The sequence below is a fragment of the Oncorhynchus gorbuscha genome, linkage group LG19, assembly GCF_021184085.1.
Source record: "Oncorhynchus gorbuscha isolate QuinsamMale2020 ecotype Even-year linkage group LG19, OgorEven_v1.0, whole genome shotgun sequence".
Classification (NCBI taxonomy): Eukaryota; Metazoa; Chordata; class Actinopteri; order Salmoniformes; family Salmonidae; genus Oncorhynchus; species Oncorhynchus gorbuscha.
The window spans coordinates 5,116,432-5,187,425 of NC_060191.1; the positions used below are offsets into that span (position 1 = coordinate 5,116,432).

The 70,994-nt window shown below is 44.8% G+C and overlaps 4 protein-coding genes across 7 annotated transcripts in view; all 4 read left to right on the forward strand.

Annotated features, from left to right (window-relative positions):
* Positions 1-6,116, forward strand: part of LOC124005943 — an 18,192-nt gene extending 12,076 nt beyond the window's left edge. The window contains exons 2-6 of the mRNA XM_046315589.1: positions 80-2,766; positions 3,080-3,237; positions 4,336-4,398; positions 4,596-4,778; positions 4,879-6,116. Coding sequence (XP_046171545.1) covers positions 2,195-2,766; positions 3,080-3,237; positions 4,336-4,398; positions 4,596-4,778; positions 4,879-6,116 — 2,214 coding nt within the window. The 5' untranslated portion in view covers positions 80-2,194. The remainder of the gene's footprint in view (positions 1-79; positions 2,767-3,079; positions 3,238-4,335; positions 4,399-4,595; positions 4,779-4,878) is intronic.
* A 4,283-nt stretch (positions 6,117-10,399) lies between these two features.
* LOC124005189 lies at positions 10,400-18,428 on the forward strand. The gene is given in 6 exon segments (XM_046314192.1): positions 10,400-10,689; positions 11,016-11,141; positions 11,840-12,996; positions 12,998-13,084; positions 13,086-14,548; positions 14,846-18,428. Coding segments are annotated over 4 exon segments (4,650 nt in total). The 5' UTR covers positions 10,400-10,689; positions 11,016-11,141; positions 11,840-12,250; the 3' UTR covers positions 17,200-18,428.
* Positions 18,429-20,802: 2,374 nt separating this feature from the next.
* Positions 20,803-29,934, forward strand: LOC124005416 (hepatic leukemia factor-like). 3 transcript variants are annotated; one of them, XM_046314658.1, is made up of 5 exons: positions 20,803-21,540; positions 21,823-22,079; positions 24,172-24,624; positions 26,821-27,101; positions 27,219-29,934. In XM_046314658.1, the coding sequence occupies exons 2-5, from the start codon at positions 21,887-21,889 to the stop codon at positions 27,432-27,434; spliced, it is 1,143 nt and encodes a 380-aa protein (XP_046170614.1). In that variant the 5' UTR covers positions 20,803-21,540; positions 21,823-21,886; the 3' UTR covers positions 27,435-29,934. The 3 variants fall into 3 exon arrangements, with proteins under 3 accessions (XP_046170614.1, XP_046170613.1, XP_046170615.1); XM_046314657.1 differs by having other exon boundaries at positions 20,806-21,540; positions 21,812-22,079; XM_046314659.1 differs by having other exon boundaries at positions 20,814-21,540; positions 21,812-22,079; positions 26,821-27,086.
* Positions 29,935-47,856: 17,922 nt separating this feature from the next.
* LOC124005784 (zinc finger protein 362-like) lies at positions 47,857-56,548 on the forward strand. 2 transcript variants are annotated; one of them, XM_046315330.1, is made up of 3 exons: positions 47,857-47,941; positions 51,487-54,055; positions 56,178-56,548. In XM_046315330.1, the coding sequence occupies exons 2-3, from the start codon at positions 53,186-53,188 to the stop codon at positions 56,526-56,528; spliced, it is 1,221 nt and encodes a 406-aa protein (XP_046171286.1). In that variant the 5' UTR covers positions 47,857-47,941; positions 51,487-53,185; the 3' UTR covers positions 56,529-56,548. The 2 variants fall into 2 exon arrangements, with proteins under 2 accessions (XP_046171286.1, XP_046171285.1); XM_046315329.1 differs by lacking the exon at positions 47,857-47,941 and adding an exon at positions 48,330-48,704.
* The last annotated feature ends 14,446 nt before the right edge of the window (positions 56,549-70,994 follow it).

Sequence of the window (70,994 nt, forward strand, 5' to 3'; positions counted from 1 at the left end):
CGAGGGAGGTAGTGTGTGTGTGTGTGTGGGGGGGCTTGATGTCCCCTCTCCTAATCGATTATTTCTGTGTTCCATACAGGATCCACAAATCTGTGAAGACATTCCAGGCCTGATCCCCTTTATCCAAATCTGAAGACGATACAGGAAATCAAGCAGAACTTTCAGGGAATAGAAGAGTTCTTTATAAAAACTTGGAACAACAGTGAGAACTGCTGGTTGTATTCTCCATTGTTTTTATTCACATGTATTGAAACAAGTAGAGCCATCAGTGATTTCAGCAGCCCCCCTGCCTCCCCTATCCATGCCTACATGCTCAGCAACAGATAAGAACTGTTTTGATAATTGTATGTAATTATAATTTGTGTGGGAGACGTAGCTGTCTCTGTCTATTATCACCTGTAACCTCAGACACAATAACTCCACACATTTACATATTTCTCTCCAAAAATGCTTTTCTTTCAGTTTTAGGACCAAATCAGGAATAATCAGAGTTATTGAAGGAATGGCACATGTGAACTACAATGTGCTACTCAGTCCTCAACCATCATAATGAGACACAACTGAATTCAATCTGTAGAGTTACATCTAAACCTCAAGCTCTTTTCCTTGTATATTCTATACTAGACCATACATACTAAGTTTGTACATCTAAAAACAGAGGTACCCATCCAGCCACTAGCTAAAATGAAAACTGCTTTTCCAGCTGTCTATTTGATATAATACGATTTGTCGTACCGTTTTATACTTTCTCCTCATTTGTGGTATTCACTGTCCTCTGTCCTTAATGTAGGGCGCTGGCTCTGTAGCCTTCAGCACAATCAGAGGAACAGTAAGTGCCTATGCATTTTAGATAAGACCATAAAACATTTAAGTAAATAAGTGGCCAATGCATTATGTAGTTAGTGACCTGTGATGTTTATATGCCTGGAAGCCCAATGTCCTGCTTTACAGTCACACAGTATGTTTACACTCCGCCACAGCCATTCAGTGCCCTGACCCGTCAAGAACCACAACCTCTCCAACTGCCATTCAAATGGTCTGCAACATCTAAAAGCACAGGAACACAAATGATTTAGATTTATTTAGCATGAGATTTATTTAGTACACATCTTTTATTTAGCATAATATTGAAACATTTAGACATTTATATGTAGAGATTTTTCTACTTTTTCAGAGAATATTAGTTTACAGGTTGAGTCTAAGTGCAAACTGGGAATGTATCCAGCGCCAAAACGACATGATTGAGTCATTAACTGTTTACATTTTAGGAACAATGTTTACAGAGGACTGTTGCCCTTAAAACACAGGCCTATGTGTCATTTTGTGACATATTATTTTACAAGTGCCATAACCGAAAGGAAATGTATAAAATTGCCATAACTCATTGAGGAAGCTTACTTCTTGTCTTCAGCTAAACAAAGCACAACGTGTTCAGGAATACGTCATGGTGAAGGTAAACACCTTCTGTTTGACCTTTCATCCAAGGAGATTGCATCTATTTTTGTATTTTTGCATGTGAATGTTATAACCTCAAACTAACTTCACATGATTCATAGCATGGTTTTGTATGGTAGATAGATTCTAGAACTAGGAGAAGAAATAGACGATCTGGGTTTGATCAATTTACCCTCGTTTACTCTGTGAGGCTTATACAGGTCTGATTTTACTGTAATGGGATGCAGAATATTATCGCAGAAGATGTTGAAGATATGGGTAACAGAATAATAAGTAAATACCTATGTCACCAATGGTTGACACTTACAACTGGTTGACACTCATGACTTCCATCTCTTAAAGCATATCTAGAATTCATTCACAAAGTTCATCAGACATATTCATTATTAAATTAAGATATTTTGAAAATATGAGTACCAAACAACTCATACCTGCTACCTAAATGTTTCAAATAGTGTTTTAGTGGTTTAATTCTGAAAAAAGGACAGCCTTTTAACAGTGTTGAGTCGACAACAGAAAATAGAGCTCTTAGTCATGTAAAGATGACGCCCACCACCAATCTCCAAGTCTTCGCCGTCTCCCTCCTCTCTCTCCTTGCTGCCCCACTTACCACAGCTGAGGACAGCTCCCCCTCTCCCACTCCCTCTCCCCTACGTACCGACCCCCGGCCTCGCCAGGGGGGGCTCCACCGAACCCCCTCAGTCCGCCCCCAGCCCCCCTCTCCTCCTCCTGACCATCCATGCCAACCGCCCCTCTGCCCTCCGGGGCAGGCCCAAAGCTCCAGAGAAACTTCCAGAAGCCCCTGGGGTTCTGGAGACCCCTCCCCCGACCCCTGGCCCAGATCATGTTCCCCAAGAACGTGACGTCTGCGGCAGCGGGAGCCCTGGCTCCTCCGTTGCGCGCGGCCCAGGTAGCTCCTCCTCCCCACAGACTGGTGGACGTGGACGTGTGCCATGGTTACTATGACGTCATGGGCCAGTTGGACAACACCTTCAACTGCTCCAAGGACAGCTTCATCTACTGCTGTGGCAGCTGCCACTACCGCTTCTGCTGCCCCGACCCCACCCGGCGTTTGGAGCAGAGCAGCTGTACCAACTACGACTCCCCGGATTGGGCCAAGACCCCGCCACCAAACGCCATACTCCTGGATGATGATGAGCCGGAACTGGACCCTCTGCAGCCTCTGAGCCACAACACAGGCTTTGTGATTGGAGGTGTCATCGTGTTTATGGTAGCGGTTGCCGTGGGGATTAAGATAATGTTCAACAAGGTGTCGCAGCAGGCCAACAACGGAGAGATCAACATGCCCAGGTGAGGGGAGGGGTCAATCAGTACCAGACCAGACAGATGAACAGACAGAGCGCAAGACAGACAGACAGTCACACAGACAGATAGACAGATGGACAGTCAGACAGACAGACAGACAAACACAGATTCTTTAATCATTTCATAATGTTGTTATAAAATGTTTATAGCATGTTTCATTCATAAGATCAGACAAGATATGATATCGTTAATGCCGGGGGGGGACTGTTATTACTCCAGGCAATAAAACACATTTTACATCACCTAATTACTTGTACGTTTACATTTTTGACATTCTCTTTTTGGTTTCTCCTCTCAGAGCGCTGGTGGACATGTTGCGTCACCAGTCCAGTCCAGTGCAGCAGGATGAGAGGAACAACAGCGTGGCCCTGTGTGGTTCAGGGGACGGACAGGGTACGCTGGGCAGACCTCCCAAAAACCTCTATGCTCCTGGCCTGCCCAGCAAGGACAACAGACGTGAGTGGCCAGGGGAGCATTCAGTTGGAACAAACAGGAAACATGTTTCTGAAATGAAAAAGGGAAATGAGGACAAGCTCACATAGTACACTTCTGTTTCAAAGTTGTTTCTCCTGTTTTGTGCTGTTGTTGGGCTTTAGGCTTATTTCAAACGGTCTTGTAAGAAAGGGGAAGGAGTAAAATGGATTAGATTAGATGAGGTTATTAGTCACATGCACAGTGTTGCAGATGTAATCGCAGGGCTCAGTGAAATACTTATGATCCGAGCTCCAACAACGCAGGTCAAAAAAAAGACAAGTGAATGAGACAATAATAAAAATAATATTACAACTGTAGCAATGATAATGTCTATTGGGGGGAGGGGCAGGGTAAGTGTTATTGGGAGGGGGTAGAATATCCATAGGGGGAAACGCAAGGGGGGAGGGAGTAGGTAGCTCCCTAGTGGCTATTCAGCAGCCTGATGGTTGGTGGTAGAACCTATTGGCCAGTCTGACAGTTTTTGCCATGATATTCCTATACTGCCAGTGTCTGGGCGATGGAAGCAGGGAGAACAGGCCACAAGGTCCCTGATGATCTTCTTGGCCTTCCTGCGACGCCTGGTTTTGTAGGAGGGCTGGCAGTGAGCACCTAATAGCTCGTTTGGCTGAGCGTACCACCCTCTGTAGAGCCTTGCAGTCAGCGGCGGTGTTGCCGTACCAGGATGCGATGCAGACCGACAGTAGTCTCGACGGTGCTCCTGTAAAACACTGTGAGGGCCCTCGGAGACAGGACAAATGTATTCAGCCTCCTGAGGTAGAAGAGTCGCTGCTGTGCCTTCTTTACTACGGTGTCCCTGTGGTTTGACCATTTCATCTCATCAGAGATGTGTGTGTGAGTGGGTGAGCGTGTAAAGAGGAATTGGCCCAGGTAATGTAAAAGAGGATGGATGCCTTGATTTTAATATGGTTAATAAACCATGAAGCTAGAAATCGCCTGATAACATCCACAATTGAGCACATCATACAGTGTATCCCTCTGCTGTCTCACTCACGTACACACACATCTACATTATGTATACACTGTTGCTCCACAGCTGATGACTGTTTGTTTGTTTTGCAGTGGGGAATATTCAACACAATTTTATCCATTCAGGAACCAGTCCCAATCACACTGCTACCATCGGTAAGTCAACTGCTGGTGTAAATCGTTGGTTCCAGTGACATACTGTAATGTATGCATCTGGTGCCCTTCCATGTTTTACAGTTTTTCACAATAATGTATAAATGTCAATGATACCAACTTGGTTAGATAAAGGTTGTCCAAAAAACAACAATTAAGAAACAAACACACCATAACATAGCTGTCTTTTGACCCCTCAGAACATGCCCGTATGAACAACACCCAGCTGGCGGCAGGAGGCACTCTTCTGTCCAGCAAACACAACAATACTAAAGAGCAGCCCTCCTTCCACCACTCCCTCCACAACCTGGCACAGCTCCCCCCATCCTACGAGAACGCCACCAAGCCAGAGCTCAACAGATACTCCTCGCTCAAACGCCTGGGTGAGTAGTGTACCACGTAGCAACATGGAGATAGACCCCGTTACACAGAAAACAATAGCTCTATGACTTAGGTGTTTCACTCTTCCTCTTTTGATTCCAGAAAAGAGTGGTCTTGATGAATATTCATCGGGCTACTGCACCACCAAGAGGCGTCCCCACACAGCCCAGCCCGCTCTCCAGTCCTCCAGTCACCACATCCCCTGTGGCGGAGACTACAACACCATGGGTGGGAGGGGCACCCTCCCCCGCCACGCCCCCCGCCCCTGGATTCAACCCACCGGCCTACCCCCCGTCTCCCCCACGGTCAACCCCTACCCCTTGGACCCAATCGAGCAGCACTACAATCCCAACTACGACACCCTGTCCAAGCCTGCCAGGAAGGTCATGTCGCAGGACCAGCTGCTCAACATGGGGGACGTCCCCGGGAACACTGGGACCCTCTCCAGGATGTCCAAGAACCAGCAGCACCAGTACTACAAAGCCATGGCTGCTGCTACTAAGAACTCCAACACCCAGACCCTGACAAGGAAGCCCCAGGATCGACCCCAGGAGCGGCCTCAGTCCAACACCCAGACCCTGACAAGGAAGCCCCAGGATCGACCCCAGGAGCGGCCTCAGTCCAACAACCAGACCCTGACAAGGAAGCCCCAGGATCGACCCCAGGAGCGGCCTCAATCCAACACCCAGACCCTGACACGGAAGCCCAAGGATCGACCCCAGGAGCGGCCTCAGTCCAACAACCAGACCCTGACGAGGAAGCCCAAGGATTGGGCACAGGAGCGTCCCCAGGATCGCCTACTCATGTCCCCAGATCACCTGGAGGAGAGCATGGGTAGAGGGGTCGGAGGGATGGGAGTGGGTGTGCAGGATCCATATGCCCATGGAGGCGGGGGAGGCATGGTCCCCACTCTCCCCCGGGGTGGTATCACCCCTCAGCAGAAAGCCCAGTCCCAGCAGAATGTATGTGCCACTCCCTCCCTGGACCGCCACCACATGATCAAGATGAACTCTCACCCCACCTCGGGGAGGGAGCAGGAGAGAAGCCAGGGCATGACGGGGCATATGAGTGGAGGCATGGGGGGAGGCATGGGGGGCTGGGGTGGTAGCGAGATGCCCGGGACGGGGGTTGTCATGGGAACAGGAACGCTAGGGGGCCACAGCGCCAAGAGGATGGCTTTCGCTGCCAAGAGGCAGAACACTATTGAGCAGTTACACTTTATACCAGGAGGGGGCGACACAGGAGCGGGAGGAGGAAGTAGAGGAGGAGGAAGTGGAGGAGGAGGAGGGGGAGGCAGTCAGGGCATCAGGACAGGCAGTAAGAATGAGGTGACAGTGTGAGGGGCACCAGGTAGAAATTGCCATCAACTGCAAATCTAGGATCAGATTATCTCACCCCTAAACCTACCCTTAACCATTAGGGGGATGAACAAATATCTGACTCTGTATCAGTGGTTAGGGCAAATTCTACCTACTGTGTGTGTGGTCTTCATGAAGAGAGTAGACATATGAGAATAGGAAGGGTAGAGAAGGAAATATGGTGAATCAATCTGTACATATAGGGAGATGAAGGACTTGCTTAGAGGTCAAAATGGTAGAGGAACGGAATTATCCTGCCATTTTTATATATGTGATACATCAGCCATATTTCATATCTAATGTGCCATATTGCCATACACTGATTCCATGAATAAATGAAAAAAAAATGTGGGAGAAATTAGATAGCTAGGACTTAGTTAAGAAACTGGTTTGTTCATGCATAACCTTGTGTTTTATATCTAACAGAATAAAGAAACTTTTGAGCCATATTAGAAAGGAGGACCAAGATAATGCATCTAAGTATGAGAGAGAGAAGAGTGGTGTACGGCCAGACTGTGTACTTCAGTGTTACATAGAAAAACAGGTTACACTTGTATCAAAGGATGCTATTTTCCTCATTGAACTGATGATCTTCGTGACCTATGATGTGGAATGTCGGATGATGTAGGGTATTGAATCCAGGGAGTGGTATACGAATGAGCCCGCCTCATTGTGACGCAGGAAAACAGAGCTGTCGATAGTTGCTTCTTGTGTGAAAGAATGTGACCTTGAGAAAATTGCTTCCATACATTCTCTAGTTGCCCCCAGTAACTGATCTGAGGTCAGTTTTGCATCCCACCACCGCCTAATAGTTATGCTAAGCATTTGGGGGGGGGGGGGGGTTGAGCTGATCCTAAATCTGTGCCTAAGTGCAACTTCTACCTGGAGCTCCCCTGTGACCCACCTGTCTTCATCAGGACAACCAAATCTGATTGAGCCATGAGTCACTATGTTTGACGAGGAACTTCTGAGTTGATCAGCCTACCAATAGGACGATTAGCTACTGCAACTACAGGGTATTTTCTTTCATAGAGCACAAAAAGTACACTATGATGCAGGTGTTGCACTTCATAATACGACTGACCTTCAAAGCCATGCATTGGGATACAAATAAAATACAACAGAGAAAGCACGTCTGACAATCACCATGTTATTAATCTCACCAGAGGAGAACTGACACAAGCCAACATTTCTACAGGACAATACAAATGATTGGCTTCAGAGCAAGCCAAAGTCTATGTGTCTAGGGAATTGACTGTAACAAGGCAGTGGACTATAATGCATACTGTAGGATGACTCCAATGATGAAGCAGTCAGATATGAGGGTGAGACTCAGAAGAGACTTGGTTGGCTAGGATGCCCTTCATCAGAAGAGGACCTTGCTTGTTCGTAGTAACACACTCCAACCGTTCTCTATTAGGTAGAAATGTCATAATATCAATAATAATGCTTAATATTAAGGGCTAATCCTATCCTACATGTGTGGCTTTGGACCACATAATACAGCATATTAATGCTTTCACTTAATTTGTGGTGTTGATATTGCCACTGACGTGTGAGTAGTATGTCCTGTAGATGCCTGGAGTCAAACTTGTAAAAAAGAACATGAGCAGTTTTTTCCCAGCCCAGCTCAAAGAGGGAAACACTAAGACAGAAATGTTTTTGCACAATCCCCTGATATTTGCACCAGATAAAGACATATTTTGTATCACGTCTTAGTGGTTTACATTCAGCAACAAAAAAAAGTCACTGGTGATGCGCGGGGCTGTGTTTGATAAACTTAAGGGACTTAAGAAAATGAACAGACTTGTATTCGACTAAGAGAGAAGTATAACTGTATATATATATATATATATATCATCTACAGTATACAAAGTGTCTCATATAGCTTACAAATCTTACAAAATCTGGCATAATTCAGGAGATAAAATGACTGACATGTTGATACAGATTTTCTTTTGACAATCTTCCTAAACACAATGGTCACTTACCCAGTGAGCAAAATGGCATCTTTTAGATGTCCATGGACGTCGGCGTCAGACGGTGTTCACTGGGTAGTCCATGTCAGTTATTGTCATGATTACAACAAGTGTTATTATTAATGATTATTATAATTGTTGTTATAATTAATGGTTATCTTATAGTAATGGTGTTGGTGTTATTTTTCTTAGTGAGATTGTAAGTGTTTACATGTTTTTAGATACCTATCTTTCTCATGAAATTTTGTTTGTTTTTGTTACATCTGAACACAAAATGGGGATTCAAACTAACACTGTCTAATCTTGATGCATGTCAACTCCATGTCTTGGTAATGCATTGACAACATGCCTGAATACAGGGCTTTATTACAGTATGTTTTGAGACAAAGGCCCAATTACAAACCTCTCCCTAGTCCCTTTCTCTAGATGGAGCCTTCTATCTAGACTATTTGAAAATATTGCATAGGTATTAGCAAAAGTTGTGTTGGTTCCACGTGTTGGGGTGGAATCATTACACTCACCGTTCACAAGGTCAGACAATATTGATAGGGACTAGGGAGGGAAAAGTTCTGGGTCTGGGACCAAATTGAAACACTTGCTAATACCACAGCCGAACCTAATAAAACCCAAAGGGTTAACACATGATGTCACAATGTATGTGTTTACATTCATGTCTTAAACACAGGTAGGTAAAAAGGGTATAACAGTAACTACCTGAATGTTCAGTAACAGTGTCTTTTTTCAGGGAATTAGGACAGCTAACCTAGTTTTAGATTTGTATTCAAGTCACAGAAAGTCTGTAGCAATGTCTGTACTATCGCCACAAGCCATAACCATTGAAACAGTCATTACATACACTTCTGCCATTATTTTGTACATGGTAAACCTTTTTTTGTGTAAGTATATTGTATTTTGTATAGCTAGTACAATCAGAATATTCTAATGGGTTGTGGCTCTCTTCTATAACATATTAATTTGAGGCTTCAACAAATTATATGTGAGTATTTAGTGGAATGTACAGTGACCACCCAAATGCTTAACATTTAACATATTTCTATATAGCCTATTATGTGGCAACAGGGATATTTTTGATGAGTAATGACAGATAACACATGTAATAGATGGTGAATAAAATAAGACACAAAGAGATGAATGAATAGGTGTATGTTTCGACACCATCATTAATTCATTTAAACATATGTAGAATGAGGAAGGATAAATCTAAATCTAGATTTGTATGAGATTATATAGATTTGTATGGGATGATATTTACAAGTGAACTTCATGAATGTTTTCATGACTATTATTCATTTTAATATATAAAGGCCTACTTTTAATTTCTCCAATGCATTTTGATCCCCTTGGATACAGCAGTGATCAAACACTACATTTGTAAAATAAAGTTGGTGGAAAAGGTTGTCAAACTTGTTTCTTTCATCAGGGTCTTACTCAAGTACTGATGAAATTGTATGATATTAGGAGTGATAAACTAGCCATCCTACTTAACTATTCTCATATGAAGTGACTTTACTGACAGGTAAGATCGAATACATGTTAGACATTCTGTGGGAAGTTGTTCCTAAATCTACAGTAGGCTACAACTAAATCACTTGCTAACAGGGCAACCACCCCCCTGGAGAGCTACTTGTCCTGCAAGCTTTAATTTCAACGAAATTATAACTGTTCTCCAGAACCTTAATTAACTGAATCATGTATGTTACCACGGGTTTGGAGCAAAAGCCTGCACCAATAGCCTTCAGGAGTTACCCCTGATCCAGGTCACATTACCATTTCAATGAAACGCTACATTTGCATGACAAAGCCTGTCACCCCGCACGTGCCAGAATGACAAGCTTTACTTTTTTTGTCCAAACATCTAGGCATTTTAAAAGTTTTATATGAATGACAATGAAATGCAAGTTAGCAAATACACGGCAGCCATTTTAACAAGTCTGGTTGGTGAATGCTATGCCCAGCTGCAGCATGAAGCCAGTTAAAATGGCTTCAACCTCCCGCAAAGTCTGAATCTATTTCTGACGTATCTTTATCACATTCTTTGTCATTCGGATACCTATACGGGTGACGACTTGACATAATATATCATAAAAATCCTTATTAAATGGAAATAAGAATAATCCAATGCAAAATATCAGTTAGCTATAGATAGCATGCTTGCTATCCAAAACAACTACTGAACCACAGGTTATGCTACCCGGAAATATTTCACGGGCCGGAAAGGACCAATGTTAAGTGAGCACACGTCATTCCCTTTTACCCCCCCCCCCTCCCCCACAATTTTTTTTTTATAACCGACCGTCCAAAACATTTAAGCCGACAAAAACATCACCAACTCATCATTACCAATGGGGATTGATGCTGTCAAATGGCGAGGAAAAGGTTGCAGACTCAAATACTGAGTATTTAAAAGCGAAAGGGAGCCGAGCATTCACCTAGCTCAGCATCAGTGAACATGGCTATGGCTAACGAGTCGAAAACAGTACGCAGAAATGGAGAGCTAAGCGAATGATAGCTAGATGGTAGGAAGGCGTGACAGGCCGCATCCTGAACTTGGATATGTAGGTAAATAAGCAAGTTCGTATTTTATTCTGCCAAGAGGCATTCATTGACTTTTGAATGCATATTTTGTTATGCTATAGATAGCAAGCCGTGTGTGTTGTGTATTTGAATGGGTTGCATGCGATATCTGCTAGCTAAATAGCAGAATGTTATACCAAAAGCTGTCAGTTTTGCATGTAAGCGCTTCTTTGCAAAACCCCCAATGTTTGTCAAAGCAATGTGCAACCCAAAGTTAGTAGTTCCCGTAGCTAGTATTGTGCAATTATGCAATTTTTGCAGTGGCTGAATAACAGTTGCTGATTCTGAATTTCTGTCCTCCCCACAGGATTGGTCATCTACACTACTATTGTGAAAGGCAATCAAAAAGATTCGATTGTGAAATAAAATCCATCTCCCTCCGCTGTCGGGGGAACACATATTTTGACTCATTGACATCTGTCAAAATACAAAGGTAAGATTTTCCATAACGTGATCAATATTTCGCCGATGTCTTATAAACATGCAATAATAATTCATAATAATAATTGTTTTATTTCCAGTTAGGGGAACTTAAAAAGTGTGACACAGTGCTCAGTTCATATGAAACTATATGCAGTAGTAATACCCTAGTAATAAACAATAAATACATTCTAATAACAGTAGTAATAAAATAGTCATTCGGCATACTATACTTACATTTGGAAAACTATTAATTTGAGTAAGACTGACATTTAAAAAAATATATCATTACTAAGTTTTGTTTTATTTAACCTTTATTTTAACAGGGACGACATATTGAGACCTAGGTCTCTTTTTCAATTGCGCCCTGGATAATACAACATAAATATACACATTGTTATCAAAACCATGTCTAATTTGTTTTGTGGCATCTATGAATGTGATTTTCGAAGTTTGTGATTGCATTTTCATCACTTACTTTATCCCTTTTCAATAATTTTAAAATTACATGATTTAAAAAATATATATACGTGTGTATATATTATATACCTTTTTTGTTGTGTGTGATTTATTTTAAGCTAAAGAAAATGTTATTTTATCATACATACTGTGGTGTATCATAATGGTACAAATGTCGGTGTATTTACAAAATTTAACAGTTTTTATCAAACAGAAATATGAATTTTGACTAATGTAGTCTCTGTTTTTCAGTGAGGAGAAGAAAACATCATCTCTTCCCAGAGAATGAGTGAATAAACTAATGTGGATGAAGGGAAACGATGATATGGATGAAAACACTGTAACTGAAACAGCCAACCAACAGCTGTTGACTGAACTGCTCTCTAATAAAGATTGTTCTGGGCCATAAAACACCAAGATACCAACAACCAACAACAGACCAACAACATTTCCACACCAAAACAAGGCCTTTTCTCCCCATGAAACTGTACAAAGTGTTTAAGACTAAATAAAATGGCACCAACCCATCAAGATAAAAAGGGAATACGGTATCCACGTTGAAAAGAACTGTAAGAACTGGTCGCGTTTGAGAAAAAAGACCCCCCCCCCCCACTTTACACTAAATAACCCCATTCCCCACACACTTGCTCCCTCTCTTGTTGGATGGAGAGTGGGGGCAGTGGGCGATCGGGCGGAAGTAGCAGCAGCCGAAGTGCGCGAACAGGGGGGACCGGCAGTGTTATTGGGCGGAGTTCGGGATCGAGCCGAAGCGACTCAGGCAGTTCCAGGTCAAATAGTGGCACTGCAGGATCCCTCGGCCGAAGCTCGTCCATTGGCGGCAGTGGTGGGATCATTGTCGCTGCTCCTGGTGCTGGAGGTGTGGCTCCTGCACCCCCATGTGCCAGTGAGTGGGAGATGTTCCAATTTGGAAAATACAATTTGGACATAATAGAGATGTTAAGCGGACACCAGGCCCATCAGTTCAAAGGCCTTGGGTTAGAACGACAGCTACAACATCAGCAGCAGGTGCAGCTTCACCAGCACCAGCTCCAGCAGCAACAACAACAGCAGGCCGAGACATCAGGAGCTCTCCTGTCTGGGCTAGGCCTTGGGTCCCTCCAAGGGGCCAGAAGCAACGCCTTTTCCGATTCTGCCTCTATTTTTGCAAAAATGAGCGCCCCTCCTCCTCCCCCTCTACAACAACAACCTTCTTCGTCCTCACATAGCTCAAGATCCAAATCAAGCAAGATGAGTAGCAGCAGCTCAAGCCATGTGTCAGGCTACCCACAGTTCCTGCGTTCCTTCCACCCGACAGAGGCAGCTCTGGCACAGGAGCAACTGCATTCTGGTGTCGGCCGCTTCGAGCACTTTTCTGGTGGTAGCAGTAGTGGGGGTGCTGGGGGGGTTGGGACTTGCCCCCCCCCCACCACCCCCTCTGCATCCAGGCCTCTCTGTCCCCCAAGCATCACCTGGCCCTTCATCCTCTTCCCCCTCCCCCCTCCAGTTCAGTGGTAACTAACAATCCCCCCAGTAGCAGTACAGTCACCTCTCTGGGACACCAGCTGGTTGGGGCCCAGTCTGATGCACGGAGTCTTCATCAGCAGTTCAGTTGCATGCTAGCTGCTAATCAGTACTTTCTCTCTGGGGTGCCTGCTAACGCTAGCTTAGAGCAGTTTCTGGTTCAACAGGGAACCCACAACCACCTGGGGATAGGTTTAGGTCAGAGTGAGGGATCCAGCTCAGGCCTTGCTCCGCCTCCAGCTCTGCATTCCTCTCATTCGCATTCCCTCTCTACCGCTCAGCCACAGCAACAGCCTCCACAGCAGCAGCAGCTGCCTCCCCATACCCTGTCCCACCCCCATTCGCACTCCCACCCTCACCACCCCCTACACCCAGGCTCCCAGCCCTCTTCCCTGGGTGGTTTTGATTTCCAGGGCATCCCAGTGCTCTCCTCCAACCAGCTGGCATCTCTGATGCAGCAGGAAGCAGGCCTGCCGCTCCCCCTGCCTCTTCATCTGTCCCTCTCCAAGGATGACGGCAAGGGGGACAGCAGTGGGGGCGGAAGCAGCAGCAGTAGAAGGAAGAAAGCGATGGCTGGCTACCTGCCACAGAGGAAGTCAGATGGCGGCAGTAACAGCAGCAGCGGCCACAGCAGTGGGAACCCCAATGCTAGCAGCAGTGCAGGGGGGCTGGGCCACGACCCCTCCCCAGGGCTGGTTGGGGGTGGGGGCGGAGGGGTTGGCATGTCAGGTTTGGGAGGAGATCCATCCCTCCTTGCCTCTTCATCATCATCATCATCGTCAGTTGTCTCATCCTCCTCTTCCTCTGGCCCCTCCACTGCAGCATCAGTCCTGGTTACTAATGGTTCTCACCTATCCAAACCTGATAACATGGGCTCCATGCCATCTGCATCTACACAGGCTGACACTGAGCCCCTCTATAACTGTGGTGAGTGTGGAAAAACCTTCACTCACCTCTCCAGCCTTCGCAGGCACCTGCGTATGCATGAGTCTACGGCAGCAGGTACTAGCAATAATGTCAGCATTAACCCAAACCCGACTCATATCCAACCACTAACTGACCCCAGTCTCCCACACTCCACCCAGGAACACTCCACCCAGGATCTGAACTCTCAGTCTAACTCACTGTCCTCCCAACAATCATCCAACTCAGTCCAGGCCTCATCTTCCTGCCCCAGTCCTGACAAGACCTTCAATTGCTCAGATTGTGGCAAGCACTTCAAGAAAAAGGGGCACCTCCTCCAGCATGGCGTCATCCACTCAGAGGCTCGCCCGTATGGCTGCAGCATCTGCTCCCGGGCTTTCAACCGCCGTGAGTCGCTGACGCGACACGAGAAGATTCACCAAGACAAGCCCTTCCGCTGTCCAGCCTGCGGTCGATGCTTCCGTGAGAGTACCTCTCTACTCAACCATGCTGCCTCTGGCACATGCGGCAAGCCAGGTAGGGCATCAAAACCACAGGGCAGCAGCAAGGAAGGAGCTGTAGGGGAGGGCAGAATTGGAGGAGGGGGCGGAGGAGAAGGTGGAGGAGGTGGGGATTACCAGGGTAGTAGAGGGGTGATTTATGGGAAAACTGAGGAAGTTGAAGAGGGTGTGATCATGGGAGGTGAGGGAGGTCAGAAGTCAAGGCTAGGGTGTGATGGTGGTCTGTTTCAGTCAGAGAGGGGAGGGAATGCTAACAGCAGGGACAGGCCAGATGGTAAATACCCCACTGATTACTCTCGGAATCGTTACACAGGCTACCATGACGACCACCGTTCTCAAGGTAACCCGTCTCCGTGTTACTCTGGAGCCTCCCCTTGTGGCAGTGGGATGGTGGGCCCGGCGCTGAGGAAGGCACCATTGGCCCCGACGCTGCACCCCCACCCTCAGAGTCAAACCCAACATCACCACCAACAGCACCTCCCCCTGTCCTCTCTCCTGGATGACTCTGAAGACGACGTCACCAGCTCTGTCAACAACGCCATCTCAGCCATCGCCGCCGCAGCTGCCGCCAACTGTGATATGAACAGTGGGAACAGAGGCGACGATAGGAGGGATATCATCGGAGGGCTGTTGGGGGGGCTGGACTTAGGCCCCTTGGGGTCCCCTTCATCAACATCTGGGATGGATAAGACCTATAGAGGATCAGGGAACCAGGATGGTATGAGTGGTAATATGAACCATAACCAACAGCAGGGGAATGATCCACAGAACCCTGCTGCCAAACCAAAACGTCCCCGGAAACCCAGAAAGCCCAAAGACCCCAACGCTCCCCCTAAACGCAGGCAGTACACCCCCAGAGCTCCCAGGGAGTCGAGCAACATCCCGCGGCCATATCTGTGCAGTGTTTGCGGCAGGGGGTTTGCACGCCGCGAGACCCTGCGTAGGCACGACCGTGTCCATACTGGGGAGAAGCCCCACCGCTGCAGTACATGTGGGAAGCACTTCAGAGAGGCCTTCCACCTCACCAAGCACCACACCGTTCACTCTGGGGAGAAGAACTACAAGTGCAGCCTGTGTGGGAAAGAGTTTGGCTACTCACAGAGCCTCAAGAGGCACGGGAAGCTCCATCAGAAAGGGGAGCTGGAAGAGGTCCCCACAACACCAGGAGGGGAGAACCTCAACAACTTCAACACAAACCCGTCATGTGGGATGGGCCAAGACAGGGAACAGAACCAAGGAAACAGCTCCTCCTCCTATTATTCATACCCCCAAGATGTCAAGCCTCAAGGCTCTAACAGCCAGCCCCCGCCCAGGCTCTACACCTGTGCCATATGCTGGAAGTCTTTCCGTCATCACTTCCACCTGACGGCTCATCACCAGACGGTCCATGAGAACGGAGGTGAGAAGCTGTTCAGCTGCGAGGTGTGTGGGAAGGCCTTTGCCTACTCCAACAGCCTCACTCGACACAGGCTGTCGCAGCACGGCCTGGCCCGCACCGGCCCTGACAACGCACAAGGGGACGGCAGTGGGTCAGGGGTAAACAGTGCAGCTGGTGGTGGAGTGAGTGGGACTGCGTCAGAGAGCGAGGCAGCCACCAACGCCCTCCTTCAGATGGCACCTTCCACTGAGGGCCACGGGGGGCAGCAGAGTCACAGTGTTGTCACCCACAGTCATCAACAACAGCCACCTCAGCCCCCAGCTGGCTACTCCCCCCTTTTCTATGATGCTGGTACGGCCCACTCCTCAGCCTCCAGCGTCCCTCCCTACTCTCAGCCCCTGCCACCCAACTCCACAATCATGCCCCCTCAGCACCAGCATTCCCCAGCAAGGGTGAAAGGGGAGCACATTTACCCAGCTGGGTCCAGTAGTCACACCCTTCACACTACAGCTCCATTCCAGCCCCTCACGGAGCTGCCATCCGACCACCATCACCACCACCACCATTCTTCACATCACCACCACCGTTCAGAGCCACAGTCCCAGCAACCACACCACAGGAACATCCAATCACACGATGACATGAGGAGGCACAAGAAGAAGAGAAAGTCCGACAGGAGGGAGGGAAGGGGGGACATGTGGGGGGAGTCCTCAGGCTTCGTCAGAGACGAGGAGAGGAAAGACCAGAGGAAGAGGAGGTCTGTTTTGCAAAAACAGCTGAGGAAGAAAAAGCTTCTGTTGAAGATTAGACGAGGGGGGGGGGGGGGAGGATATGAGCTGGTCACAACAAGAGGGATGAAGATACAAATCCTGTCATCTCTCAAAGTCCCAGTGAAACGTTTTGCCTGCTCCATCTGTCCCCACGCCATGTTCGCCCGCCAGGCCGGCCTGCTAGCCCACAGGGCAGCTAAACACACCCAGAGAGTCCTGTCCCCCCAGGAGCGTCTGTGCTGCGGTGTGTGTGGGAAGCAGTCTCACAGGCTCCTGGAAGCCTTCATCCACCGGGCGACTCATCGCGCCCGGGGGTCCTTCACCTGCAGACGCTGCTCTGCTCGCTTCTGGAACGCCCCCCTCCTCCGCAGGCACAAGGTGACCTGCAGACATCGGGCCAAGGGACTTCCACGAGGTGGCGCTATCCGCCTGAAGTTGTCCAAGAAGGCGGGGGAGAGGAAGAGCAGAGAGGAGCAGGGGGAGATGTCGCACTCCCTGCTTACATTGTACAGATACTGAGCTTTATGAATTCTAAGGTAGTGGCATTTAGATTTTCATTGATAGGAAAGGGAGAGGTTATCAGTTTTGGACTATACATAGAAGAAGATGGACTTTAAAAAACAAAAGCCTTTGGGGGGGCGATTGAATTGGTCTGGTGTCTGTCTGAACCTCATCAACTCAACTCACTGACTGTTAGAATGACTGTTTTAACAACATGAACTACTGTAGATCAACCAAGGATCACCCGGAATTCTTCCATCCAACTGTATGGGAGGATGTTGAAAGACATTACTGTTTTCATATGATCATTAACCCTTAAGTGCATTGACACTATGCTTGGCTGACACTGTGCAGTTATTAGACATGTTTAGGTGATTTGACCTGCTAATTTAACTCTACCCCCTCAGCCTTACTAGCATCCCTTCTATACCCCTAGCTGTATGATAACTCTGTCTCTGCTGTGTACTATGTCTTGTTGATGTTCACCTAGAGCCCCTTTGGAGATTTATTTGATGTAAAAAGTGCATTTAGTAGGAGTAGGGAGAGGGTGGGACACAGACTTCTGGTTGGTAGAGAGGCAGTCTGTTTGTCGGTGCATGTGTGTTTTTTGGTCAGTTTGTTGCGGAGGTTGTGAACTCACTATGTGATGATTAATTCAGAACATCCGAAAAGGACGTGTTTTAAGCGTAAGTTAACAAAGTCCTGAAAAATGTCCCCAGTGATTTAATCACGTCTTTAAAAATACATTTGAGAATCTTAATAGATTGAAGTGAATACCACTTCCAGACAAAAAAGTGTATCTTACAAAAAGCCTTGCTAATCATGACTTTATTTCATTTTCATGCCTGTGGAAACAATTGTAGCTTTTATACCAAGATATTGAGATCAAGACAGGATGAACAAAGCTCACTGTAACGTATATTGTGTTAATATCTTATCACTGCTGTGTTTCTGTTTTCACAAAGTACTTTATTTAGCTTTTACTGTTCCTTCATAGTAGCAAAACCAGTTATGATTACATGTATTAATGTGTGTTTAACTCCATCTGTCGACCTGCCAAACCTGGATTCTATCCTGTCCTCTTCTCTTATTTTTTGCTGAGTTGCAATCATGTTCATAACCCTGTCAGGCCTTGTTTTATCTTCTAAGGAAAAAGAATAGTTCTAAGTACATTTCTATCACTTTATTTACTTAAAACAAAGATAGTTGTTGATTATACTTCAGCATTGAATAAAACATAAGTGTTCTCTGCTGTGCTTTTTCTCCATGTATCATGTACGGCTAATGATGAAGAACGGCATAGTTACTGATAACTAATCATGTGGGTATTGACTCTATAATGAGAACAATTTTACGAATGCCAAAATCAGTATAATAGTTTTGTCCCAGATATAGTTAAATAGCTGTGTGGTCCTGATGGATTTCAGGATGTCATCATGGATATACAAATATACAAATACATTTCAACTATGGTTATCCAACACCACTAGCACACCACTATGGTTATCCAACACCACTATGGTTATCCAACACCACTATGGTTATCCAACACCACTATGGTTATCCAACACCACTATGGTTATCCGGCACAACTATGGTTATCCAACTTATTGGCAGGTCAATTCAATTAATGTTGTATACTCAACCAGAAATGCTTTTTTTTGTTGCTTTGCTTTCTTTCTATGACCCCAATTTGAAATTGCCACAACTCACAACCACCCAAAATAAATAAATAATGGACATCTACAGCCTACAGTATTATGTTAAATCCACTAGATGGCATTAGGCAACTCATTTCTGCTCACTGTACTCTGGCCCCTGTGTTTTAGAGTGTGGCAGTCACATGGATTTTACACCAATAGGGGGTGGATTCAAGAGTCGGAACGTGCAGTGTCCATGTCTGAGCTGTGTGTGTCAGTGAGTGCACACGTCTGAGCTGTGTGTGTCAGTGAGTGCACACGTCTGATCAGTGAGTGCGCACGTCTGAGCCGTGCGTGCATGTGAGTGACCGAGTGTGTACAAATGTGTGTGTGTGTTTGCAGACTCATGCTTGCATGCGAGTGTGAGATAAATCTATTTGTGTACGACACAGATAGAACATCAACATAAATGCATACATACATATTCTACATACAGAATTGCAAGGCAGTTATAGCTGCCCTACTGACCTAGTTCTGTTAGTTTGTGTGAATATAGGCTATTGTAATGTAGACTACAGTATTAGAGTTTACCTTAATGAAGTATGACAGCTGTGGTCTGTTGTTCTGGTTTGACTTAAGTATTTTTTAGGTGGCAGCAGCACTGTCACACTAACTGCTATAGAGGGATATGCACATTTAGCTTCATTATGCTTATTCCCTCTCTTTCAACACCAAATACTACTAAACATCAATAATTCATCTCTAAATACAAAAAGAAAGATGAAATGCTAACTATCATTTTAATTTCTAGATACCATGGTCTGTTCATGTGTTAGTGCATTCTCCACATATCATGTAGGACTACAGCCGAAGAAGCAGATTATAGCCTACCTATCAAATCAGAGTCACATTTGTTCGCTAAGTACATTTACATGTAACAGGAATTTGACCTGGTGAGATGGTGCTGCCACAATAACAAGAGTATACAGACAAAATATATAGCCTACTATAGCTTAAAGCAAAATTGATTATGATTTAAAATAGAAAACCATTTTTAGACAATGTGAATGTAATTTAAGGTCATTGTCAGTCTTTTCTATATTCTAACTACCTCTGTAGTCCTGTTCTACACTCTCAAACCTTCTCAAATTGTTCTAACAGATGAATGATCATGAATAGGTCAGGCATAAAGGCATGCAAGGTTCGTTTTGCAGTAAACTTCTGCAGTAAACACACATGTATGATAGTTTATCATCAATCAGTGTATCAATTGTTTCCCCATTAATTATACTCATGTTGTTGGCATATGCCTGTTTGTAAAGAAAACAAGTGACTGGTACACACAGTAATATCCTCAGAAGGATGTATATTGTTCCTGGGATGTGTCTAAATATTGTTTTCACGATGTCCGACTAGCAGTCAAAAAAAGGAAACCATTTCCTGTGGCTCTTTGACTGTGGGTTAAAATACAGTACTGCAGACACCTCGCGCTGTTCTGCTTTGAATCGGTCTCACGCGGCCGTAGCATGGGGGGAATCCGTAGGGCGGGGCGGGTGGCCTAGTTCTTTCCAATAAGCGCTCACTAGGGGAGGAGACATTATTTTCTCCAACCAATCGAAACTAGAGCAACATGCATAAGGGTTGCACCTCCTCGTGACTGGGCCATGTGCGCTATAACAGCTATTCTGCTTTTAGGAAGCAACGTGCTGCTGTGTTCTTTTCGCCTGAAAACCCGGCAGCCACTCACGTTTTCTCTGGATTACAAGCGGACTGGGAAAACTGTAGTCTACACTCAGTTGCTTGCTCATAGAATGGTGCAGGGCCCATTGCCAGCATAATTAAATAATCATATTGGCAATCTATTTGGGCAATAATCTGTATGCCTAGATGAACGTTCTATGGAGGATATGTCTCAAGGTCCCCTCAGTTGCTAGTGTCATTTAAAGACGTTAATTCAAAGTCATAATGATAACGGTGGCGGGTGATTGCTAACTGTCCATTTGTTTTCGTCCGTCTGTCCATGAGCATACAAACAACAAGTGCTTGGCGTGTCCCCTCGAGGTGTGGCACGAGGGGGGGTTGTGTGTTTGTCATGCATATTGAACAAATAAGCCAATCATGCCTTCTCTCGCGCCTTGCCCTATGAGTTGTGACGTCACGTGAACTGCCCGTGTTCGTTCCAGCTGAGAGGACAGCCGTCGCGCAGCCCAAATCCAAGCCCGTGCTTCAGTACATTGGCTACACAAAGTACGCGGGGGAAAAGAAGAACCCCCCCCCCCCCCTCCCGAAAGAACGATAGAGCGACAGGAAAGCTTCAAGAAAAAACTAATACCCGACAAATAGCGCGCGTACCCAGAGCCTTCTCCGCTTTTCGCTCTTCATTATTTGTTCATTTGGCATTGTGGAGTAGGACATTCTTTTTCCTTGTTTCGAGTTTTATTTGGATCATTTTTGAATCGTCATTTGTTTGGGGTGTTGATCAACTCAGGATATTTTTCGACAACAACTTATTGTTTTCCAGCTTTGTCCACCTTTGAATTGACCATGGGCACCAGTCATTAGTTTGACGTTTACAACTGGTCTCTATTGGAGAATAACATCTTGATCTGCACCGGGGATTTAAAATAATATAGTGTTGACCATATCTACTGGAATACTGTCTATTATAATGATACAACAGTGGATATAAGAACACTTCATAGCCTAAATAGAGGGAAAGGTAAGAACATGTTTATTGACGTTCTAAACAAATCAAAGGGACACGTTTTGCAACTATTGCTTGTTATTATTAGGCTACACTGGTATACTGAGCCTGGGAGTCAAACTTTAATGTTCTCATATCTTGTCGAGATATGCACTCACATATGCGTTTTATATTATTTCAACAAGTTTGTAATGTCATTTTAAATAGACTATTCATTGCACCTGGTTCATTGCACCCAATTCTAACTATAATACATGTTAATTCAATATTCTCGTTAATTGAATAGCGGCGATCAATCTGCCAGTCATTTCGACTCCGCCTGCGCCCCAGGATCCTAATCAACAACCAGGTCCGGCCAACTATGTCCAGGCAGCTCACCCAGCTCCTGACCCCGGACCTCCCAGCCGGCGCTAGCCCGCAGTTCGGGAATTGCAACCAGTCTGGGGGCTCCATCAGCGGTGGACACCTCAACTCCATGGCTAGTTTGAAATCCCTCCTGCAGCATCCGATGAAGGGAGACCGTGCAATTCTCAAAGAGTGCTGCGACGTTAAAGGTGAGACGATAACTTTGATTTAATTTGATTGTTACATTGTTATCACGCAGTTACCACTGAAGGCTCTACAGTGCAACAATGTTGCTGATGGAGTTTTCTGCACTTAAGCTAACAGACACTGCATGCCTATGTTGTTTTTCTGTTATTTAGCATATTTTGTAACTGACATTCAATGAAATCATATCTACCAGTCTCTATTGTCTGCCAGTCTCTATTGTCTACCAGTCTCTATTGTCTGCCTGACTCAATTGAGTACAGTACAGTGAAGACAGCTGTGCTCACTAGCATAACTTAATATCTGGCCCTGCCATTGTCACACGCACATGACATGACACATGCACTACTGTCTGACTTGTTGTTTGGAAACAACACACATAAGGTATACTGGTGTGGTTCTTCAGTACAGAGCTCAGCTCTGAATAATGATTCATGTTTGACATTCTGCAACCAACACACACCATTACATTTACATTTAAGTCATTTAGCAGCCATAGGATATACATGGTGATATACACCATAGGATATACATGGTGGTGGAAGTTGTCCTTTAGAACTGATTCATGGTCAGTTAGTTTGTATTTACTATTGATAATACAGGTCAGGACCATAATAGGGAAACTTTGTATCAGAATAGAACTTACACTCTTGAAAAAAAGGTGCTATCTAGACCCTAAAAGGGTACTTCGGCTGTCCCCATAGGAGAACCCTTTGAATAACTATTTTTGGTTCCAGGTAGAACCCTTTTGGGTTCAATGTAGAGGGTTCTACCTGCAACCAACAAGGGATCTACCTGGAACCAAAACGGGTTCTCCTACGGGGACAGCCAAATAACCTTTTTGGAACCCTTGTTTCTAAGAGTGTAGGATCAAATGCTCGTTGGAAAATGTTAATCGAATCCATCCACTCCTATAGTATAGAGCAGTAAACCAGAAAGCCAATTATGGGATAGTAATCATGTTCAAATCATCTATAAGTGACTTTGTTGAGCTTCACAGTCAACTTGAGATACTTTTGGATGATTTGGACATGCTAATATCGGTCCCATGACTTGAATAGGATTTGTGCCACAAATGCTAAAACATTAGCATGTGGAAACTGTGCCAGGGATACTACTGTCATACCTTATCCATAGACAGTTTACAGGGTAAGGAAACCAATATGCCATTACGTTATGACATGGTCATTAAGCATAACAAACACTTTTATCCAAACACAAAGGTCACTCACTGACCAATTATGACCCCCAAATGTCCAATAGAATGATGGTGCCATCCCATGTTGCACTCTGCTGTGAGCTGAGCATGATGTTCTCATGTGGATTATAATCTCCGCCCCTCCAATCCCCTGGCATAGTTTTAGATGAGCATGCAGATTAAGACGACATCTTTTGGTATAATATCTGACATGCTAAACAGTACCAGCGAGGCCTGTGGTATGGATGCCTATATTACCAAATTCATTTGTCTCACCAAATATAGACGTAGACATGCAGACATGTATTAAAAACCATATTGCTTTTCATCCAGCATTCTGATTTGGATTCTTGTGCAGTTTCTTGTATGACCATCTGTTACGGTCTGACTGAAGCATTCAGTGGTGTTTGTGCACATAGCAGTGCAGCTGATGCATCCCAACGGTCACACCATTCCACAGATATCATCTATCTCTCAGTATCTGTAGAGTTGACACATCTATAGGATCATTGTGCCCCTGGACCTCAACAGCTATGAGGCTTGGGCCATAGCACCCTCTTGTCTCATTGAATTAAATTAAATAGGTTTACAAGAATGACTACAGCTCTGGACATAAGATAGTTATATCCTGTCATATGACCCTAAGTAGTTCCCCCCCACCAAAACTGAAAAGCAAAGAGTGTATATGGAAGAAACCTTGTGAGGAACCAGACTTGAGGGAGTGTATATAGTGGGACACCATGACACTTTTTATTTCTTTTTTTATAATCCCCAAATCACCTCTGACAGCACCAAGGGTCAAACATTTGATGTGACAACTACAACTCTTGAGAGTTCTGACCCCTGTCCATCGTTTACTAACCAATAACCTCCATTTTGTCTCTCTCCCACCATCCCAGACAAAGACAGAACCATCACAGACATGGATGAGGACTCCTTGGGTGGCGGGAACGGCGGCTGCAACATGCGTAGCGGCAGCAGCGGGGTGAGCAGCAGCAACAGTAACGTCAGCGGAGGAGGAGCTGGAGGATTTAACCAGTCTGCGTTCCTGGGACCCCTCCTGTGGGAGAGGACCCTGCCAGTGGAAGGAGGCCTCTTCCAGCTGCAGTACATGGACCTGGAGGAATTCCTCACAGAGAACGGCATGGGCGGAGTCCACGGCCAGAACAGTTCCAGTACAGCCCAGATCCCATCCCAGAGTTCCCAGTCGGCGGTGCCCAATCAGAGTTCCCAGTGCCCCCCCTCATCGCCCCCACCCTGCTCTTCAGCCTCCTCCTCCTCATCCTCATCTTCCCCGTCGCTCATCGGCCTGGAGGTGGCCCAGTCCAACATGCAGGGAGGACTTGACTATGGTGAGTAACCCGAACCGGGTGTCGGAGGAGGGGAGGGCAACATACAGGGATTTCTATGATGATTTTATCCCATGGATACAATACGGAACAGTGTACATCTGTTTATTGTCCACATCTTCAGTAGGAACATGGGGAGAGGGGTGGAGATTGAGATGGTTTATGGTGATTCTATGGAAAGGGATTGTAGGGGTGGTGGGTGGTTGGTGAATGTATCGTAGTTTACATGGTATCAACAATGTATTCAGTGGTCCAGTTTGGCCAAATGAAGCAATGATTATGGTGCCATGTTGTTTTGGCCTTGTGAAGTGGCAACTAGATGAAGGACTAAAATGGAGGATCAGTGACATGGCAGTTACCATGGTGATCCTGTATCAATACAGGATGGTTATGTCCTTAGAGAGAAGGCTGTAGTAAAGTCTGCACAAAGTCTTCGTGTGATTCAGCTCTTTAAGTTGTCCTCAGTACTCATATTGAACTCCTCTCCTATGGTGACCAAGCATCATTTTCTGTGAAGCCAAATGGAATCCCTTAACGTTGAGTTAACTTGACAGAGAGGGAACAACAAGGAGGGGTTGAGAAAGCAACGACAGGAATTTCCTGTAGGCTACAAACTACCCTTCACACTGAGCTAGGTTTAACATTTAGGCTGCCGGAGAGAAAGAGACAGAGGAGACATTTAACAAATGCATCTCACAGCACTGACAAAGGGGTTTGGTTTGGTCGGTTTTATGTTCAATTCAGGTTCAAACAGCCATTTACTGAACACTACGGTCTTACTGTACATAGGGAGATCGAGACAGAGATAAGGAGGGGAGGGAAAGGAAGTAGGTGTGTGTAGTGAGTGTTTGTGATCGCGTGTCTTTAAATCTCTCCTCACCTCACACGCTACAGCAATGTGCACGTGCAGTGTCCCTTCACGTGCCGAGGCTGTGAGCACTGGAGCAAGAGAACGAGAGGCAGGGCCAACCGGAGGACTGGGAGGAGCGGAGAGGCACGAGGGTGGGAGGGAGAGCGAGGGAGCGAGGGGGGAGGAAGAGGTTCCCATTGCCTGCTGATACTGAAGTTCAAATGGAATGTTTGAATGCAGAAGAGAGAGATTTACAGAGATAGTAATGATTAAGATGTGGTGCTGTACAGTAGATGGGGAATGTCAGTAGCCATTGTATTTAACCCTTCATAAACTGGTTGTTCTTTTAGCTGCATTTCAGTTGTATTCCAATGTCACATTTCACAATAATACACTGTAGACAGTTTAGACATGAGTTAAATACGACACTTTCACATTTACAAGACAAATCGGATATTCATGTAAAAGAAGCATTGATGAAGCCAAATTTGATATTGCGGGTTGGATGATGTGTTTGCTACATAGTCGTTACAGTGTAACACAAATTATGAGGCAAGACAGGAGAACGTATTTGTAATGATCTGATTTGAGTTTTCATTCAGACACCTGACCATTGACTTAACTCGAGGTGGGTGTAGTGTAGGCTGTGTTCTGATTGTGTTCTCGTAAAGGAGGAATAGGAAGAGGAAAAGGCTGTTTGGAGTCTTTACGGTAGGAATGTCAAGGTGTTATGTGCATTAGGCCCTAAAGGGGGTGAGTGAGCTTTATAGAACATAGGGAACTGATTTCAAGGGGTGAGATGACAGTTGTATAACAGTTTTAGAAACATTTCAAGAAAACTGTTAAAACCAGCCTTATAGGAGTCTGGGCATGTTGATAATAATATTAAACCAGGATTGAAATATATACTCTGACTAAAAGGGTGATATTGAATTTTTATACACAAGATAAGGTGAGAAAAGTGCTCTTGCACGTGTAAAGTTCCCATTTGAGTTAAATTTCTCCATGATAATTGATTCATATTGAAGTGAAATGCACATTCACGATAGTTGGAAAGACGTTGGGCTGTAGAAATCACACTTGAAAGCAGGGAGAAAAACGTTCCTGTTTATTAGTTTCTCAGAGCAGAAAGTAGCTCCCTTCCACCACCTGGTGGACATGGTCTGTAACTGCAGCCTATCAGCTCTACAGCTCTTTTATTTGACAGATTTTGACTTGTAGATACATGCTGTGTGTTATTGCTCTCTGATGGACCTTAGAGGTCAGTGAGTCATAATGTATCTACATGGAATCTCTTGGTTCATATAAAGGTTTAATAAGAAAATAACAACCAATTCTCTCTGTTTCAGGAGGCAGTCAATCGAGCATGAACGACGACTGCGGCTCGCCCGGTTCCTCCGTCTCCTCTTCGTCCTGCACTCCTCTCATGACGCCCACATCCAACGGTCCAGACGTGATGGGTAGCTTTGAACCCGACGCGGCCGACGTGGCTCTGTCCAGTGTGCCTGGCCAGGACGCCTTCGACCCCCGCAGACACCGCTTCAGCGAGGATGAACTCAAACCACAGCCCATGATCAAGAAGGCCCGCAAGATGCTGGTGCCAGCAGACCTCAAGGTTGGTAGTCAGAGAGTAGGTAGAAGTATTAAGAGTTAGTAGAAGTTGTCCCTAACCTCTGGTCCAGAGTCAGATCATTTTCTACAAGGTAATGTCAGTAGCTCTGTATCTAATGGTGTCTCCCTCTTTCAGGATGATAAGTACTGGTCCCGGCGGTGTAAGAACAACGAGGCAGCCAAGCGTTCCCGTGACGCGCGGCGCTTGAAAGAAAACCAGATCTCGGTCCGCGCCGCTTTCCTGGAGAGAGAGAACCAGGCACTCAGACAGGAAGTGGCTGACATGAGGAAGGAGCTTGGTCGCTGCCGCAACATTCTCAACAAATATGAGAATCGCCATGGAGACCAGTGAAAAAGAGGAGAAGAAAGAGAAGGAACTGATGGGTGGAATGGGGTGACATGATGATGATAACGATGATGATGATGTTGAATGTATGAGACGATGAGAAGGGTGATATAAAGAAGCTCAGGTGTCACGTTTTGATGATGTAAGAGTGGACAGGGTTAAAGGTTAGGGACAGAGAGATTACATAACCTGGAGGACTGTTGCCCCTTTAGATGAAAGAATAAAACGTGACTTTGAGGATTTTGATATCGGAGAATTGTATATTTTTATATTAAGACTAGAGGGGGAGCAAATTTTGGAAATAATTTTTGTATATTTTCTATATGAATGGGAAAGATGTAAGATATAGAGAGATGGAGGGCTATGACAAAATATCTTTTTACAGTAGATTGATAAAGGAGATGCTATTTTAGGTGTTAGTCAGGGATTTTTAGACAGGATTCAGAGTCCGGGACTAGGAGGCAAGGCAGCCATTTTAAACTGTAAAATAGCGAGCAAAATGATTTAAAAATTGTACAGTTCAACATTTCTTTGTGGATTTTACTCAAGCACTTAATTTGTTTTCTTTGTTGTGTTTCTAACTGATGGGGTTTGGGCTGAAATGGTAGGAAAGTGAAAGAGAGAGAGAGAGAAATGGGAGAAACACTATTAACCCAGCACAATCTTCAGCACTTGTCCAGTGTTTGTAAATAACAAGTCCTTCATATTGTTACAACTTTTGCAACCTTTTAACAGTTTGGACTGTTTAGTAGTTGTCTAGATGTCTGGGCTTTGGTGCAACAGCTCTTACATTTGATTATAGCTGCACTATCTCCTCTGTCATATAGAGAATTGTATTATGTGACCCCAAGACTAGCAGGGCATTCAATCACACTACAGCTAATGGATGGGGCGACTGTTAGTTTTTATTATGTATACTATGAACTCATATTGCTGAGCCCTTGGCCATCTCTCTCTCTCGCTCTCTTTCTGTCACTTTTTGTCCTTTTAGATTGCTGTCAGTTCTAACTGATATAGAATATCTTGCCAAGCTGGGTTGGTAGGATCTTTTAGTTGTTCTGGTTACAGTGGACCGTTTTGATCTCCTCTCTGCATTGTGATGTTTTCTTCCTTCCTATGTTTTTTTTATATCGAATTGATCCAATCCCAACACGGTTAATGTCGCTTACAACCAATCACGAAAAGGCTACTTTTACCTTTAACCAATCCTAACAACCGGTCTCTGTGGTTCTAGATTGTATACATCATACCACAATGTCTTCACACCCTCCTAAATAGTCCACCAACTACCCAGGAAAAAGCACACTAGTGTTATTGTACTATATTAATGATTTTAGATAGCATTCTTATTATTGGTAGAAGATAAATATTGTCTATATTGAATATACCAGTTTGTGTATTTTACATAGGTATATGCTAAGTGTGAATGTTGCAGAGATAAGATGCGTGTATGATTGCGTATATGCAAATTATATTCCAGGAGATGGGGTTTGTGGTAGGGTGTCATATCAAATGTGACCCTATTCTCCCATATACCCAGGGAATAGGTTATCATTAGAGATTATGCTATTATTACTCTCCCCATTGATCGGAATGGTGTTAAATTCTCAGATTTCTGGGACTAATAAAAAAGCCAAAATTTAAAATGTTGATTTATTAAGGTTGTTGATACTTTCTGTCAGTTTTCCGGCATTTCTGTGTTGTTGAGCATCGTCTTAGTATCCACATAGTGTCATGTTTCACTACCGACTCACTAAACCCAGGGGAGAGAAAGGGCCCAGTCAACCCAGTGATAGTGCTTCTTTTCCTCAACGACCATGTTATAAATAACTACCATTACTATTATGATGATCGTTACTCCCCTTTATCGTTGCTGTTATATATAATTGAATGATTTTATTTCATTGGATGAACATGATTGGTTTCGTGTTGAAGCATCTTTGATCTCAAGCTATCCTCACAGAGAGACTATTCAGACATGCATCCTTGTTTTTATGTCACTTCCTGCCCTGCACCATGTACATCCTGTTTTGGTCCCTCGAGGGCCGCTGGTTTGTTCATAACCCCTATGGACAGTTTCTATCCGGACTTCTCTGAAACACAGTTCCCAGAGGATGGCGGCCATCTTGGTTTCTCTGTTGATCATGGATTCCACAATCTCGCTGGCTCATCTCATACCTGGAGAACGACAGCGGTAGAATCCCATGCACTTCTGACTGTACACGTCTGTTCAGTTCTCTAGTTGTGTATGGACTATGCACGCTAGCCACAGTTTTCCTCTTGGTTTTCTGCAGCCTATTTTCACCTCAGTGACTGTATGTATGCTCTCCCAACTGGATGTTGTTCCTGATCTCCCTGACGTGGATGATGATAACTCTTATAGTGACTTTTATTGAGCTACAACTACCCATCTGCACCGGTGGTGTCCACTGTTCCAGCCCACTCAGTGCTGGCAATGGGGATGTCGTCGAACTTTCCCGAAAACACAAATAAAAGATTGTTCTTACTTACTGCTTCTCTGTTTTCTTTATATTTACTCACGTTTTACGTTTACATTTTTGTTATTTAGCAGACGCTCTTATTCATCTTAAGATAAACTATATATACAAAAGTATGTGGAAATCCATTCAAATGAGTGGATTTGGCTATTTCAGCCACACACCGTTGCTGACAGGTGTATAAAATTAAGCACACAGCCATGAAATCTCCATAGACAAACATTGGCAGTAGAATGGCGTTACTGAAGAGCTCAGTGACTTTCAACGTGGCACTGTCCAACAAGTCAGTTCATCAAATGTCTGCCCTGCTAGAGCTGCCACGGGCAACTGTAAGTGCTGTTGCTGTGGAGTGGAAACGTCTAGGAGCAACAACAGCTCAGCCGCGAAGTGGTAGGCCGAGGCTGCACAAGCTCACAGAACGGGACTGCTAACTGCTGAAGCATGTAACACGTAAAAATGGTCTGTCCTCGTTTGCAACACACTACTGACTTCCAAACTGCCTCTGGAAGCTATTTCAGCACAACAACTTCGCCAGGAGCTTCATGAAATGGGTTTCCATGGCCAAGCAGCCGCACACAAACCTAAGATAACAATTTGAAATGCCAAGCATCGGCTGGAGTTGTGTAAAGCTCACCGCCTTTGGACTCTGTGTCACGCCTTGGTCATTGTATCTTGTGTTTTTGTTATATGTTTGGGTAGGCCAGGGTGTGACATGGGTTTATATGTTGTATTTCGTATTGGGGTTTGTATTAATTGGGAGTGTGTATTATTAGGGGTGTGTCTAGTTAGGCTTGGCTGCCTGAGGCGATTCCTAATTGGAGTCAGCTGATTCTAGTTGTCTCGGATTGGGAACCGTATTTAGGTAGCCTGAGTGCGCGTTGTATTTCGTGGGTGATTGTACCTGTCTTTGTGTTAGTCACCAGATAGGCTGTATTAGTTTCATTCGTTTGTTGTTTTGTATTCTCAGTTATTTCATGTACCGTATTAGCTTCATTAAAAGTCATGAGTAACCTACACGCTGCATTTCGGTCTGACTTTCTACAAACAACAGACAAAGATCATTACACTCTGGACCAGTGGAAACGCGTTTTCTGGAGTGATGAATCACGCTTCACCATCTGGCAGTCCGACTGACAAATCTGGGTTTGGAGGAAAAATGGTGTGGGCTGTTTTTCATGGTTTGGGCTAGACCCCTTAGTTCCCCTTAGTTCCATCTTAACGCTACAGCATACAATGACATTCTAGACTTCCAACTTTGTGGCAACAGTTTGGGGAAGGCCCTTTCCTGTTTCAGCATGACACTGCCCCTGTGCACTATTTTTGTATTTATTTATTGAACCTTTTTTTAACTAGGCGTCACATTCTGACCTTAGTTCTTTTGTTATGTCTTTGTTTTAGTATGGTCAGGGCGTGTGTTGGGTGGGTTGTCTATGTAAGTTTTTCTATGATTTGCTATTTCTGTGTTTGGCCTGGTATGGTTCTCAATCAGAGGCAGCTGTCAATCGTTGTCCCTGATTGAGAACCATATTTAGGGAGCCTGTTTTCTATTGTGTTTCGTGGGTGACTGTTTTCTGTTGTGTGTCTACACCAGCCAGAACTGTTTTCGGTCGGTTCTCTTTGGTATTTTTTGTTATTTCCGTGTTCATTGTAATAAATATGGACACATACCACACTGCACCTTGATCCTCACCTTCTTCCACCAACAACGGCCGTTACACTAGGCAAGACACAACCTCTCCCTCAACATCAGCAAGACCAAGGAGTTGTTTGTGGACTATAGGAAACAGGGGGGCCACCCACATCAACAGGGCTGTAGTGGACAGGGTCAAGAGCTTCACGTTCCTTTGTCCACATCACTGAGGACTTAACGTGCTCCCTTCACACCAGCACAGTTGTGAAGAAGGATTTGGCATGGCCCCTCAGATCACAAGGAACTTTTACAGCTGCACCATCGAGAGCATTCTAACTGGTTGTAGAACCGTCTGGTATGGCAACTGCACCGCCCTCAACCGGAAGGCCCTACAGAGGGTGGTGCAGACGGCCCAACGCGTCACTGGGGGCGAACTCCCAGCCATCCAGGAAGTACACTATCTGTCTGAGAAAATCCCCCAAAATGGTATAAGACTCCAGCCACCCGAGACATGGGCTGTTCTCCATGCTCACGTCTGGCAGACGGTACCAGTGCATCAAGGCATGGCCCAGACTCCTGAACAGCTTCTACCCCCTGGCCATAAGACTGTTAAATGGCTAACAACTACACACCTACACTGCTGCTAAAATGATTATTGATGTATTACTACCATTACGCTGCTGTTCATTGGTTATTGATTGCCATTAACATTAGTATTTATCTATTTATCCTGCCACCAGTCACTTTTCAGCCCTGTTTACATGTATATCCTGTTACCAGTCACTTTTCAGCCCTGTTAACATGTATATCCTGCCACCAGTCACTTTTCAGCCCCGTATACATGTATATCCTGCTACCAGTCACTTTTCAGCCCTGTATACATGTATATCCTGCTACCAGTCACTTTTCAGCCCTGTTAACATGTATATCCTGCTACCAGTCACTTTTCAGCCCTGTTAACATGTATATCCTGCTACCAGTCACTTTTCAGCCCTGTATACATGTATATCCTGCTACCAGTCACTTGTCAGCCCTGTATACATGTATATCCTGCTACCAGTCACTTGTCAGCCCTGTATACATGTATATCCTGCTACCAGTCACTTTTCAGCCCTGTATACATGTATATCCTGCTACCAGTCACTTTTCAGCCCTGTATACATGTATATCCTGCTACCAGTCACTTTTCAGCCCTGTATACATGTATATCCTGCTACCAGTCACTTTTCAGCCCTGTTTACATGTATATCCTGTTACCAGTCACTTTTCAGCCCTGTTTACATGTATATCCTGTTACCAGTCACTTTTCAGCCCTGTTTACATGTATATCCTGCTACCAGTCACTTTTCAGCCCTGTATACATGTATATCCTGCTACCAGTCACTTTTCAGCCCTGTATACATGTATATCCTGTTACCAGTCACTTTTCAGCCCTGTTTACATGTATATCCTGCTACCAGTCACTTTTCAGCCCTGTTTACATGTATATCCTGCTACCAGTCACTTTTCAGCCCTGTATACATGTATATCCTGCTACCAGTCACTTTTCAGCCCTGTATACATGTATATCCTGCTACCAGTCACTTTTCAGCCCTGTATACATGTATATCCTGCTACCAGTCACTTTTCAGCCCTGTATACATGTATATCCTGTTACCAGTCACTTTTCAGCCCTGTTTACATGTATATCCTGCTACCAGTCACTTTTCAGCCCTGTATACATGTATATCCTGCTACCAGTCACTTTTCAGCCCTGTATACATGTATATCCTGCTACCAGTCACTTTTCAGCCCTGTATACATGTATATCCTGTTACCAGTCACTTTTCAGCCCTGTTTACATGTATATCCTGCTACCAGTCACTTTTCAGCCCTGTTTACATGAATATCCTGCTACCAGTCACTTTTCAGCCCTGTTTACATGAATATCCTGCTACCAGTCACTTTTCAGCCCTGTTTACATGTATATCCTGCTACCAGTCACTTTTCAGCCCTGTTTACATGTATATCCTGCTACCAGTCACTTTTCAGCCCTGTATACATGTATATCCTGCTACCAGTCACTTTTCAGCCCTGTTAACATGTATATCCTGCTACCAGTCACTTTTCAGCCCTGTTAACATGAATATCCTGCTAGCAGTCACTTTTTAAGTTTAAACCCACCTCAACAGTACCTCTGCACACTGAATAAGGTGCCTGCACTGACTGTGTATATATATATATTTGCATTCTTCTGTTTCAACTTACTTCTTGTGTTTTTTTATAATATTATTATTAAAGATATTACTGCACTGTTGGGAAATACTTTCACTGTACGATGAGACAAGGACATCCCCTCCCTAACCCGGACAACGCTGGGCCAATTGTGTGACGCCCCATGGACCTCCCGGTCGCAGCCGGCTACGAATGAGCTTGGGCTCGAACCCAGAATCTCTGGTGTCACAGCTAATCAAATCAAATCAAATTTTATTTGTCACATACACATGGTTAGCAGATGTTAGTGCGAGTGTAGCGAAATGCTTGTGCTTCTAGTTCCGACAATGCAGTAATAACCAACAAGTAATCTAGCTAACAATTCCAAAACTACTACCTTATAGACACAAGTGTAAGGGGATAAAGAATATGTACATAAGATATATGAATGAGTGATGGTACAGAGCGGCATAGGCAAGATACAGTAGATGGTATTGAGTACAGTATATACATATGAGATGAGTATGTAAACAAAGTGGCAGTAAAAGTGGCTAGTGATACATGTATTACATAAGGATGCAGTAGATGATATAGAGTACAGTATATACGTATACATATGAGATGAATAATGTAGGGTATGTAAACATTATATTAGGTAGCATTGTTTAAAGTGGCTAGTGATACATGCATTACATAAGGATGCAGTAGATGATATAGAGTACAGTATATACGTATACATATGAGATGAATAATGTAGGGTATGTAAACATTATATTAGGTAGCATTGTTTAAAGTGGCTAGTGATATATTTTACATCATTTCCCATCAATTCCCATTATTAAAGTGGCTGGAGTTGAGTCAGTGTGTTGGCAGCAGCCACTCAATGTTAGTGGTGGCTGTTTAACAGTCTGATGGCCTTGAGATAGAAGCTGTTTTTCAGTCTCTCGGTCCCAGCTTTGATGCACCTGTACTGACCTCACCTTCTGGATGATAGCGGGGTGAACAGGCAGTGGCTCGGGTGGTTGTTGTCCTTGATGATCTTTATGGCCTTCCTGTGACATCGGGTGGTGTAGGTGTCCTGGAGGGCAGGTAGTTTTCCTCCGGTGATGCGTTGTGCAGACCTCACTACCCTCTGGAGAGCCTTACGGTTGTGGGCGGAGCAGTTGCCGTACCAGGCGGTGATACAGCCTGACAGGATGCTCTCGATTGTGCATCTGTAGAGGTTTGTGAGTGCTTTTGGTGACAAGCCAAATTTCTTCAGCCTCCTGAGGTTCTTCTTCACGATGCTGTCTGTGTGGGTGGACCAATTCAGTTTGTCTATGATGTGTACGCCGAGGAACTTAAAACTTACTACCCTCTCCACTACTGTTCCATCGATGTGGATAGGGTGTGGATGTGGATAGGGGGGTGTTCCCTCTGCTTGCACTGCAATTTATAATTTTTTTTATTTCACCTTTATTTAACCAGGTAGGCAAGTTTAGAACAAGTTCTCATTTACAATTGCGACCTGGCCAAGATAAAGCAAAGCAGTTTGACACAAACAACAACACAGAGTTACACATGGAGTAAAACAAACACAGTCAATAATACAGTAGAAAAATAAGACTATATACAATGTGAGTAAATGAGATGAGATAAGGGAGGTAAAGACAAAAAAGGCCATGGTGGCGAAGTAAATACAATATAGCAAGTAAAACACTGGAATGGTAGATTTGCAGTAGAATAATGTGCAAAGTAGAGAGCAAAATAAATAAACACAGTAGGGAAAGAGGCAGTTGTTTGGGCTAAATTATAGATGGGCTATGTACAGGTGCAGTAATATGTGAGCTGCTCTGACAGCTGGTGCTTAAAACTAGTGAGGGAGATAAGTGTTTCCAGTTTCAGACATTTTTGTAGTTCGTTCCAGTCATTGGCAGCAGAGAACTGGAAGTAGAGGCGGCCAAAGGAAGAATTGGTTTTGGGGGTGACCAGAGAGATATACCTGCTGGAGACGAGTATATTGAATATTTGTTCCTGTCTTTGTTGTATTGACATAGGCTGTGGTTTTGGTTGTGTGTTATGGTTGGGGCATGCTGATACACTCCTGACTGCAAACGTATTGAATGCATTTGCATTTGTAAGTGAATTTCCCCACTTATACAGGAGTAATAAAGGCCCAGTTCACCAATTTTGTATTTCTTTTAAAAATTTATATTTTTCAGGGGGTGCTGCAGCACCCTCAGCACCCCTACTTGCGGCTATGGTAGGGCAGTGTACTGCAGCTGTATGAGAGACAATGTCTGTGTATGTGTGTTTGCACAGTTGTGTGTATGTAGTGTGTGTGGGTCCCTGTGTCCACCTGTGTGTACAGTATATGAATATATGCCGTTAATTGGTCACACCTGTGCAGCTGTCAGCATGAGAGAACACGAGTTGGGGGACCCCTCTTTCTCTGGTCCAGATGTGCTGTACATTAAGGGTGTGTCCCTCTCTGTGTGTGTGTTTGTGTGTGTGTGCGTGCTGGGCTACAGTCCATGCTGTTTTGCGGATATGAATTAATTATGTGTTTTATGTTAAACACATGGAAGCAAAATACAATGGATTCCTAGGAAGAGATGAAATCACAGAACTAGATGCCCAATTGGAATCAGATTTAGGCTCCTATTCTATCAAACTATAAGCAGGTTTACATTCTGCACTGTAACCTTTGCTTACCTGAGTACATGAATCCCTACAAATGTGGCAGAAGAAAATTGTCCTCTTTGAAAACCTGGGTACCAGGTTTGATAGACAAAAGGCCCCATCTGATTCAAACATCAACTTCAGTTCACATTTCAACCATGATTTCATGTTCCGACCTTTCCATTTCACTCACCTGGGCAAGGTCTGATTTGATTCATCTATCTACAGTGCCTCCAGAAAGTATGCATACCCCTGGAATTATTACACTTTTCTAGAAATGTTGAAAATGCAAATTTATTGAAAATGAAATATTTAATTTACTTAAGTATTCACACCCCTGAGTCAATATGTTCAAATCACCTTATAGCTGTGGATCTTTCTGGGTAAGTCTCTAAGAGCTTTGCACACCTGGATTGTACAATTTGTTTTTATTTAACGAGGCAAGCCAGTTAAGAACAAATTCTTATTTACAATGACGGCCTACCCCAGCCAAACCTGAACGGCGCTAGGCCAATTGTGCGCCGCCCAATCACGGCCGGATGTGATGCAGCCTGGATTCGAAACAGGTACTGCAGTGACGCCTCTTGCACTGAGATGCAGTGTCTTAGACCACTGCACCACGCCCAAAATACACTTTGTTTTCAGGAAAAAGTGAATTAGTTTGCCAATTGTTTTGCAGTTTTACTTTCGTGCCTTATTGCAAACAGGATGTATTTTGGGAATATTTTTATTCTGTACATGGCACGTGTCAGGTAAGAAACAGATGCAGACAGTGTCGATGTAACAAAAGTTTATTACTAGGACAGGGACAGGCAAAACGACAGGTCAAGGGTAGGCAGAGGTCAGTAATCCAGATAGGGTGTGAAAGGCCCAGAACGGCAGGCAGTCTCAGGGTCAGAGCAGGCAGGAGTCAATAATACAGTATGGTGTGACAAGGTACAGAATGGTAGGCAGGCCCAGGGTTAAGGTACAGAATGGTAGGCAGGCCCAGGGTTAGGGCAGGCAGAATGGTAGGCAGGCCCAGGGTTAGGGCAGGCAGAATGGTAGGCAGGCCCAGGGTTAAGGTACAGAATGGTAGGCAGGCCCAGGGTTAGGGCAGGCAGAATGGTTGGCAGGCCCAGGGTTAAGGTACAGAATGGTAGGCAGGCCCAGGGTTAAGGTACAGAATAGTAGGCAGGCCCAGGGTTAGGGTAGGCAGAATGGTAGGCAGGCCCAGGGTTAAGGTACAGAATGGTAGGCAGGCCCAGGGTTAAGGTACAGAATGGTAGGCAGGCCCAGGGTTAAGGTACAGAATGGTAGGCAGGCCCAGGGTTAGGGCAGGCAGAATGGTTGGCAGGCCCAGGGTTAAGGTACAGAATGGTAGGCAGGCCCAGGGTTAAGGTACAGAATAGTAGGCAGGCCCAGGGTTAGGGTAGGCAGAATGGTAGGCAGGCCCAGGGTTAAGGTACAGAATGGTAGGCAGGCCCAGGGTTAAGGTACAGAATGGTAGGCAGGCCCAGGGTTAAGGTACAGAATGGTAGGCAGGCCCAGGGTTAAGGTACAGAATGGTAGGCAGGCCCAGGGTTAAGGTACAGAATGGTAGGCAAGCCCAGGGTTAAGGTACAGAATGGTAGGCAGGCCCAGGGTTAGGGCAGGCAGAATGGTAGGCAGGCCCAGGGTTAAGGTAGTCCCTGGGTGGCCGGTTTACCTGGGAGGGGGTCCTGTGTGACCAGTTTACCTGGGAGGGGGTCCTGTGTGACCAGTTTACCTGGGAGGGGGTCCTGTGTGACCAGTTTACCTGGGAGGGGGTCCTGTGTGACCAGTTTACCTGGGAGGGGGTCCTGTGTGACCAGTTTACCTGGGAGGGGTCCTGTGTGACCAGTTTATCTGGGAGGGGGTCCTGTGTGACCAGTTTACCTGGGAGGGGTCCTGTGTGACCAGTTTACCTGGGAGGGGGTCCTGTGTGACCAGTTTACCTGGGAGGGGGTCCTGTGTGACCAGTTTACCTGGGAGGGGTCCCTGGGCAAGAAAAGGTTGAAGACCCCTGACATATTATAATAATATATGCCATTTAGTAGACACATCTATCCAAAGTGACTTACAGTCATGCAGACATAAAAAAAAGTTTTCTCATTTGGGTGGTCCCGGATATCAAACCCACCACGCTTACGTTGCAATCGCCATGCTTTACCAACTGAGCTAGAGGGCCACATCTCTCCACCTCTGTCTCTCTCCTAGTCCATGCATCTGATGCGTGTTCAGAGAGGCTGCTGGGTAATGAGCGGAGAAGGATGTGTCCAAAACCCTGTACACAGGACAAGGACTGTGGCAACAAGCGCCAGTGTCTGTGTGACGGCCAGTGTGTCCTCAGCTGTGTGGCTCCAGGTACGTGTGTGTGTTCTGGTTTGTCAGTGTGGCCTCAGCTATGTGGCTCCAGGTACGTGTGTGTGTTCTGGTTTGTCAGTGTGGCCTCAGCTGTGTGGCTCCAGGTACGTGTGTGAGTTCTGGTTTGTCAGTGTGGCCTCAGCTGTGTGGCTCCAGGTACGTGTGTGTGTTCTGGTTTGTCAGTGTGGCCTCAGCTATGTGGCTCCAGGTACGTGTGTGTGTTCTGGTTTGTCAGTGTGGCCTCAGCTGTGTGGCTCCAGGTACGTGTGTGAGTTCTGGTTTGTCAGTGTGGCCTCAGCTGTGTGGCTCCAGGTACGTGTGTGTGTTCTGGTTTGTCAGTGTGGCCTCAGCTATGTGGCTCCAGGTACGTGTGTGTGTTCTGGTTTGTCAGTGTGGCCTCAGCTGTGTGGCTCCAGGTACGTGTGTGAGTTCTGGTTTGTCAGTGTGGCCTCAGCTGTGTGGCTCCAGGTACGTGTGTGTGTTCTGGTTTGTCAGTTGAGCCTTAGGGAGGGATAATTATTTTAATCATTGTACATATTCATGTGTGTTCCAAATGAGGAAATGAGGGCACTCGACATGGCTTACATCATCACCAGTGATGCCCCATCTGGAAGTGCCTTTTCAGTTTGTTGCTTCCCTCCTCTCTCCCACTCCCTCCTTCTCTGCCCTCCTCGAGGTGCGTTGTGACACAGGCTACATGTTGCCCAATGACTTGGATGCAGCCATCCGTCGTTGCCAAGGCGACCGACAATGGAGCGGTGATGATCCCAACTGCACAGGTGGGTACAAGAACAGAGCAGAGAGGCAGAATGTTCTGGATACAATTTAGATAACATTATCTCTGCTCATTAGAAGGACTCTGGAAATAGGGAAGGGGAAGGGAAGGGGGTACCTAGTTAGTTACATAACTCAATGAATTCAACTGAAATGTGTCTTCCTCATTTAACCCAACCCCTCTGAATCAGAGAGGTGCGGGGGACTCCCTTACTTGACGTCCATGTCATTGGCACCCGGGGAGCAGGTGTTGTTGGGGGATTATCTGCCTTGCTCAAGGGAGTTACTGGCTCAACACTCTTAACCGCTAGGCTACCTGCCACCCCCAAAGAATGGAATGGAAAGCACATACTGCACAGTGAATGGAATAAAACATCATTCACTCCCTCTGGTCTATTCAGTCCATTTCTATGTGTTACATCATATTCTATTCTGTTTATCTTTTTTCCCAGAAGTAGTTTTTCATAAATGGTTATTTTCTCCAGGGTTCTTCAGCTGCCCCCATAGGAGAACCCTTTTAGGTTCTAGGTCTCTCTCTCTCTCTCTCTCTCTCTGTGTGTGTGTGTGTGTGTGTGTGTGTGTGTGTGTGTGTGTGTGTGTGTGTGTGTGTGTGTGTGTGTGTGTGTGTGTGTGTGTGTGTGTGTGTGTGTGTGTGTGTGTGTGTGTGTGTGTGTGTGTGTGTGTGTGTGTGTGTGTGTGTACCTCAGGAATGAGGCCCTCTGTGATGGTGTTATTTTGTTGGCAGTTTGTCTGTTTGCATAGACTGAGACATTGTGTAACCAGGGCCCATTCTCTAAATTGCCTTAGCAACGGGACTATCAGCTGTTGATACTAGGACTGCAGTCCAGAGAGAGGCAGGGCTTGATTAGTTCACAGTGTCTGTGCCAGATAGGGTGAACGAGCATGTTCTAGTCTTCATCTCCTCCTGGCTGGGTTCTTTTAACCTTTATTTAACTGTTGTGTGTTTCAGTGTGTGAGTCAAGTGTGTATTTTAAGAGTGTGAAGGTCTGCATGCATTTGTGTCCTGTGCACTTTTGCGTGTGTGTGTGTGTACTTATAGTGTTATATGTTTATGTTTGTGTGTGTGTGTGTACTTATAGTGTGATATGTTTGTGTATGTGTGTGTGTGTGTGTGTGTCCATGTCCCAGTCTCACAGAGCTCCTTCACAGAGACAGGCAGTAGGTTGGCTGGGTGTCTTCCTGTGTGTATTCGAGCTGTGCTACATCGTGCTCATTGAGAGGCAGTGGGCGGTAGATCACTGTCAGGGTGTCAAATAGATGTGTGTATGTGTGTGAGTTTAAGAAAGGGAGAGAGACAGAGAGTGGGGGGGAGAGAGAGAGAGAGAGCGAGAGAGCGAGAGAGAGAGAGAGAGAGAGAGAGAGAGAGAGAGAGAGAGATGGGGGAAGAGAGAGAGAGGGGGCGAGAGAGAGAGAGAGAGAGAGAGAGAGAGAGAGAGAGAGAGAGAGAGAGAGAGAGAGAGAGAGAGAGAGAGAGAGAGAGAGAGAGAGAGAGAGAGAGAGAGAGAGAGAGAGAGAGAGAGAGAGAGAGAGAGAGAGAGAGAGAGAGAGAGAGAGAGAGAGAGAGAGAGAGAGAGAGAGAGAGAGAGAGAGAGAGAGAGAGAGAGAGAGTGAGAGAGAGAGAGAGCGAGAGAGAGAGAGAGAGAGAGAGAGAGAGAGAGAGAGAGAGAGAGAGCGAGAGAGAGAGAGAGAGAGAGAGAGAGCGAGAGAGAGAGCGAGAGAGAGAGCGAGAGAGAGAGAGCGAGAGAGAGAGCGAGAGAGAGAGAGAGAGAGAGAGAGAGAGAGAGAGAGAGAGAGAGAGCGAGAGAGGGGGGAAGAGAGAGGGGGTGAGAGAAAGGAAGAGATTTTGTGTATATATTGAATGTGTGTGGGAGGTGGATCACAGATAAAGTGTCAAAGAGCTGTGTGTGTGTGTGTGTGTGTGTGTGTGTGTGTGTGTGTGTGTGTGTGTGTGTGTGTGTGTGTGTGTGTGTGTGTGTGTGTGTGTGTGTGTGTGTGTGTGTGTGTGTGTGTGTGTGTGTGTGTGTGTGTGTGGGCGACGGATCACAGTCAGAGAGCTCTCTTGCTCATGCAGCTTTGGGCCATGCTGTTCCCTCTTCTCCTCTCCTCTATCATCCTCTCTTACTCTCATCCTCTTCTCCTCTCTTCCCTTTCCATCTGAGAGGCCCCTGATAAGGTCTCTCCCCTCAGAGAGAGCCAAGGACAAGCAAGCAGCTCTGGGCTATTTAGTGTGTTTGTTTGTTGAAGCAGAACTGGGCTGTGTGTGTGTGTGTGTGTGTGTGTGTGTGTGTGTGTGTGTGTGTGTGTGTGTGTGTGTGTGTGTGTGTGTGTGTGTGTGTGTGTGTGTGTGTGTGTGTGTGTGTGTGTGTGTGTGTGTGTGTGTGTGTGTGTGTGTGTGTGCACGGGCTGGACTTGACTGGGAAAGAGGTGCACAGCTTTGACCACCTGGTCATCTATGGACATCTCTCTGCTTTCACTATCACTCCTTTAAGACAGAGCTACCTGTCAGCCAACAGTAGTTTCACACTGGGCCCTGGCTGTGTGGGAGGCAGGCAGGGAGGGAGGGAGGCTGGAGAGCACACAGAGAGAGGAGGGCCACAGTTAGAACACTGAACCAACCCAGCTCCAGGCACTCACACTCACTCCCCATACAGCCACACACTCAACTCACTCATATATTTCAAAAACACTCAGTGAACTGACCCCTTTGATGTTGCTCATGTGTGTCTATGGGAGAGTTTTACACAGAAGAGAGCCTCTCTCTACCTGCTGTCGTTACTCTGCATATCACAATACCCATCGAACATCCCTCCCTATAAATCTGAGGTCACTTCAACTCCCCTACAAAGAGCCTCTCTTGATATTTATATTTCCACGAACGAGAGGCTCTCATACTTCCAGGAATGAGCCATCCATGTGGTTACACAACTAATGCCGCATCTCTTTCTCTCTTTCTCAGTCTCTCTCTCACTCTGTCAGTCTCTCTCTCACTCTGTCAGTCTCTTTCTCAGTCTCTCTCTCACTCTGTCAGTCTCTCTCTCTCTCTTTCTCAGTCTCTCTCTCACTCTGTCAGTCTCTTTCTCAGTCTCTCTCTCACTCTGTCAGTCTCTTTTTCTCTCTTTCTCAGTCTCTCTCTCACTCTGTCAGTCTCTCTCTCTCTCTTTCTCAGTCTCTCTCTCACTCTGTCAATCTCTCTTTCTCTCTTTTTCAGTCTCTCTCTCACTCTGTCAGTCTCTCTCTCTCTCTTTCTCAGTCTCTCTCTCACTCTGTCAATCTCTCTTTCTCTCTTTTTCAGTCTCTCTCTCACTCTGTCAATCTCTCTTTCTCTCTTTCTCAGTCTCTCTCTCACTCTGTCAATCTCTCTCTCTCTCTCTGCCACTGTCTCTCTCTCTCTGTCACTCTGTCACTCTATAACACTCTTGCTCTCTCTCTGTCACTCTGTCACTCTATAACACTCTTGCTCTCTCTCTGTCACTCTCTCTCTCTCTCTCTCTCTGTCACTCTGTCACTCTCTCTCTCTCTCTGCAGCAGTATGCATGCTTATCAGCTAGTTACCATAATCTATTTTCAGATTCCTGTTTTCACAGAGGATATTCATTTTCCTGACTCATAGCTATGACTACCTGCAACACCTACCAAGGTTATTGTTATATGAGTCACCTGGCCAGTTAAAGGGACATGTGAGGTGTTGACCGCTATGTATCCTGAAGAGGAGTCCCCTCCATTCCACTTCTCCCTGTCTGCTGTGTCATCTCACACCTACAGTGATTCAGAAAGTATTCAGACCCCTTGACGTTGTACACATTTTGTTCGGTTACAGGCTTTTATTCCACAATGGATTACATTGTTTTTTCCCCTTCATCAGTCTACACACAATACCCCATAATGACAAAGCAAAGTTGAAATATGACATTTACGTAAGTATTCAGACCCTTTACTCAGTACTTTGATGAAGCACGATTACAGCCTCAAGTCTTCTTGGGTATGACGCAACAAGCTTGGCACACCTGTGTTTGTGGAGTTTCTCCCATTCTTCTCTGCAGACCCTCAAGCTCTGTCAGGTTGGATGTGGAGTGTTGCTGCACAGCTATTTTCAGGTCTCTCCAGAGATGTTCGATTGGGTTAAATTCCGGGCTCTGGCCGGGCCACTCAAGGACATTCCGTCACTTGTCCCGAAGCCACTCCTGTGTTGTCTTGGCTGTGTGCTTAGGGTTATTGTCCTGTTAGAAGGTGAACCTTCGCCTCAGTCTGAGGTCCTGAGAGCTCCAGAGCAGGTTTTCAACAAGGATCTCACTGTACTTTGCTCCGTTCATCTTTGCCTCGATCCTGACTAGTCTCCCAGTGTCTGTCGCTGAAAAACATCTCCATAGCATGATGCTGCCACCACCATGCTTCACCGTAGGGTTGGTGCCAGGTTTCCTCCAGATGTGACTCCTGGCATTCAGGCCAAATCTTGCTTTCATCAGACCAGAGAATCTTGTTTCTCATGGTCTGAGAGTCTTTAGATGCCTTTTGTCAAACTCCAAGTCGGCTGTCATGTACCTTTTACTGAGGAGTGACTCCTGTCTGGCAACTCTATCATAAATGCATGATTGGTGGAGTGTTGCAGAGATGGTTGTCCTTCTGGAAGGTCCTCCCATCTCCACAGAGGAACTCTGTGGGTTCTTGGTCACCTCCCTGACCATGACCCCCCCCATTGTTCAGTTTGGCTAGGCGGCCAGCTCTAGGAAGAGTCTTGGTGGTTCCAAGCTTCTTACACCACTGGGTTCTTGAGGACCTTCAATGCTAAATAAACGTTTTGGTACCCTTCCGCAGATCTGTGCCTCGACACAATCCTGTCTCTGAGTTCTATGGACAATTCCTTTGACCTCATGGTTTGGTTTTTGCTCTGACATGCACTGTCAACTGTGGGACCTTATATAGACAGTTGTGTGCCTTTCCAAATCATGTCCAATCAATTGAATTTACCACAAGTGGCCTCCAGTGAAGTTGTAGAAACATCTCACGGATGATTAATGGAAACAGGATGCACCTGAGCTAAAGTTCGAGTCTCATAGCAAAGGGTTTGAATACTTATGTAAATAAGGTATTTCTGTTTTTTAATTTTAATAACATATCTAAAATGTCTAAAAACCTGTTTTCAATTTGTCATTATGGGTGTAGATTGATGAGGAACACATTTAATATATATATATATTTTAAAATAAAACTAACGTAACAAAATGTGGAGAAAGTCAAGGCATCTGAATACTTTCCGAATGCTGTTAACTTTCTCTCAATCCCGTTATTCACAGCAGCTAAACACGGCTCTGTGTGTGTGTCTGTCTGTGTGTCTGTCTGTGTGTATTTGCGTGTTGTGTTCCTGTATTTTCTATTAATCCTATTATGCACATTAGTTACATGCTGATATGTGTGTGTGTGTCTTTCAACAATGTGTGTGTGTTTCTGTGTGTGTAGGCTATGAATGGTATTATGCTCAACAGCACATAGGCACCACCAGTGGATGACATACGTGGTCCTTCTGTAGCTCAGTTGGTAGAGCATGGCGCTTGTAACGCCAGGGTAGTGGGTTCAATCCCCGGGACCACCCATACATAGAATGTATGCACACATGACTGTAAGTCGCTTTGGATAAAAGCGTCTGCTAAATGGCATATATACGTCATATATATATATATACAGGGCCTTCAGAAAGTTCACACACCCCTTGACTTTTTCCACATTTTGTTGTGTTACAAAGCGGGATTAAAATAGATTTCATAAATTTTTTTGTCAACAATCTACACAAAATATTCTGTAATGTTTCAGTGGAAGAAACATGTTTTTATTTTAATTAATGAAAAATAATTCCATCCTCAGTTTTCTCCTATCACAGCCATTAAACTCTAACTGTATCATGACACAAGGTGAGACCCAGAGGAAGGGTGAGGGAGGGAGAGAGAGAGAGAGAGGGGGAGGGAGAGAGAGAGAGGGAGGGGAGAGGGAGGGAGAGAGAGAGGGATGGTGAGAGAGAGAATGGAGGAGGGAGGGTGAGAGAGGGAGAGAGGGAGAGAGAGAGAGGGAGGGGGAGAGAGGGAGGGAAAGAGAGGGAGGGGAGAGAGGGAGGGAGAGAGAGAGAGAGAGAGAGAGAGAGAGAGAGAGAGAGAGAGAGAGAGAGAGAGAGAGAGAGAGGGGGAGAGAGAGAGAGAGAGAGAGGGAGGGAGAGAGAGAGAGAGAGAGAGAGAGAGGGAGGGGGAGAGAGAGAGAGAGGGAGGGTGAGAGAGGGAGGGGGAGAGAGAGAGACGGAGGGAGGGAGGGTGAGAGAGGGAGAAGTTAGGGAGCGAGAGAGGTTAGAAGAGGCAGGGTGGGAGAGCGAGAGACAGGATGGCAGACAAAGGACAGAGAGAGATGGATGGTAAGGGGTTGAAGTGGAAGAACTTCATTATGTAGAGACTGGGCTGTCTGCATTACTGTTGTTAACTAGGCCATTAATATGCTTTTTACTGACTCACATCTAATAATGTATCACATCCCAATGCATATGTCAGTTGGAATGATGTATTGTATGCATACTTTCTGAAACATTTAACCCCTGCTTCACCACTTAGTGTATTAGTCATATTTATTTTTTTATCTGTTATTTTACCATTTAAGTTGACTGAGACCACATTCTCATTTGCAGCAACAACCTGGGGAATAGTTACAGGAGGGAGATGAATGAGGAAATTGTAAAATGGGGATTATTAGGTGACCGTGATGGTTTGAAGGCCAGATTGGGAATTTAGCCAGGACACTGGGGTTAATACCCCTACTCTTACAATAAGTGCCATGGGATCTTTAATGACCTCAGAGAGTCAGGACACCAGTTTAACTTCCCATCCAAAAGTCAGCACCCTACACAGGGCAGTGTCCCCAATCACTGCCCTGGGGTATTGGGATATTTTTTTAGATCAGAGGAAAGAGTGCCTCCTACTGGCCCTCCAACACCACTTCCAGCAGCATCTAGTCTCCCATCCAGGAACTGACCAGGACCAACCCTGCTTAGCTTCAGAAGCAAGCCAGCAGTGGTATGCAGGGTGGTATGCTGCTGGCAAAAAATGACCACCCCCTCTCACTCTCACTCTGTCTCTCTCCTGCTCCCCCTCCCCCCATTCTCTCTCCAGGGAGCTGGTGGGAAACAGTGAGAAACTCTATAATATTGATCAGACCTGGCAGTACCCTCAGCCCATCTGTCAAAGTATGTGTGTGTGTTTTATAATATATAGTGTTTGATAGAGAGAGAAAGCAAGCAGAGGGAGAGCATCAGAGCCATGGAATTTGATGGTTGGCGTGTGGGTGGATGGATTGGGCCTTTTGAGTGTGAGTGTGTGTTTGTGTATTTTGCGGAGGAGGTTATTGTACTCTGCACTTGAAATCGGTCTACTTTGTGTGTGTTTGTCTTTTTATGTGTGTGAGAGAGACTGTAATGTCGGTTGTTATGTTTCATAGTGCTTTACTGCCACCTTTTGGCCTAAACAGAGAATAACATATCTTGCCAATTCATAGACAGTGACCCTCCAGCTCCTGTTCCAGGGGTGTGGTGCGATAAGGGTGATGCCATCTATTACCTCTGTAAGAAGAACCACCTGTTGGATGGACCCAACCGGGTCACCTGCCAGCCCAACAGCACCTGGAGTGCAGTGCCCTACTGAAGAGGGGAGTCCTAACTGATACACCCAGGGCCCACTGTGTGTGTGTGTGTGTGTGTGGGGGGGGGGGGGGGACAGGGACAGTGAGAGTGTAGGTAGAATATTGACCTTTCTTCTTTATTTGGATAGAGATGAACACTTGATTCTCACAACAATTAGGACACCCTGATAACTCTCTCTCTCTCGCTCACACACACACACACACACACACACACACACACACACACACACACACACACACACACACACACACACACACACACACACACACACACACACACACACACACACACACACACACACACAGAGAGAGATCCATATTTTGCATTTTCTAAGGTTACATGCCCTCGGATTAAATGGTGATATGATCTGATCTCATACCATATACAGTAGCTGCCCACTGTTTACTCAACATGGATTGAGTCTAGTCGGACCCAAAATAGTCCTTGCTATCCGGGATCCTTGGGACGTCTCTACCCCCCCCCCCCCATTAAAGTTTACATTTGGTTAAGGGTTAATTAAGGTATGGGTAGGGGTTAAAGTTATGACGGCCCAAGGATCCCGGATAGCATTAACCGAAGCCGATTGCTGCGACGCCATGAGCTCCCATCTCTCTCTGCTCGCGGAGCAGGCAGCGCGCAGAATCTCCACTCCGAACTAGTCCGCCTCTCATTCATATTTGGTCTTCCGGAAGTATCCACAGCTCGGGTAAGCCAGTGTCTATGCAGAGAGTGACTTATGGGTGGAGTATGTAGTTTATTATCCAGTTTTAAATGTATGGACAGTATACCGGGCGCATCCCACACCTGTTATATTGACAAGTGTATGTCCAGACAATTAAGTTCGTGAAATAAATTACAATATGCCGGTAAAGTTTCCTACATCGCTTTTTCTGCCAGCTGTCGGGCTGCGCTCCCTACAGGGCTCGAACCCTCGACTTGTAAAATGGCTGGTTGTGGGTGCATAGACAGCAAGGGCAGTTATTACGGCAAAAAATATCAACATAATTTAGACAAATACCGCGGCGTCATTTAAAATAAGTGATCAGAATATATTACATTAAATGCAGTTAGCAAACATTGTCCCAGGTTCGAGTGTCGTGTCCATTGATGCGCAGTACATCCACAGATATGAAACAGGGTTTGGCTATTCGGACCTCGGACTGCGCGCAATGGCGTCTCCCATGAACAGCGACACTTTTTATTCCAACATAAATACAGTACAAGGATGGATAAGGGTTCAAATGGAGGAAAACAAATATGATGTCGACCCAAACCGGTTGCCAAATATTTAACGAATGTCTTATTTTGTATTAGACTATGGCAGACAAATGAAATTCTGAAATCGAAAGAAAAAATGGGCTTTACCCCCGGATAGTATGATTTCGCTGACATCATGCTCTCTTGAACCCTCCACTACAGACTGTCGCGTTCATGCTATGTGGTATATTGGCGACTTTGTTTAGAGCCCGGTAAGCAAATGATATAAAACCAGTGAAGTCCATAATAAAAACAAATGTAATGCAAACATGTGCGTAATTTACGCATGTTGCGTTATATTTTTAAGATTGACAATCATAGCAATTAAGCATATCAGGTAATCAATGATTGTAGAACATGAGACCACACTGTAGCCTTTAAAACAAAACTCGCCTCAAGTTATTGAGATAATAGCAGGAATTGGAACCGGTTTGAATGATGATAATGTTATTGATGATGATGATGATGATGATGGTGACAATGTAATGGTGATGACGACGATGATGAGGTGGAAGGTGGTGGTGGGGATGTTATCTAGGTGATGGGGATGATTTAACCAAAAGTGCCTTCAGAAAATATTCATACCCCTGGACTTTTTACACATTTTGTTGTTACAAAGTGGGATTAAAATGGTTTTAATTGTCAGTTTTCCCCCCAACAATCTACACAAAATACTCTGTAATGTCAAAGTGGAAGAAAAATTCAAACATGTTTTTAAATATATATATATATATATATATATATATATATATATTTTTTTTATGTTTCAAATATTTTTATTAAACACACACAAGAATGGTGTATAGGTATACATGACAGGTATACAATTCTTATCTAAACATAAAAGAGCATACAGGAACAACAAGACCCAGAGTTCTGGGTGCAGAACAAATAATACAGAACACGACATACAAAACAAGGACACGTAGAAAGAAAGAGGGAAGATGTCCCCCCTATCCCCCATCCCCTATTCCCCCCCCCCCTCCCAACTGTTCGGGTGGTAGGGCCAGCACACGCTGCCCAAAGGTAGATAAAAATTTTACCATTGAGAGTGCGTTAATAAGTACAAATTCACAGCGCCGACTCGTCCAAGTAGGAGAGGAAAGGCTGCCAGATTTTATCAAATGTTGATAATTTATTGTTCAGAATATATCTAATTCTTTCTAAGTGTACAGTGTTTGCCAATTCACTGAGCCATAATTTGGTAGAGGGCGCTTCCCTCCTTTTCCAAAACAACAAGATTAGTTTAAAAAATATATATATTTTTAAACAAATTAATGAAAAATAAAACACAAAAATATCTTGATGAAAAAGTATTCAACCCCCTGAGTCAAAATCACCTTTGTTAAAATCACCTTTGGCAGCGATTACAGCTGTGAGACTTTCTGGGTACATCTCTAAGAGCTTCTCACACCTGGATTGTGCAACCTTTCCCCATTATTCTTTTCAAAATTCTTTTAACTCTGTCAAATTGGTTGTTGATCATTGCTAGAGAACCATTTTCAGAGCTTGCCATAGATTTTCAAGCATATTTAAGTCAACACTGTAACTCGGACACTCAGGAACATTCACTGTCTTCTTGGTAAGCAACTCCAGTGTAGATTTGGCCTTGTGTTTTAGGTTATTGTCCTGTTGAAAGGTGAATTCAATTCCCAGTGTCTGGTGGAAAGCAGACTGAACCAGGTTTTCCTCTAGTATTTTGTCTTAGTTCCATTCCGTAGCTTTTTTATCCTGAAAAACTCAGCAGTCCTTAACAATTACAAGCATACCCATAACATTATGCAGCCACCGCTATGCTTGAAGATATGGAGAGTGGTACTCAGTAATGTGTGTTGTATTGGATTTGCCCCAAACAAAACACTTGGTATCCAAGACAAAAAGTGAATTGCACATTTTTGCAGTATTACCTTAGTGCCTTGTTGCAAACAGGATTCATGTTTTGGAATATTTGTATTCTGCACAGGCTTCCTTCTTTTCACTCTGTCAATTAGGTTAGTATTGTCAAGTAGCTACAACGTTGTTGATCCATCCTCAGTTTTCTCCTATCACAGCTATTCAACACTGTAACTGTTTTAAAGTCACTATTGGCCTCATGGTGAAATCTCCGGCAACTGAGTTAGGAAGGACGCCTGTATCTTTGTAGTGACTGGGTGTATTGATATTACCATCCAAAGTGTAATTAATAACTTCACCATGCTCAAATGGATTTTTAAAACCTATTTACCAATAGATGCCCTTCTTTGCGAGGCATTGGAAAACTTCCCTGGTATTTGTGGTTGAATCTGTGTTTGAAATTCACTGCTCGACTGAGGGACCTTAGAGATAATTGGGGTACAGAGATGAGGTAATCATTCATGTTAAAAACTATTATTGCACAGAGATTGAGTCCATGCAATTTATTATGTGACCTGTTAAGAAAAGTTTTACTCCTGGACTTATTTAGGCTTGCCATAACAAAGTGATTGAATACTTATTGACTCAAGACATTTCAGCTTTTCATTTTTAATGAATTTGTAAAAATGTTGAAAAACACAATTCCACCTGGACATTATGGGGTATTGTGTGGTAGGCCGGTGACAAAATATCTACATTTAACCCATTTTCAATTCAGGTTTTAACACAACAAAATATGGAAAAAGTCAAAGGGTGTGAATACTTCCTGAAGGCCCTGTTTTCGAAGTAAAACAAGAATAGGAGTTTAAGAAATTCATAATAGCCTATTTAGTCTATGTGAATAGTTTGAGTCGAAGCATATTTCAGTATGCACAATGAAAGAACAAGTAAGATATTCTAACAGCATGATACTAATTTAATCAACTTCCTCATTTTGCTGCTCTGATATCCTGTGAAACAGCATAAAGACACCTGGCCACCTCAGAACGTCTTCCTTATCTATGAAGCCTATATTCATTTGATTGACAAGTACTTTTATTATTTGATTGTATTAATTCATCTCTTGTTAAGATGCTAAAATATTGAATCCCCATTTTACAGATTTAGGCATGTTCCAAAATGGATTCTCAACAGAGAGGGGTTCTGACCAATGGTGGCTCAGATAACAGGAGTGTCTGCCAATCCTTGAAGAGATCGGGGACTGTGCCAGAGATCCATGAGGAGCCAGTGGACTCCTTGATCTTATCCTGCCCACCAGATAACCTCCAATAATTCTCCCTTATACAGGTGTACTCCAGTACAGGTGTCCAATCAAAACATTTTTAGGCCAAACGAGGAGGGGCTGGGAGAGCGCCCTGCGGGCTCAAACAACCAATCACAGTCAAGACTGGACTTCCTGGTGTGTGCGATCAACCAATCAGAGTCAAATCAGACTTTCCTGGATTATGCAACAGGCCAATCACAGACTCTGCAGCTCTCAGCTCTACGTGCCTCACTCTGATTCTAAAGGGAGTAGGTTAGAAGCCAGAGCTGTTTGGTCTGGGACCAGTTGAAATGCCCTGACCTCCACTACTGTGACTGGTACGGGTCAGATGGAGGATGTGTGTGTTGAAGAGATAAAACACACGGAGGAGCCTCTCTATAGGATGGAGACAGAAGAGAGGGATGAGAGGAGAGATGGAGAGAGTGATGTTACACAACACAGGAACGGTAGTCCCATTGTCCCTGAAACGCCTCTCATCTCCGACACAGCCAAGGCAAAGAGGGATGGAGGGATAAGGGGGGAGAAAAAAAGGAAAGATAGAGAGGATGAGAGAGTTATCCCTCTTTTCCTACCCCCTAGTCGATGCCATGGTAGAAAAGAGAGACCAGGAGAGGATAGAGGAGAGAGAGCAGAGGCAGGAAAAGGAGTTTGGGGGAGAAGAGAGGAAGAGGAGGGAGAAGTATTGGATCTGAGCTTCCCTAAAAAGAGAGAGATTAAGGAGAGGAGCCTTTGGCATGAGAGCTCACTGCTTATGGAGGTAGATGAGGTAGAGGGGGATGGAGATAGGGACATAGTAGAGGAAGATGATGGTGATGACGAAGATGATTCTATATTGAGAATGGATGGAGCTGACATTTTGGGGGGACCTCTCTTGTCTCCCTTGTTCTTCTCTACCTCCGTTTTCACCTCCCTCTCTTCCATAGACTCTGAAAGTGAAGGTCTTCTCCTGATAGATGACCAGGGTATTCCATACACACTCACCCCTGAGGGGCACAAAGTGCCCCAAATGGAACCTTCCAGGCCAGACAACCCCCCCTCAAGCCAGCCAAAGGTGCAGTCCAGCTCATTGGAGGTAGAGGATGACAGGTCGTCTCATATAACCACAGCATGGGTCACTTACCTCAGCCGAGGTTTAGTAAAAACTCCACACACACACAAGGAAAACACATGTCCCACTCCTGTTACGTCTATGAAACCCTCACAGAAGTCAGAACTTCTAAAAAATACAGAACACTCAAAGAACCCAGAACTCTCACAGAATGCGGAACCCCCCTAAGGTTCTAGATTCGGATGTGAAATCTGTTAGTGAGGCTAGTGCTGCTGTTTCCCAACTCTCTGGTTCTGCTGTACACCTCCAACCCCCTCAGCCCATCCAGATCCTTACTAACCCCTCCTCCAACACCCCCATCCTCCTCTTCCCCTCCTCCCCCCCAGCTCTCCTCCATTCCCTTAACCAAGACTGATACCAACCCAGGCCTCCTGACCTTCTCTCTCCCCCTCTCCCTCACCCAGAACACTCCCAGTGCCTCTACCTCTATGTTCCTTCTCCTCTCCTCCTCCACCACATCTTCCTCCGGGCAGTCTTTCTCTACCTCCACCCCCATTGCTCTCATTGACCCCTCCACCGGTCAGCTCTCCCAAATCACTGCCTCCTCTTCATCCCCTCTTTCTCTCTCTCTCTCTTCTGGTCAGCTTGCCACATCAGTGTCATCCCTCCCGGCCAATCCCTCCCACCCAGTTATTAGAACGACACCCAACAACTCCCCTACCATCCAATCAAGAGAGAGTCCCATCGTTAACCCTCCCGCCCCCCTGACCTCCCCCTCCGTGGTCTCCTCCCCTCCCTCCAAGCAGCCCAGTGCTGGTGGCAGTTCTAAAGCAGTTCTACTCAGCTCACCTCCTCACAAACACACTGAACCAAACTGTTATGACCCCAACACCGATCATCAGTCACTATCTACTGAAGAAACCCAAATGGAATCTGTCCAAAATGGGTCATCTCCTACTAAAGCCCCTCCCCTTACACAACCGCAATCCCCTTCTCTGTCCTTTGACTTCTGTTTGGAGGCATCCGACCAATCAAAAGCCCCAGAGTCAAAGCACACCTCCCTCCCATGGGACGACCATCTCTACTTCTCCTCTGCCACCGCTCCTCCCTCCCCTCCCCTTGCCCCCATCTTCCCTTCCAGCGGACCCAGGAACCTGAACCCCCTGGACCCTCTGGACCCCCTGTCCCCAGCCTCCTCTCCCTCCTCTGGGCCACGAAGGGTCCTCTACTGCCCTCTCTGCCCCAGGATCTTCTACTACCTGTCTGACCTGGAGCGTCATTCCATCACCCACTCTCAGAACAAACCCCATGTCTGCCTGCAGTGTGGCAAGGCCTTCAAACGCTCCAGCCATTTGCAGGTGAGCTTAGTTGTTCATAAATGTTTGAATTGTGGTGTGGTGATTTGGTGGGCCCATGATGACATATTGTTTTCAAATCAAATAAAATTTTATTTGTCACATGCACCGAATACAACAGGTATAACAGACCTTACAGTGAAATGCTTATTTACAAGCCCCTAACCAACAATGCAGTTTAAAAATATAATACAAAAAATAAACAAGAAATAAAATAAGAAATAAAAGTAACAAATAATTAAATTAAAGAGCAGCAGTAAAATAAGGGGGTACCGGTACAGAGGTAACTGAGGTAATATGTAGGAAGAAAGTAAAGTGACAATGCATAGATAATAACTGAGAGTAGCAGCAATGCAAATAGTCTGGGTAGCCATTTGATTAGATGTTCAGGAGTCTTATGGCTTGGGGGTAAAAACTGTTTAGAAGCATCTTGGACCTAGACTTGGTGCTCCAGTACTGCTTGCCATGTGGTAGTCTATGACTAGGGAGGCTGGAGTCTTTGACAATTTTTGGGCCTTCCTCTGACACTGCCCCGTATAGAGGTCCTGGATGGCAGGAAGCTTGGCCCCAGTGATGTACTGAGCCGAACGCACTACCGGTCTTGCCTTGCGGTCGGAGCAGTTTCCATACCATAGGCAGTGATGGTGCCAAATCTTTTCCAGCATTGTCATGCCCTCTTCACGACTGTCTTGGTGTTTGTACCATGATAGTTTTTTTTTGGTTTGTTTGTTTTTGAGTTGTAGCCCTTTTTCTCCCCAATTTCGTGGTTTCCAATTGTTTGAGTAGCTACTATCTTGTCTCATTGCTACAACTCCCATACAGTCTTGGGGGAGACAAAGATTGAAAATCATGCATCCTCCGATACACAACCCAACCAAGCCGCACTGCTTATTAACACAGCGCGCATCCAACCTGGGAGCGCGCCAGCCGCATCAATGTGTCAGAGGAAACACCGTGCACCTGGCAACCTTGGTTAGCGCGCACTGCGCCCGGCCCCCCACAGGAGTCGCTGGTGCGCAATGAGACAAGGATTTCCTTACCGGCCAAACCCTCCCTAACCCGGACGACGCTAGGCCAATTGTGCGTCGCCCCACGGACCTCCTGGTCGCGGCCGACAGAGCCTGGGAGCGAACCCAGAGTCTCTGGTAGCTCAGCTGGCGCTGCAGTACATGACTGCTATGTACAGCACCCTTAACCACTGCGCCACCCGGGAGGCCCCCTGTACCATGCTAGTTTGTTGGTGATGTGGACACCAAGGAACTTGATGCTCTCAACCTGCTCCACTACAGCCTGTCGATGAGAATGGGGGCGTGCTCGGTCCTCCTTTTCCTGTAGTCCACAATCATCTCCTTTGACTTGATCACGTTGAGGGAGAGGTTGTTGTCCTGGCACCACACGGCCAGGTCTCTGACCTCCTCCCTATAGGCTGTCTCGTCGTTGTTGGTGATCAGGCCTACCACTGTTGTGTCATCCTCAAACTTAATGATGGTGTTGGAGTCGTGCCTGGCCTTGCAGTCATGAGTGAACAGGGAGTACAGGAGGGGACTGAGCACGCACCCCTGAGGGGCACCTGTGTTGAGGATCATTGTGGCGGCTGTGTTGTTACCTACTCTTACCACCTGGGGGCGGCCCGTCAGGAAGTCCAGGATCCAGTTGCAGAGGGAGGTGTTTAGTCACAGTGACCTTAGCATAGTGATGAGCTTTGAGGGCACTATGGTGTTGAACGCTGAGCTGTAGTCAATGAATAGCATTCTCAAATAGGTGTTCCTTTTGTCCAGGTGGGAAAGGGCAGTGTGGAGTGCAATAGAGATTGCATCATGTGTGGATCTGTTAGGGTGGTATGCAAATTGGAGTGGGTCTATGGTTTCTGGGATAATGGTGTTGATGTGAACCATGATCAGCCTTTCAAAGCACTTCATAGCTACAGATGTGAGTGCTACGGGTTGGTAGTCATTTAGGCAGGTTATCTGTTTTGATTGTGTTTGAAGTGGAACTAGGTCCGATTTCAGATTTCATCTTGTAATGACTGCTATGTAATAAGTAGGTATAAACATATCATAATATATGAACATGAATGTATAGTATTATCTAACAAACGTGACCCTTGTCCTTTGACCCTGAACAGAGACACAAGCACATACACACGGGCGAGAGGAACTTTGTGTGCCCCATCTGCTCCAAGCGTTTCAGGGAGGCGGGCGAGCTGCAGCGCCATCAGAGGGTACACACAGGAGAGAAGCCCTACCAGTGCCCGCTGTGCCACACACGCTTCGCCGAGCGCAACACCATGCGTCGACACACTAGACGCAAACACCCTTACCACCAGGCAGCTATGGCGATGCTGTCCGAGAGAGGAGCAGGGGGAGGAGGAAGAGAAGGAGGGGATGAAGATGAGGGCACAGAAGAGTGGTATAGTTCCACTGTGTCCAACTTGGACAACTCTGACTCTGAACCAGATTCTGAGGTCACTTCCTGAGGCTGATCCTCTTGAATAAAGGAAAGGAGGAGGAGGAGGAGGAGGAGGAGGAGGAGGAGGAGGAGGAGGAGGAGGAGAGCAAAGGTGGTGTAGCTTCACTGTGTTCAATTTGGACAACTCTGACACTGAAAGAGATTGAAAATTACTTTTGAATGATAAGTACCAGAACGGTACTTTCCAATGAGAACATTGGTTATATTTATTAATTAATTTCTCTTGAATGTATTTTATTTCCATTCCCTTATAGGGTTTGAAAATGATCACTGATCTCATAAATCATTTCCCATCAAGTATTCCTTCGATTTTCGTCATTTCCACAACTATAGGGCGGTAAATGTTAATGTTCATTCTAAAAAGGTGACACTTTGACATCCTGCTATAACAATACATTTGCACTACCAAAGTACAAACAATTATGTTGTAAAAGGCGCTGTCACAATCTTTATTGTAAAATTGTTCTTTATTACTCTATGTTTTTCTTCTCTTGTGGAAGCTGTACTTACTACTGAGTGAGATTATTCAACTTTCTTACTATTAAAGACACTGTCGTTTGCACTTTTGAAAATTGGTTTTTGTGTTCAAATTTGAGAACAATAGCCTCTAATTTGTCCTTTTGACATGGTTTTTACGTTGTGATTTCTGCTAACTACGCCTTCAAAACAAGGTGCCTGTTTCAGTATGATATGTTAGATAAAGGAATAACTATAGACACCAATGTCAGGTTCAATAGCCTTGTTTGTGCATTGTACGATTGGCTACAACTGGAGTCCGGGGAACAGTCCGGCTAGTCGATTACCTATCAACTAGACTCCGTAACATCATCCTTTTCAATAGAAAGTGCAAACATAAAGGCATAACATTAAATTCTTAACAGTCAGGTCATAACAATAGAAAAAACATTACATTTTCTTTTTTACTTCAGTTGTCATCTTCCTTTTTTAATTTCAATTGAATTATTTAAGAACAAATATAGATTTTAATTAACCGAGGGCAAGTTAACAGTCCCTTGCTTACAGAGTAAGCCTGTCCGGTGGCTTGCACAGCCGACCCACCCGTGAGTAAGTATTGGCTCTGACAGGGGTAGGATTAGGGGCACAAGCTGGAGAGCTTTGTGGGGTAGAAGCCTCACCTTCAGTTGGCCCATGTCTCAGTTCTGCACCCCTTACCCTTAGGCCTGGACTGTGATCCAGCTCATCTAGGTGAGTGTATGGCGTGTTCTGGTTTGTCTGCTCTGCTACGCGCAGATCCACCCGATTGCGACGATAGAGGGAGCCACCAACATCCACCAGGTAAGAACGTGGTGCAACTCTCTGCAGGCACGTGCCCAGCCTCCAAAGTCCTGTGTGGTCTCCCGGCAGCGGTTTCATCCTTATCGTTTCACCCACCTCCAGCTCTGGTAGGTCCCGAGCAGTCCGGTCGTAGAAGCACTTAGCGAGCTGCTTTCTGTGACGCAGTTTGTCCGTGACGCCAACCATGACGCAGGGCTCAAGTAGCTTGTTAGCTACGGGGATGGTAGTCTTCAGACGTCTGGACAGAAGGCGTTGTGCTGGGCTGTTGTCCATGTTTTCAGTGGGTGTGTTCCTCCACTGTAAGATCGCTTTCCATGGGTCGTTGCTGTCGCGCAAGGCCCTGCTTAACAGGTTTTTTGCAATCTTGACAGCTGATTCTGCCTTGCCATTTGCTTTTGGGTGTCTTGGAGAGGAGGTCACGTGGTCAAACTCCCATTCTGAGGCGAAACACTTGAACTGTGCAGTGAATTGTGGGCCATTGTCCGTGATTACCTTGTCAGGCTGACCTTGCCTTGCAAACTGCGCCTTGCAGCGCTTTATGACCGTCTCTGCAGACAAGTCAGGGAGCAGTTCAATTTCCCAAAAGTCAGAGTAGTGATCAACGATGAGAAGATATTCAGCCACAGACAAAAGGACTAAGTCCATGCTGACGATTTGCCAGGCCCTTGTGGGCAGTTCGTGTGACATCATGGTTTCCTTTTGCTGTTCATGAGCGTACTCGTTGCATGTGGTACAGTTGCTGACAAAGTCTTTAATTTCTGCTTGCATGTTTGGCCAGTATAATGTTTCACGAGCCTGGCGGTAGCATGCATCACCTCCAACGTGACTGGATTGTATGCGGGTAAGCATCTCTGGACGTAGTGATTTGGGAATAATGACCTTCTGACCTCTGAACAAGACGCCATTTTGCACGCTGATCTCATCTCGAAAGGTCAGTATTCTCTCACTGTGAAAGGTGTCGCCTCTTTCAGGTATGGCCAACCTGCGAGAGCCATGGAATTCAGTGACTGTAGGCGTTCGTCCTTGTCAGTGTGTTGCCTTATCTGGGCTAGGCGGTGATCTGTGACGTTTAAGTAGTCTGTCTGATTGATCTGTTGAACATCTTGTTGTTCCTGCTGTAGCGAACAGATGGCCTGCCGCTGATAGACAGTGCCTCTGCCTGTACATTGTGTTGTTGCCCTGCTCAGTGTGTCGCTGATGTACATCTCTGGTCCTGGCTTGTAAATGACCTTCAGGCTGTAGTTTTGCAGAGTCAGGAGCATGCTTTGAAGCCTCTTGGGCGCGTTGAGGAGAGGTTTACTGAATATGGCAATGAGTGGTTTGTGGTCAGTTTCAGCGATGACCAGGTCTCGCCCATATAAGTAGTGATGGAATTGCTGGCAGGAGAAGACGATGTTGAGGCACTCTTTCTCAATTTGTGCATAGTGTTGTTCGGTGGGGGTGAGCGCTCTCGAGGCAAACGCAACGGGCTGGCCTTCCTGCATAAGGCAGCATCCAAGTCCCCTTTGGCTGGAGTCGCTCTGGATTGTGACAGGCTTCATGACATCGTAGTAGCGCAACACTGGCATGGATGAAGCCAGAGATTTAATCTCCTGCACTGCGGCCTCGTGCTTGGGTAGCCAGTGCCATGGTGTGTCTTTGTCCAGCAACTGGCGCAGAGGCTCACAGACTGCTGATAGGTGTGGCATGAACTTTGCAAGATAGTTTGCAAAGCCGATGAGACGCTGTACTCCTTTTGCATCAGACGGGTTTGGCATGTCGAGGATCGCTCTGACCTTGTCTGGGTCCGGCTTCAGGCCTTTTGCCGAGAGAATGTGGCCATGGAAGTGGACGTCTTTCACCTTGAACTGCAGCTTCTTCAGTCCAAGGCGAAGCTTAACTGATCTGCAGCGCTCCATCAGTGCCAGGAGCTTCACATCGTGGTCGCATACTGCTTCTTCGTCTGTGTCACCACAGCCTACGATCAGGACATCATCTGCGATGGGTTCAATGCCCTTGAGCCCAGCCAGTAACTCGTGCTGCTTACGTTGGTATATCTCAGGCGCCACCGAGACACCAAACGGTAGCTTGAGCCAGCGTTTCCGACCCCAGGGGGTCCAGAAGGTAGTCATGAGGCTGCTTTCTTCATCCAGCTTGCATTGAAGGAATGCATCTCGGGCATCCACCAAGGTGAAAATCCTGGCCTTGGGAAGCTTATAGAGGACATCCTCTAGTGTCAGCATGATGTAGTGGGATCGTTTCAGTGCTTGGTTCAGATGCTTTGGGTCGATGCAGACCCTCAGCTTCTCTGTTTTTTTCACTATGACCATATTGCTGATCCAGTCAGTTGGTTCAGTCACAGATGTCATGTGGCCATCGGCCTCATACTTGTCCAACTGGGCCTTCACAGCCACTTTCATTGCAATGGGCACATTGCGAGGAGCACACTGGACTGGAGTGATGCTCTCATCTACTTCAAAGTGTACCTCCCCAGGCACAGATTCAACGGGCATGTTGGACAGGGGTCCATGCTGGACATGATCCACAATGTGCAGGTCATTTGGTACAGTGAACTGCATCAGTCCCAGGCGTTCGCATGTAGAGCCTGAGAGGAGAGGATGTTGACTGGTTTTTACAATCTCAAACTCCAGCTTGTGTTTGCGTCCCCGAATAACACATTCGGTCTCAAAGGTGCCCACAGAGCTCATTAGCTCTCCTGAGTAGAGCTTTAGTCTAGTATCGCTGGGCAATAGATGTGTGTCAGGTGCCAGATTGATTTTGTCTTTGTAGCTCATTACGTTGCATGTAGCACCAGAATCCAGTTGACATTATTGTTGCTTGTTGTGTAATCGTAGTGTCACAAACCATTTCTTCCCTCTTGAGTGTACAGCCCCAATGGATTCATGCATGTAAATGTCACTTTCACTTTTCAGCTCTGAACATTGAATGACATCATCAACACAGTGAACCTCTCTCTCACTAACCTTTCTTTTGCTTTTGAGACACACTTTTGCAAAATGATTATTAGTTCCACAAGCTCTGCATGGTTTTCCGTAGGCAGGGCAGTGCTCTTTGCCACGTGTGTGTGTGTGTATTCCCACAGTATTTACATGCTACGGGGCTCTCTGTGTTCACCGTTCGTGGTGAATTGCTCTGCCTCGATTGGTTTAGTCTGAATGTCTGCCTAGCAACAGCGTGAACGGTATCAACGTCGGAGCGTGGGGTTTCGATTTCCATTGCTCTCATTCTCATGTCAGTGACTTCAGCAGTGCGGCACATTTCAATGGCAGTTACTAATGTTAAGTCTCTCTCTCTCAGTAGACGCCGGCGCGTATCCTCATTTGCAATTCCCAGCACTATTTTGTCACGAATCAATTCATCTTTCAATCCCCCGTATTCACAAGTGGCGGATTTCTCTCTCAAACGGGTCACAAAGTTGTGTACTGACTCACCCTCTTCCTGTTTACAGCTTCCGAAAACGAACCGCTCATAAATTACGTTTCTGGCGGGTTTGAAGTAATTCTCCAATGCATCCAATATAGCCTTTGCATCACACTGTTGACGTGCTGTGAGGGTGAGATTGTGCCGGTAGATATGCCCATTAACCTCCTCAGAGTTGCCGCTTGTACCTCGTTGGGTTTCTCATGTAGACCGTTCGCCAGCGCATAGTCCTCGAATTCATCCCTGAAGTTGTCCCAATTAGTATTCCAGTCCCCTGTGAGAACCATGGGATTTGGTGGCGGAATGTTCGCTGCCATAGCAATGGAATATGAGATTTCTTTGCCTTCAGTCATCGACGTAGGTAGTGATGCTAGCTAGGCAGCTAACAACGAGTTGATCAGTGTTGTGAGTAGGAAACGGCGTGTGTTCGCATATGGAACGTAACTGCGCCTATACTGTACTTAGCTACAAAAATAAAAAACGTGTGTTTTCCGAGCCACTTCTGATACCATGTTTCAGTATGATATGTTAGATAAAGGAATAATGACAGACACCAATGTCAGGTTCAATAGCCTTGTTTGTGCATTGTACGAATGGCTACAACTGGAGTCCGGGGAACAGTCCGGCTAGTCGATTACCTATCAACTAGACTCCGTAACAGTGCCCTATTTTGTTAAATGCATAGAACAGAATTCTGACCAATTCTTTATTGTTGCTGATTGCACCACTGATGCAATTGAAGCTTATGATAAATGCTCATCATGTTAACTTATTTCAGTTAAACCTCCCTGTGTGTGTACAGTGCCTTCAGAAAGTGTTCATACACCTTGAGTTATTTCACATTTTGTTGTGTTACAGCCTGAATAAAACAATGTATTAAAAATATTATTTTCTCATACACACAATACCTCATAATGAAAAAGTGAAAACATGTTTTGAGAAATGTTTGCAAATGTATTGAAAATTAAAAACTGTTAGGAATTTTATGAATAATGACTAAACAATGTGTACATTTAAAATAGAACTATAACTAATTACAATATCTGTTTTACTATATCTGATTAATAATGTTAGTTCCTAAGAAAGAGGTTATGTAGCATGGACAAGGGGTATTTGGAAATGATAACCATTGTGGAAGAAGGAATGTATGTGTGTGTGTCTAAAGTAAGCAAAGAGGGTCATTAACCTATATTTGAACTGACTCAGCTATAACTCTGTGGCGATAAAATAAGACAGCGAGAGCCCCTCCAGGTTTTCCTTACCTGGAACTGTCTGCTAAGTGGTAAAAAACTATGGTGAGACTTCAGGAGTAAATCCAGATATAGTGTGTCAGGTATGTGCGCTTGTGATTTGGAATGAACTTTTGAAGCTGCTTTGTCCTGGTCGGAGAGGAGGAAGGACATTTTAAAACCTATGACGTCATATGTAATATATAAACTGATGTACATGTTGCTGTGATCAGCGCTCTCGAGAATAAATGCTATTAATATTGGCTAATTTTGGCAGACTGGTCTCTGTCCATTTTAAGCAAATAAGGATCTTACAAATTCTTAGAAACAGACAGAGTGATTTAAATTGAATTGGTTAATGAACACATATAGGAATGGTTGAATTCCTTTGACAAAAACATAAATATCTAATTTACATAAGTATTCACACACCTGAGTCAGTACATGTTGGAATCACCTTTAGCAGTGATTACAGCTGTGAGTCTTTCTGGGTCTCTAAGAGCTTTCTTTGCACACCTGGATTCTACATCATTTGCACGTTAATATTTTTACAATGATTTAAGCTTTGTCAAGTTGGTTGTTGATCATTACTAGATACACATTTTCAAGTCTTGCCATAGACGATTTAAGTCAAAACTGGAAAGCAGACTGAACCAGGTTTTCCTCTAGGATTTTGCCTGTGCTTAACTTTATGTCCTGACTAAAAAAACTGTTATGTTTGGGGAAAATCGAACACAATATATCAGAGTACCACTCTTCATATTTTTAAGCATAGTGGTGGCTGCATCATGGTATGGGTATGCTTGTCATCGGCAAAGGCTAGGGAGTTTTTTAAGATAAAAATGAACGGAATAGAGTTAATTTCTTTGCCACATTTTTAAAAATGTTTTTTTTAAATGCCTTATTGCAAACAGGATGCATCTTTGGAATATTTTTTATTCTGTACAGGCTTCCTTTTTTTCACTCTGTCATTTAGACAACCATTTCATATTATTCTGTAGGTAAATCCACAACGCTCCATTTAATATCATGTGGTATGTATACATTTGTGGATGTCCATCATCCATTTCGTTTGATATGTTATGAATGAAAATATGTATAATGTGTTATGAATTTCCAAAACGTACAATATGTTACTAATTTGCAAAAATCATGATATGTTACAAATTCTAATTTGTTGTGGTTAACGTTAGCTAGGGGGCTAATGCTAACATTAGGTAGCTGGCTAACATTAGTTAGGCTAGGGGTTAGGTTAGGGTTAGGGTTCAGTTTAGGAGTTAGGTTAAAGAGTTAGGGTTTGGGTTAGGAGAAGAGTTAGCTAACATGCTAAGTTGTTGCAAAGTAGCTAAAAAGTATTAAGTAGTTGAAAAGTTGCTAAAATGCTAAAGTTGTCCGTGATGAGATTCAACACGAAACGTTTGGGCTGCTAGACGTTCGCGTTGTATGCCTACCTATCCACCCTGACCAATCACCCTCCTTTTGGTTTTGCCTTCAGTAACATTCTGTCTTATGTAACCAAGTCTATGTCTGGTAACAGTAATGTTAATGAATTACCGTCATGTGTTTTGAAGGACTCTGTTGCTGTATATGACAAAACTGAAATGCTGAATTGTTTCAATGAGCACTTTGTATCATCTGGTAGGCTGTTTGATTCAGTGTCCTCTGTCTCTGTACAACCCTGTGTGGATGAACCAGTGAGAGCTGGTCAAACTTTAGCTTTTTGCCATTTTCAGTGCAGGTGGTACATAAAGCCCTGAAATCCTTAGATCAGCGAAAGCCTGCAGGTCCTGATCTTTTGGATCCCTGCTTTTTAAATCTGGCAGCTGATTTCATAGCTGAACCACTTACATCTCTGTTCAATCTAACGCTGGAATGTAATGAAATTCCAAAGATCTGGAAATCAGCATTTGTCCTACCACTTTTAAAAGGGGGAGACCCAACTCTTTTAAATAATTTTAGGCCAATCTCAAAGCTGTCACCCCTGGTGAAAATACTTGAAACCCTTGTAAGTGAACAGCTAACAGAGGTGAACAGCTAAGAGGTGTTATTTATGAACTCTATTTTATCAATGTACCAATCGGGCTTCAGGAAGAAGCATAGCACAATTACAGAAGCCATGAAGGTTTTAAATGATATCACTGAAGCCATTAACAGAAAACAGCACTGTGTCTCACTTTTTATTGATCTCTCTAAGGCTTTTGATACAGTTGATACCAAGGCAGAGATTGTCAAGTGTAGGTCTTTCGGAGCATGCAGTTGCATGGTTTGCTAACTATCTGTCTGATAGAACTCAGTGCACGCAATTTGATGGGTTTATGTCAGTTAAATTGTCTGTTTTGAATGGTGTGCTCCAAGGCTCTGTACTTGGTCCTCTCTTATTCACTATTTAAATAAATGATTTAGACAAAAATGTCCAAAATGCACAACTTCATTTTGATACTGTTATTTACTGTTGTGCCTCATCTCTTACAAAAGCTTTCCAGAACACGCAAACTGCTTTTTATATTGTTCAACATACCTTGTGTCAATTGAAGCTTATCCTCAATACTGGCAAAACTAAACTAATGGTGTTTTCTAATGGAGGAAATAGACCTCTGAACCTTTCACCTATTACTACCTGTCAGGGCAAGGATATTGAGGTTGTAACCTCATATAAATATATGGAATTTTAATTGATGACGGCCTCTCTTTTAAATTGCATATTCAACAACTTACAAAAAAATTGAAGCTGAAATTGGGATTTTATTTTAGGAATAAAGCCTGCTTTTCTTTTGAAGCCAGAAGGAGGCTAGTATCAGCTACATTTATTTATTTACTAGACTATGGGGATATTTTATATATGAATGCTTCCGCTCAGTGTTTGAGATCAATTGACACTCTTTACCATGGCACTTTGAGATTTATTTTAAACTGCAAAACCCTTACGCACCACTGCACTTTGTATACCAGGGTTGGCTGGCCTTCTCTAGTCACTCATAGGCTCAGTCACTGGTATACTTTTATTTACACAGCCATTTTGGGTTTACTACCTTTTTATATGTGCATTTTTATTGTTCAGAAATGTGGTGGGTACTCTCTTTGTTCGCTGGACTTTATCCTGCTAACTGTTCTAAATGTCCGAATGGAATTTGGTAAAAGGGCTTTTATGTACTCTGTGCCATCGTCTTGGAACACCTTACAAAATACTTTTAAACTGGAAGAACTTGTCCCGATTGGTGTTTTTAAATCACTGAAAAAAGGATTTTGAGGCTGATTCCCTGACCTGTCAATGTTTTTAATTTGCTGTTTTGTACTCTTGTGAATTCAATGTTTTTTTTTACTAGATTACAATTTTTTTTGTAATGACTTGGTGCTGCCTTTCTTGGCCAGGGCGCTCTTGAAAAAGAGATTTTAATCTCAAAGCCCTTCCTGGTTAAATAAAGGTTAAATAGATAAATAAAAAAACATACCAAACGTAACATATCATACTAATTTGAGTATCCCGGATTTACATTTACTATGTTACATCTAGTCTATGAGACCACTCTGAGTAACTATAAGGTTGTTTTCAGTTTTCTCCTATCAAAGACATTAAACTCTAAATGTTTTAAAGTCACCATTGGCCTCATGGCGAAATCCCTGAGCAATTTCCTTCCTCTCAGGCAAATGAGTTAGGAAGGATGCATGTATCCTTGTAGTGACAAGGGTGTATTAATACACCATCCAAATTTTAATTAATAACTTCACCATGCTCAAAGTATATTCAATGTCTGTTGTTTTACCCAGACCTCTGCGAGGCATTGGAAAACCTCCATGGTCTTTTGTGGTTGAATCTGTGTTTGAAATTCACTGCTCGTCTCAGGGACCTTACAGTTAATTGTATGTGTGGGTTACAGAGATGAGGTAGTCCTTCAAAAATCATGTTAAACACTATTATTGCACATAGAGTAAGTCCATGCAACTTATTACGTGACTATGCTAAGCAAATGTTTCATTCCTGAACTTATTTAGGCTTGCCTTAACAAAGGCATTGAATACTTATTGACTCAAGATATTTCAGCTTTTAATATTTTATTATTTCAGCTTTTAATATCTTATTTAAAACACAATTCCACTTTGACATTATGGGGTATTGTGTGTAGGCCAGTGACACAAAATCTAAATTTAATCGATTTTAAGTTCAGGCTGTAACACAACAAAATGTGGGAAAAGTGAAAGGGTGTGAATACTTCCTGAATGCACTGTACCTACATTGTATATTACAAGATTTATACATGGTGTTCCTGGCATCCTTCTGGCATCCTTCACTAGTCTCCTTTCCTTCAGGACCAATCTTCAAATCCTGTCAGATCAGTAGTCATGGAGAAATGGAAACAAGGGCATAAAGTGAATCAAGTTAAATACAAGTTTAAAACTTGAGTAACTTCATTTTGGGCCAAATGTCAATCTATTAAGATAATGAATTTTATTTTTGAATGACGTTGACATCATTCACAGTGAAATCCACACAGGTCTTTCTGTCCTGGTCTCTGTGCTAGCTGATATATGTGCTAGGTTTGTGACCTGTGGAGTTGGGATGTTTCCAGGGGCTAATTGGGTTTGTAAGGCAGTATTCAGTTTTTTTCTCCTCCTTCCCACACTTTTCTGTTCCAATAAGCCTTCTTTAGGTTAATAGAACCTCTCTGACAATACATCATTAAATGGTATCTCCTATCTCTATCTCCATTACTGCTAAACAGGACCATACCGTTAATAATGACCAGAACCATAACATTACTACTGACCAGGACCATACCATTAATACTAACCAGGCCCATACTATTCCTACTAAACAGGAACATACCATTACTACTGGCCAGGACCATACCATTATTACTGAGGACCCTGACCATACCATTTCTACAGGCTTTAGACGTCATTTCCGGTCACAACTTGCAGGCTTGTTTTCGAATTGCTGTGCGTTTTGTTGCCAACCTATTTTGCTACCTGACAACTTTACGGTTTTCACTTTTTAATTACCGTTCATATATTTATTTATTTTTTCCTCAACTTTTTCACTCCGGACGCTTTATCTGGACACGATTCGTCAGGACCTCCAACAGCCGAAGCTAAGTAGTAACATTAACATGATGCCTTCTAATTGCAGCCGCTGTGCTCGCCTTACGGCGAGGATAGCTGTACTGCAAGCCCAGCTTCAGACGCAATCGTTAGGCAAGGGTCATTTCAGTGTAGGAAAGGATGAAACAGCGTCTGTGCCACCAGTAAGTACAGATAGTAGTATAAATCCCCTGGCACAGTCCCCGCAGCCGGACAACTTTCTCACGGTTTCTGGAAGGAAATGCTGTAGGAACGCTCAACCGGTGTCGCTCAATCAGCCGACAGAAACTTTCAACCGGTTCTCCCCATTAAGCAGCGGGTCGGTGTCAGAGGCCGAGTCTTCTCTGGTCTCTACTCCTCCCGTTACGGGGTCTGAGACGCCGAAGCTTCCCACCATTAGTTCTGACAAATTGAAAACTCTAGTCATTGGCGACTCCATTACCCGCAGTATTAGACTTAAAGTGAATCATCCAGCGATCATATACTGTTTACCCGGGGGCAGGGCTACCGACGTTAAGGCTAATCTGAAGATGGTGCTGGCTAAAGCTAAAACTGGCGAGTGTAGAGAGTATAGAGATATTGTTATCCACGTCGGCACCAACGATGTTGGGATGAAACAGTCAGAGATCACCAAGCGCAACATAGCTTCTGCGTGCATATCAGCTAGAAAGATGTGTCGGCATCGAGTAATTGTCTCTGGCCCCCTCCCAGTTAGGGGGAGTGATGAGTTCTACAGCAGAGTCTCACAACTCAATCGCTGGTTGAAAACTGTTTTCTGCCCCTCCCAAAAGATAGAATTTGTAGATAATTGGCCCTCTTTCTGGGACTCACCCACAAACAGGACCAAGCCTGACCTGCTGAGAAGTGACGGACTCCATCCTAGCTGGAGGGGTGCTCTCATCTTATCTGCCAACATAGACAGGGCTCTAACTCCTCTAGCTCCACAATGAAATAGGGTGCAGGCCAGGCAGCAGGCTATTAGCCAGTCTTCTGCCAGCATAGTGGAGTCTGCCACTAGCATAGTCAGTGTAGTCAGCTCAGCTATCACCATTGAGACCGTGTCTGTGCCTCGACCCAGGTTGGGCAAAACTAAACATGGCGGTGTTCGCCTTAGCAATCTCACTAGGATAAAGACCACCTCCATTCCTGTCATTACTGAAAGAGATCATGATACCTCACATCTCAAAATAGGGCTACTTAATGTTAGATCCCTTACTTCAAAGGCAATTATAGTCAATGAACTAATCACTGATCATAATCTTGATGTGATTGGCCTGACTGAAACATGGCTTAAGCCTGATGAATTTACTGTGTTAAATGAAGCCTCACCTCCTGGCTACACTAGTGACCATATCCCCCGTGCATCCCGCAAAGGCGGAGGTGTTGCTAACATTTACGATAGCAAATTTCAATTTACAAAAAAAAAATGACGTTTTCGTCCTTTGAGCTTCTAGTCATGAAATCTATGCAGCCTACTCAATCACTTTTTATAGCTACTGTTTACAGGCCTCCTGGGCCATATACAGCGTTTCTCACTGAGTTCCCTGAATTCCTATCGGACCTTGTAGTCATTGCAGATAATATTCTAATCTTTGGTGACTTTAATATTCACATGGAAAAGTCCACAGACCCACTCCAAAAGGCTTTTGGAGCCATCATCGACTCAGTGGGTTTTGTCCAACATGTCTCTGGACCCACTCACTGTCACAGTCATACGCTGGACCTAGTTTTGTCCCATGGAATAAATGTTGTGGATCTTAATGTTTTTCCTCATAATCCTGGACTATCGGACCACCATTTTATTACGTTTGCAATTGCAACAAATAATCTGCTCAGACCCCAACCAAGGAACATCAAAAGTCGTGCTATAAATTCACAGACAACACAAAGATTCCTTGATGCCCTTCCAGACTCCCTCTGCCTACCCAAGGACGCCAGAGGACAAAAATCCGTTAACCACCTAAATGAGGATCTCTATTTAACCTTGCGCAATACCCTAGATGCAGTTGCACCCCTAAAAACTAAAAAAATGTCTCATAAGAAACTAGCTCCCTGGTACACAGAAAATACCCGAGCTCTGAAGCAAGCTTCCAGAAAATTGGAACGGAAATGGCGCCACACCAAACTGGAAGTCTTCTGACTAGCTTGGAAGGACGGTACCGTGCAGTACCGAAGAGCCCTTACTACTGCTCGATCATCCTATTTTTCTAACTTAATTGAGGAAAATAAGAACAATCCGAAATTCCTTTTTGATACTGTGGCAAAGCTAACTAAAAAGCAGCATTCCCCAAGAGAGGATGTCTTTCACTTTAGCAGTGATAAATTCATGAACTTCTTTGAGGAAAAGATTATGATTATTAGAAAGCAAATTACGGACTCCTCTTTAAACCTGCGTATTCCTCCAAACCTCAGTTGTCCTGAGTCTGCACAACTCTGCCAGGACCTAGGATCAAGAGAGACGCTCAAGTGTTTTAGTACTATATCTCTTGACACAATGATGAAAATAATCATGGCCTCTAAACCTTCAAGCTGTATACTGGACCCTATTCCAACTAAACTACTGAAAGAGCTGCTTCCTGTGCTTGGCCCTCCTATGTTGAACATAATAAACGGCTCTCTATCCACTGCATGTGTACCAAACTCACTAAAAGTGGCAGTAATAAAGCCTCTCTTGAAAAAGCCAAAACTTGACCCAGAAAATATATAAAACTATCGGCCTATATCGAATCTTCCATTCCTCTCAAAAATTTTAGAGAAGGCTGTTGCGCAGCAACTCACTGCCTTCCTGAAGACAAACAATCATTATGAAATGCTTCAGTCTGGTTTTAGACCCCATCATAGCACTGAGACGGCACTTGTGAAGGTGGTAAATTACATTTTAATGGCATCGGACCGAGGCTCTGCATCTGTCCTCGTGCTCCTAGACCTTAGTGCTGCTTTTGATACCATCGATCACCACATTCTTTTGGAGAGATTGGAAACTCAAATTGGTCTACACGGACATGTTCTGGCCTGGTTTAGGTCTTATCTGTCGGAAAGATATCAGTTTGTCTCTGTGAATGGTTTGTCCTCTGACAAATCAACTGTAAATTTCGGTGTTCCTCAAGGTTCTGTTTTAGGACCACTATTGTTTTCACTATATATTTTACCTCTTGGGGATGTTATTCGAAAACATAATGTAAACTTTCACTGCTATGCGGATGACACACAGCTGTACATTTCAATGAAACATGGTGAAGCCCCAAAATTGCCCTCGCTAGAAGCATGTGTTTCAGACATAAGGAAGTGGATGGCTGCAAACTTTCTACTATTAAACTTGGACAAAACAGAGATGCTTGTTCTAGGTCCCAAGAAACAAAGAGATCTTCTGTTGAATCTGACAATTAATCTTAATGGTTGTACAGTCGTCTCAAATGAAACTGTGAAGGACCTCGGCGTTACTCTGGACCCTG

Excerpts from the sequence above, each read along its gene's own strand:
- LOC124005416 (XM_046314658.1), top strand. The coding sequence starts at position 21,887 with ATGTCCAGGCAGCTCACCCAGCTCCTGACCCCGGACCTCCCAGCCGGC. Across the intron at positions 22,080-24,171 it reads AGAGTGCTGCGACGTTAAAG|ACAAAGACAGAACCATCACA; the intron begins GTGAGACGATAA and ends CCACCATCCCAG. Across the intron at positions 27,102-27,218 it reads TCAAGGTTGGTAGTCAGAGA|GATGATAAGTACTGGTCCCG; the intron begins GTAGGTAGAAGT and ends TCCCTCTTTCAG.
- LOC124005784 (XM_046315330.1), top strand. The coding sequence starts at position 53,186 with ATGTTCCTTCTCCTCTCCTCCTCCACCACATCTTCCTCCGGGCAGTCT. Across the intron at positions 54,056-56,177 it reads AACGCTCCAGCCATTTGCAG|AGACACAAGCACATACACAC; the intron begins GTGAGCTTAGTT and ends GACCCTGAACAG.